At 43.5% G+C, this 70,000-nt stretch overlaps 3 protein-coding genes across 3 annotated transcripts; 2 read left to right on the forward strand and 1 right to left on the reverse strand.

Moving 5' to 3' along the window:
- The first annotated feature begins 6,228 nt into the window (after positions 1-6,228).
- Positions 6,229-32,218, forward strand: xrn2 (5'-3' exoribonuclease 2). The gene is made up of 31 exons (XM_077018062.1): positions 6,229-6,434; positions 6,961-7,088; positions 7,933-8,044; positions 8,168-8,279; positions 8,569-8,627; positions 8,956-9,045; positions 9,358-9,430; positions 9,570-9,620; positions 10,244-10,401; positions 10,524-10,598; positions 10,856-10,989; positions 11,337-11,394; positions 11,476-11,583; positions 11,719-11,763; positions 12,370-12,513; positions 13,089-13,133; positions 14,119-14,213; positions 14,624-14,759; positions 18,302-18,409; positions 18,512-18,601; positions 18,703-18,775; positions 18,903-18,986; positions 21,843-21,940; positions 22,445-22,524; positions 22,624-22,680; positions 23,265-23,333; positions 23,986-24,114; positions 24,605-24,759; positions 29,625-29,685; positions 31,191-31,329; positions 31,948-32,218. Exons 1-31 carry the CDS (start codon positions 6,360-6,362, stop codon positions 32,008-32,010), a joined length of 2,904 nt encoding a protein of 967 aa, XP_076874177.1. The 5' UTR covers positions 6,229-6,359; the 3' UTR covers positions 32,011-32,218.
- Positions 32,219-32,372: 154 nt separating this feature from the next.
- Positions 32,373-35,386, reverse strand: nkx2.4b (NK2 homeobox 4b). The gene is made up of 2 exons (XM_077018063.1): positions 34,480-35,386; positions 32,373-34,276 (listed from the first exon to the last, which is right to left on the reverse strand). The coding sequence occupies exons 1-2, from the start codon at positions 34,838-34,840 to the stop codon at positions 33,663-33,665; spliced, it is 975 nt and encodes a 324-aa protein (XP_076874178.1). The 5' UTR covers positions 34,841-35,386; the 3' UTR covers positions 32,373-33,662.
- Positions 35,387-56,316: 20,930 nt separating this feature from the next.
- pax1b (paired box 1b) lies at positions 56,317-60,483 on the forward strand. The gene is made up of 5 exons (XM_077018065.1): positions 56,317-56,625; positions 56,939-57,556; positions 58,054-58,187; positions 58,453-58,648; positions 59,531-60,483. The coding sequence occupies exons 1-5, from the start codon at positions 56,622-56,624 to the stop codon at positions 59,623-59,625; spliced, it is 1,047 nt and encodes a 348-aa protein (XP_076874180.1). The 5' UTR covers positions 56,317-56,621; the 3' UTR covers positions 59,626-60,483.
- Positions 60,484-70,000: the final 9,517 nt, after the last annotated feature.

The following is a 70,000-nucleotide window of genomic DNA, read 5'->3' on the forward strand; positions in this document are numbered from 1 at the left end:
CAGAGTGCTTTCAATTCACATCAATTTAGCCCAATTAAACTGCTCTGCATCTACGAAGAGGGCTTTAGAGCTGCATTTCAACCCACCCCTTTCAATTATGCCGGAGGAAAAAGATCCTGCTTTCACAGATGCGCTGGATATTTTGAGACTTTCACTGTTATCTTGCGCATCCCTGTGGGTGAGAGCCACCTCGCTGCGAGGCAGCCCGACGCCTGAGGATGAGGAGGTGAAGAAGTCCTGCGCCTTCGTCACGCTTTGCTGGCACGTGACGTGTAACAGTGTGAGCATGATGGGTGTGCGCTAAGTCCCACTACGTTAAAGATTCATTGCTTCTTGTTGCATGAAAGGTCCCCCAGATGGATTGGTTGATGTCTTACGATTACAGTGCCTTTACACCAACTCTCAAAAGAAACACGGGGCATACGTACTGTGAGGATGTGGTTTGCCTATCCCTTACAGTTTACAGAAAGGTCACCCTATGAAGAAATGTTTAAGTTGTTCATACAGATACAAAACCACTGTGTTGGGTTTTTTTTTGTTTTTTTAAGAGACATCCGTATGACCTTGCATTGGGTCGCGTATGTGAAGGGAGTGTTCCATTAACTGTAGTTTTCTATATGAAAATCACACAAAAGCAGCTATTCAGAAGAAAATAGAAAAATGAAGCCCTCTGGAAGGAAACCTTAAAAATGCAACACAATAGTGAAAAAAACTATTGTATTGTACCATCAAACATTAAATACTTATAGAGAAAACCTTGAATTTCCTTTTGTGGATCTCTTATAAGAGCTCTGTCTCTCTATACATCTACTGATGCAGATCCACTTGCTTGTAAAACCAGTAGTGACCATTCAATCAATAACTGCAATCTTTACCCAAGCAAGCCAAATGATAAATAGTTGTTCTTAGGCCAGGTGAAGTAACCCCATGGTTGGGTTTCATATAATTGTCTTAGACCAGGCCTGCTGAAGCAACCCTGGGTGATTTATTTTGCAGGCCCATAATGTGAGTATACAGCTTTGTTACTAAACACTGACATTCACTGGGGGTTATCAATACAGACATCTAATGCAGAATACACAGGTGAATTAAAATGTCACATTAAACATGAAACATTACATTAATAAGGAGCCTATTAACTCCACACACCAGTCTGAGGAAAGATCAGCTATACGTTACTTACATATTGCATAGAGCGCAGTAACCTTGACTCTGAGTGGGTTTCATCATCCAGAGCATTAGCCGCGTGTGCTTTTTGGTAAAATCTTGGTCCTTGTCCTTAGACTCAGCGTATTTGATGTCTTTAGACCAGATCTGCCCCTCTTTATCTGTGCACATCTGAGATATTCATCCTAATGACCAATGAGCAGCTGTATGCAGGTTAATTGGCTTTTTTACTTTGACCCAGAGAGGCATTTCATCTTCATCTGCCTTATCCTATAGGACACGACCTCCATCTTCAGACCACTGTCTTCTGCAGTACCATTATCAAATATCAAATTATCAAAATAATGGACCATAAAAGCCATTTTTGTAGCAAATGCTTAAGCCACTTCAGTCTAAGCCAGCTAGACAATTATTGGAATTAGCAGAGTATTATTTGAAGCACCTTAACCATCCATTGCCATCAAAACATTTTCCCCCTCTTTTTGTCCAGGTTAAGAATTATTTGAATGATGTTGGGTCTGTTTTCCAGCTACAAATGAAGTCTAATAATATATGAAAAAAAGGCTTTTCAATTGAGATTGCCCAATGTCTTCATAACCTTGTCCAACATTGAACATGATGATAGACCCTTTGCCTAAATAATTTGCTTCAGCCAGACTTATTAGGTAAAGACATCGGTACAATACGACATTTTGTTTGCACATTACAAGAATACCATAATAACTTTGCCTGAACAACATGATAAATAGACATACTTTATAAAGAATTATCTTGCAATGATAAAACCAGCATACCATTGGGTGAAGTAACGTGGCCACCACTAGTCCCATAATGAAGCTAATTGCGTTTGCGTATGAATGTCGGACAAGGTGAGTAACCGCCACCACTGGCTTGCCATCTCTTTACAAAACAAAGCAGACCTAAAGAGGTTCCTCCTCAAATGTATCCTGAAAGAACCCCATGGTTCAACACCCTAGGCGTGGCTTGGAGGTGTAAATTGATCTTTTGTGCAGTCTGAATTCATCCTAAGCTTTTCATGTAGAGGCATCACAAACGTTTGGACATACAGGCCTGCTAATCACCAGACACGAGAGAGGAGTAAGGACAATGTCTCATCAGAATGTTCTAGAAGCTTGTTAAAAGCAGTATGGTCACTCCTGCTATAAATGTGCACGTTCGAGAGAGCTGTGGGAATCTCATAATTTGAATGGGATTTGAATAACGGCTTATTTGAAATTCATAGAAGCTTGTTTAACGTGGTGTGGTCACTCAGCAATATATGCATTTAACTGGGATAGCATTTTGAAATGGAATTTGATAACTTCTTTTGATCAAATGTATGATTTTTTAAACTGCTATGCTTAGAGCAGATAATTCTAGAAAAGTTACGCTGCCCTTAATTATATTACTGATACTATGAAAACATAAAGGGTGTTGTGTTTTGAAACATTCCTCTGAAATGTTGATGCCACAAAGTGTATTTGTGTTCCAATTGCAGTGCAGATGTGTTTCAATTAGATATTAATAAGCTATCACTACACTCATTAGATATTAATAACCTATCACTACACTCATGGAGCTGTTTTAGATTACCTAAAAAAACCATGACGTTGAAGTTTCAGAGAAGAACAGGAGAACTGGGTGCTGAACAGCAGGTTGGTGCTGCCGTAAGACAGAAGCACACAGTGGGTCCGCAACCAGGACACAATGATGACGGCCCGCCATGTTGAGCAAATGCATTTATGGTCCTTTGTGAAGCACCTCATTATGTGCAGGGCCGATTCATTAAGTAATTGGTCTCCAGTTGTTTACATGAGTATTAAGGTTGTCCATTCAGGAACCTCTGAGAGACACATTGTCCTAATGTTACATGTGATGAATACAGAATGAGATCTGGACCTATGTGCAAAAGGCTGCTAGCTGTAGGCCTACTGATTCAGGATCAGCAGAGCTGTAGCAAACACGTTGACTAAGACCAGGTCGCGGGGTATAATTCTGAACTCAGCTCAGTGTTCTTGTACTGAGATGTTTCATGAATGCCAGCTGTGGATTGTAAATTCTCACTGGTGCTCCACTGAATGGCTGTGGGAAGGAACTAAGAGCTGGCTGCATTGTAATGACTCCATGCCTCATAAAGAGTGCAGATTTAATGCATTCAAACTCCACAAAAAAGCAACAATTAGCACATTTATCTGGGCTTGTTTCTCCATTATGATTTTAGAAATTAGAAATTGATATGTCTTTTCTTTTTTCTTTTGTTTTCTGGAACACAAATAGATTTGATCTGAGTGAATAGTGTGGGAATGTGAAAACTGCTGAAAACACACACACACACACACACACACACACACACACACACACACACACACACATATATATATATGTTGCAGCCTATATAGACCAGAAGATGGCCTCCTTCTGCAGTCTGTACACTAACGTAGGAACTACAAACTACTTAACAAACCAGCTTGGCACAGCGACATCAAACTGTCACCTGCAACCCACATGGTAAAAATAGATCCCTCTCAAACTCACAAAACAGCTCCCTTATCACATATGATGCCATTGAGTCTTTTTTGTTATCATAATTAGAAATTCACATTTCTCATAAGTGCATTTCTTATACACACCAGTTTAAAAGGGGAACATGCACAGCCTGCAACTTGACTTGTACCAAATAAAACCACAAGGGGACAGTCAAACTTAGACTGGGTAAACTGGGTAATTGAGTCAACTAAGTTCTTACCTACTCACACACACACACACACACACACACACACACACGTCTTTTACTAGCCTACTATATCAGAATCTTATTTTAAGATTAAAAGATCAAATATCTTCAGGCATTTATGTATCCTGAAGCACAAAGAGCAAGTTTAATCTTTCTTTTTAATTGGATATAAGATGGGAATATATAGTCAAATGTATTCCAAACGTTAAACTTGTATGTTAAAATATTTTGTATTTAAAGATCATACACATGCTGAAGGAATGTTGCAGTCGAAGGGAGATGAATGTTTATTTGTAGTAACATTGTATGCGTGTGACATATAACTACATAACATTTTTAATTGGTCCTGTGAACTACGCTAAAGCAAAACACTACTTCAGGTTCTTGCTTTGTTTGATTTTATCACACAACGTTGTACACTTAAACCGTAAAGCTGGCCGTCACAAAGCATCAATGAGCTTTCGAAAAGAATATTTAGCAGTTGGTATGCAATTGTTTTGAAAGTCTTCCCTAGTCTCACCTCTTGTTGATTGATATGAACTATAAATACATTAACTAGTTTTCTATGGTGTGTGCGCAAGCTAGTGTGTGCTTTGTATTAAAATATTCAGACAGTAAGATGCATTAATGAATAAGGCTTTCGGTTTGTAGATGTAATGGGAGTTAAGTGCACATTGTCCAGCCGTGAAGAGAAATATAAGAGAAGGACTAATATCTGCATATGTAATCAGACCAAAGCCTCTGATAGAGATGAGTATTAAAGCAAGAACCCCATATATGGACTAAACCCATGTTATTTGGAAAGAACAGAGTAGCAAAGTGTTAGCCTATATGTATTTGTAAGTGCAATTAAAAGACATTAACCCCTTGTTCGCTGCATGATGGTCCACGTGAAGTGCCGGATGGACTTGGTTCATATGTCAAATGAGACAAACTGAAAATGACAATGAAATAGTCTAAATGAAAGCAGACACAAAGGTCGCGTACAAACCCACATTTCACCTCCCATTTACTTACTGGATGAGAGCACACTTTGGTCAAAGCATGGTTACTGTAAAGTTTCTTTGTAACTTTATAGAACCCCCATGGCAAAATGAGAAATTATTATTATTATTTTATATACAAATTAATTTAGCACATATAGACACAGAAACATGTTTGGCTAATAAAACGTGTAAACCTAACACACGTGCTTTACTTCGCTGAGTTTGTATTTACAGATGTGAGTCAACTCAGTTCAGTTCAAGCTGCTGAATTTTTGCAGATGCAGTAGCTGGCAAAGTGCTAATTGAGAAAAAAAGAAAAGAGATTAATATAACACTGAACGAAGATGTACTGGTGATTAATAAATATTCTTACCATATGGAAGATAAGAAAGACAGCATTGCTCAAGCTGGTTCAGCAGACGGGGTCATGCAGCACAGATCCAAACCCCAGAACCGTCAATCAAATGTGTGTATAAAACAGTGAATGTAACTTCATTTCACCCAGCGCCGCTGCTACATTTTGTGTTTGTGTGATGTGATGAACGAGTTTTTATAATCAACTATACGTGTTTTAATCACCTGGTCGGAGCAGGAGATTCGGACCAAGATTAATAGCAGCACAGTTCAGCTGTCTGATTAAGTCCAGTCGAAGTCACATGCTATGTTACCGTTCTGTAGAGAAATACATGAATACACGATTTGCCATTCTGTAGTGTGTACAGTGGGTAGAAGAAAACAAGCAGTTTTTTGTTCAGAGTCAAGGATGAGGAGGAAAGATCTCGACATCTCTTGGTGAGTGTAGACAAAGACGAGAGACTATTTGGATAAACATTGGCGTGTACTGAAGGCAAAACTGTCGAGCTACATTTACGCCACTTTTATGGTTTTTTCATTTAGAAATAACTTCTAAACATTTGACGAACAAATGTGAATTTTCATATTTCAGAAACTTTAGACATCTCATAAGTAAGATACTAAGTTAGGATAAAACAACTACACAAAACAAAAAACAAAAATGTTTACATGCCATGATGTTTAAGAGTAAAGGGCAATATAAATAAAATGTATTATAAATAAAATGTATTATTATTATTATTATTATTATTATTATTATTATTATTATTATTATTAAGCCGGAACAACACCCATCTAAGCTGTAACTCGATAAGAGCGTTCACGTTTGAGATGAATAATACTAATACAGTCTTCCTGTAGGGGGCGCTCCAGCGCTGCAGTACACCCCATGACCTTCCTGTACGGGGCGCTCCAGCGCTGCAGTACACCCCATGACCTTCCTGTAGGGGGCGCGCTGGAGCCCATGACCTCCCCCGTGAACCCGGATATAAACCCTCGCTCCGCGCAGCTGCAGAACGAGCGTGTTGTTGTTCAGCGCGCTGGTGGAGTTACTGCAGGATCTCACCGCGCTGCTGCTCTTTTACACATTTTAACACTTTCAGAGTATTTTAAGGACGATGGGTGTTCCGGCGTTTTTCCGTTGGTTGAGTCGCAAGTATCCGAGTATAATCGTTCACTGCCTGGAGGAGAAGGTGAGACTAGCGCGGATGCTAAAGGCCTCAGATGCTACATTAGCAAAATAAAAACACATTAAAACAGAATAAAACACAATAAACACATTAAACCGCAGTATTATCGCTGCGGCTCTGGACGTGTCCTCTACCCGCTACAGTGGTTGTGTTCCCGTGTGTATCCGCGCTAGCCGCCACTAGCCGGATGCTAACTGTGTGGTTTAGTTGTTTAACTGTAGCAGCACTGCCCGCGTTACGCCGCCAGACCGGGTTATGTAGACCGACCGGGTTATGTAGACCGACCGGGTTAATATAGACCAGACTTATTTAGACCGACCGAGTTATATAGACCGGGTTTAACTCTAACGCGTCGTTGTGATGTGTGAGCAGCTCCACGGCTCACAGTCTCAGGGCAGCTGGACGGTAGTTGAGGTGTAAATACAGCAGTTCGGTTACACACCGTGTGTGTGTGTGCGTGCTCGGCGCTGATGGGTTTGTGTAGCAGGTTTCAAACTCAGCCAACATGTGTTTATTTGGTTTCTTTTAGTCCAAGGAATGCAATGGAGTCCGAATACCAGTGGACACCAGTAAACCCAACCCAAACGAGGTGGAGTTTGACAACCTGTATCTGGACATGAATGGCATCATCCACCCCTGTACACACCCTGAAGACAAGTGAGTAATGCAGTTGGGAATGTTACCAAAACACTCAACCTCATACAAACACATCTGTTCTTAAATACCTCTTCTTTTAAGGATTAGCTGCATTTGCCTCGTGTGTAGAATACGTATGTTTTCTCGTATGTAGAATTCTCTTGGGTTTGAATAAATTCAGGAGTCATCTGAACCTGTTATACAAATCATGCACAGCTGTTTCCCAACGGGGGATTGGATGGATTAATAATAATGGATTATGGATTGATTAATAGATAACTAATTCACCATTACATTATGAGAATTGTTGATGTTTAATGGGATATCGCAATACGATTTATACATTACTATTTAACATTTAGTCTGCTGATTTAGCATGGAAATTTAAATTTTGACAAACAATTCAGTTTGTGATTGGTGAACACCTGGTGAGTGATGTTACCTAATGATTTATGATCTTGAAATTCATAATTCATTTGCATCATTTAAAACCTGATTTGTATAGAGTCACAGTCGAGGGGACACGGTCTGTTTCACCACACATCAGCGCAGCATCACCTCTTATTAATTCTCTTGTCTATCGCTGCCTCAACCACCTCCAGTTTTAGTGTCTTGTCTCAATTCCCCTTTATTGTTAATTTCATTGGTGATGTAGTACAGAGTGTTCTGGTCGGACCAGGCAGGGTGTGTAACTTTACAAAGCTGTTTCTCTTTATTAAGGTCATTTATGACAATGTGGTGAATTTGTGAGTCTGACAGTCATGCAAACTGAACTTATGACAAAAAGTTGAAAAATGTGCAAAAATGTTCATGCATGAGGTGTTTTGTTGTAGAGTACCTTAGATTTGTTTCATCATTCTCTCAGGCCAGCACCCAAAAACGAAGATGAGATGATGGTTGCTATTTTCGAGTACATTGACCGTCTCTTCAACATTGTCCGTCCCAGGAGAGTTCTGTACATGGCAATCGATGGGGTTGTAAGTATTCATGGCATGAATTTCCTGCCCGCCTGTGTCATAGCGGCCACGCGGTTCTCGGAGGTGCTCACTGCCAATGGGACTGCGCAGACATCTGTGTGTTGTACATGGTCTGTTTGTCAGGCACCCCGTGCCAAAATGAACCAACAGAGATCCAGAAGGTTCCGGGCCTCCAAAGAAGGCGTGGAGCTCACTGAAGAGAAACACAGGATGAGGGAGGAGGTTTTGCAGAGGGGTAAGGCCACATTTTTACTGCTTCTCTCTCCAGCAGCGAGTGACTTTTCTGAAGCCCATCAGCTCCTTACACAACACCTTCAGATTCTCTCCCTAATCAGTTCTGCAGTGTGTTAAATGTGAAGGCATTCCTCACTTGACAGGAAAAGTCATAATTTCATTTACCTCTATTAATCTATTACCTCTTAAGCTTTTAAGGTGGTGGTTGTGATGGATTTTTTGTGTTTTTGGTTTTTTTTTTAACTTAATGAAAGTCTGCGCCGTGTGCTGAAACCGATTCCCTTTTTAAGGTGGATACCTGCCACCTGAAGAAATAAAAGAGCGATTTGACAGCAATTGCATTACTCCTGTAAGTGAGCGTTGTTGTTTTCAGCATGAGCATTGATTAATTTAAGCGTAATGGGGGCTACGTAGTTAATCTGGCTTTATATGATTGGTTCTGAATGTAAAGGCCAGATTAAAGAGTTTCTGTGGTGATTCACATTGACATTGAGGTTAAGTTCAAGACCAGGTTTAATCCATGCCCAGGAAGCCAGCTCTTTCATATTCTCTAGTTAAGAGCTGCTTAGATCATGAATGTTTACCTTGGTTTAATAGGCTTACGTTGCTTATGCATTGCTTTGTACATGTTGGCCTCCACATTGCCGGTTATTTGGGTTTCTGTGTGTTGTGCTAAGGGCACAGAGTTCATGGACAACCTTGCCAAGTGCTTGAGGTACTACGTTGCCGAGAGACTGACCAGTGACCCTGGGTGGCGTACTCTCACAGTAGGTCAAAGGGCATTCAGCCGAATCTTACTGTGTGGGGTTTGTTTTTGTTTACATTTCTTTAAGGTGGGAAAATGTAATTATTTATTTACATACTTTTTGCATGCTTAATTATTAGGCTACATGGTAGGTCAGTAGACCAAGGGGTTAACACAAAGATCATAGCATGAACACGCACTGTGGATCTGTAAGGTGCTCTGAACAAGAGCATCTGTCAGGTGTTGAAAACGTAAAGTAACGTTTTTACCTTCATTCAGCTGCGGTCAGGTTTGCTCTTCTGTGCCATTGCTGACGTCCAGTTTGGCTCTGCAGGTCTTTCTGTCCGACGCCAGTGTTCCTGGAGAGGGAGAACATAAGATCATGGACTTCATCAGGAGACAGAGAGGTAGGCGTCTGACCTGTACAAGCAGGTTTCAGTGCATCTCAGCTGATGTTTACCGGCCCATGTTTTGCTATGAACACAAGCGAATGAATATGAAATGTGTGCATTTGCATAATACTTTTTTTCCCCCCCTCTTCTTCAGCTCAGCCAAATCACGACCCAAATACTCATCACTGCCTCTGTGGAGCAGATGGTAAGTGAATCGTTTATTTATCATTTAATATTTCGCCTTAAACTAGAACGCTCCTTATACTATAACTCAGCCGCCACACCTTATCGACAAATAATATTTACAAAATGAAATTTGTCCTGAATTTGCTCCTTGGTTCCGTTCCGTGGTGGTGACAAATTGCGATAATAAGCTTGTGGACGGTGGAGAGGGATTTGTAGAGCTGGCTTGGTAATGGAAGAGAAGCGTCGTGAATAGGAGCGATTACACCGGACATGCTGTATGAAGAGTGGAGCAATCCACTGCATGCGACGCACTTAGGACACAATGGCGGGGGGAGGACGGTGCGTGCGCTTTTAAAGAGCGCCTCGCCGTGTTTACGTCTTTCAGCAACTCTGAAGGGGCCTCTTGGGGGAAGCTGCCATTGTGCGAACCACATTTATGTGAATATTACATATAACCAGACACGTCATTAATTCTTATCGTGTTTGTCGTGGTCTTCAGCGGCCGGCTGTGTGTGCGTCGCCGTGGATGTCATTATAGTTGTCGTTGTTCCCAAGGACGCGTTGCTGTTTGTGTTTTGCGATCGCACGCACGCACGGCCTCTCTCGAGCGCGCACTGATCAGGTGTCTCTTGTGCCGAGCAGCTGATCTGATCATGCTGGGTCTGGCCACGCACGAGCCCAACTTCACCATCATCCGGGAGGAGTTCAAGCCCAACAAGCCCAGACCCTGTGCCCTGTGTGGACAGATGGGCCATGAGATTAAAGACTGCCAGGGAGTGGCTCGGGAGAAGAGAGGAGAGGTGCCGTCTCCCCGAAGCACCGCACGTCTGGTCCATGGCCGGCGTTGCCACACTCAATACACCAATACCTTCATTTGATTTGTGTTTACGTCTTAATCTTGTGTTTACGTCTCGTCCTCCAGCACGATGAATTTGCAGACACTGTCCCGGTGTCCGAACAGGAGTTCATATTCATTCGCTTGTGTGTTCTGCGAGAGGTGAGATCTGATTTCACTTTACTTCTAAGAATATCTGCTACATTTACTATGACTACTGCTTCTAATCATGATTATCTTATGATTATTTGCTATTAAGGTATTATTGTTTTTGTTGTGACCTGTGTAATGGCACTCTGGTGAGCTGGACTGGTTGTATGTGAGCGAGCGCTGGTGAGCTGGACTGGTTGTATGTGAGCGAGCGCTGGTGTGCCTCCGTGTGGGGAGTGTGAGCGTGACTGACTCCGCCTCTACCCCAGTATCTGCAGCGGGAGCTGACCATGGCCAGCCTGCCCTTCCCCTTTGACTTTGAGCGGAGCGTGGACGACTGGGTCTTCATGTGTTTCTTCGTGGGCAACGATTTCCTGCCCCATTTGCCCTCTTTAGAAATCAGGTAGGCGCCGACGGCCCTCCAGAGTGGCGTTTGGAGTGTTTGCCTGAAGTATGTTGTGCTGGAGTGGGTTTAGTTTGGGTTCGCCCCACTCAGGATCCACTCAGGGTTTATAGTTGTGGGATGTTGTTTTGCTGTTGATGAAGGGAAAAGGTTGATCAAGATTATAGAAATGTGTGGGTCTTCTTTTTGAGTAATCCTGTTTAATTTAATATACGTTTCATGTAAGAATTTTCCCCTATTTTCCTCCCCTTGCAATATTGTGTATTAAATCACCCAGGCGTTTTGATCATGTATAACAGTGTGTGTGCCTCTCAAACTTCTTGTGTGTGTGTGTGTGTGGCTTGCAGAGAGGGTGCCATCGATCGGCTCGTGGGCATTTACAAAGACGTTGTGCACAGGACCGGGGTAATGAGCACGTTGTCACGCGTTTCTGCACGTCTGGGCAGGTGGAGTGAGAGAGATGCGCTAACGTGCCTTCTTCCACAGGGCTACCTGACGGAGAACGGCTTTGTCAACCTGGAGCGGGTGGAGCTGATCATGCAGGCTGTGGGGGTTGCCGAGGACAACATCTTCAAGAAGCGCAAAGAGGACGATGTACGTAGACACTACGCTCGGCCCGCGGCGATGACGATGGGGTCAAAACGGGGGCGCGTCCGGGGACAACCCCGGACAACGCTCCTCTGTAGCGGGTGCTGCGAGCGATTAAAGTAACTCGTGCTTTTTCTGCAGGAAAATTTCAAAAGGAGAATGAAGGAGAAGAAGAAACGGATGAAAGTAAGTGAAATTGGTTTATGGTCTTTCTTCAACTCGCCTTTCATTCAGAACGAGGTTTTTCTAAGAGGTTTTAAGCTATGTCAAGGTGTTTTTAAACGAACCTTTGAACTTTGCACGCACTCAGATTCACGCGCAGCCTGTGAATCGCGCCCGTGCGCAAGGTCGTTTAATTGAATTGAACGCTTCTGAATACGAGATTTTATTATTTGATTTTGATGGTGGAATATTCACGTATAATGAATGCTGAACCTGTTGCCTCGGCGTGGGGACCTGCTGGAGATAGCGTGGTAGGGGGAAATACCGGCAGGGCCTTGTTCGAGTGAACATGGCAGTCATTCACATTTAGGACATTCACAAACAAGGACGGTATGTTCTACACATGTAGGAGCTGCTGTAGTTCTGTGTGTTTCAGCCCCAACGCTGAACACATTTGGGTTACGTACTTTAACAGAACTGAAACTTCCTCATACATTTTGTACAGCCCAGTGTGAGCAGGTTTAGGGGAGTTGAAGCAGGGATTAAGTAAATAAACGTATTGCGTAGAGGCTTTGGGACTAGGACAGGGAATCTGTGTGTGTGTTTCTGATCGTGTGTGTGTGCGCCAAGACGGAACAGGCCCCAGCGTATCTCCCAGGTGGTCAGTTTGCGCCCCAGGCCCTGGGCGGGCGTGACCGACCCATGGCTGTCCAGAACGCACGTCAAGCAGCCATGGACATGAGGATGCAGGGGAACCGGTACCAGCAGAACAAGGTAAACCCCCGCGCACCGCACCTCTACGCACGTGAGGGGGGCAGCAATGTCACCGCACCTCTACGGACGGGGGGGGGGGCAGCAATGTCACCGCACCTCTACGCACGGGGGGGGGGGGGGGGGGGGGCAGCAATGTCACTGCACCTCTATGCACGGGGGGGGGCAGCAATGTCACCGCACCTCTACGCACGGGGGGGGGGCAGCAATGTCACTGCACCGCTATGCACGGGGGGGGGCAGCAATGTCACCGCACCTCTACGCACGGGAGGGGGGGGGGGGCCAGCAATGTCACCGCACCTCTTTGCACGGGGGGGGGGGGGGGGGCCAGCAATGTCACCGCACCTCTTTGCACGGGGGGGGGGGGGGGGGGGGGGGCAGCAATGTCACCGCACCTCTACGCACGGGGGGGGGGGGGGGGGGCAGCAATGTCACCGCACCTCTACGCACGGGGGGGGGGGGGGGGGGGCAGCAATGTCATCGCAAGCAGAAGGTTGTGTGTTAGTTCCCCTTGTGCCCAATTCCTGATGTGGTTGTGGTTTTGATGTGTTTTTGTCCTTCCTCCCCACCCTTACCAGGACGCTGCCGAGTCCTTGAAGGCCATGTTGAGGAACGGAAGTAAGGCACGTATCCCAGACTCAATCACGCCTGTTCCTACTGTCCTTTTTCCTCTATGCAGCTTAACTAGTGTTGAATAAAGATGAAGTTTTAACTCCGTTACCTTTTTTTCTCTCTTTTCCTTTCTTTTGGTTTTAATAATCCTGTCCTCTTTCTGTCGTTAACTGTTTTGTGCCTCAACACACTTAAAACGCGTCCCTGAGAAATCCCGAGCCCCACGATAGATTGCAGCTCATCAAGCCAAAAATAAAAACCAGTCGACTTTAATTTCTCTCCGATTAATACGCAGTGAGTTGTTAGTGGAGCTGCATATTATGAGCTGCTCAGCAGAGCTGCGTGTGGATCATTTGCACATGAATGAGGTCTGAGTGAGATGAGGGGTGTGGGCGGCCGGACGCTTTTGTTCACTCCCTCGTCCGGCTCCCGGGCCAGATGCGGTTCTCCTGCGATGCTTGCCTGTGTTGTTCAGCAGTTTTATGTAGCTATGGCATGGCGGCGTTAACTCCGCCCGAGCCGAAGCCCTTGGGTTGCGGCGTCATTGGCTTAGTAGTTTAATCTTCGTGTGCACCACGCAGCGCCGGGTTGGGGCGGAGTTGTGTCTCCCTGATCCACGATGGACTGGGCGAGGTGACGCGGGCGTGGCCCCTCAGTCCTGGCCCCCTCAGTCCTGGCCCCCTCAGTCCTGGCCCCCTCAGTCCTGGCCCCCTCAGTCCTGGCCCTTCCTGTGACTGAGATGAGCGGCTGCAGTTTTAAGAAGCAGTGTGCAGCACTTAAAGCCCCTCCGTCCTCACACTGCTGTGCTAGTAAAGTAGCGAAAACAAAGCTGGCCCCCAATATTAGCCTGGAGAGCAGATTTTCTGTGAGGTGTTTTGTTTTCTTAGACGGTGATATTTGGGGGGTGGGGGCGCACACAAACAGTTTGCTTTGTGTCTGTGTATTGTGTGTTGTCAGTAAAGCACTGCTTTGGCCTGACTGTGTTTGGTCTCTCAGGATGCGGCCGGGTGCAGTGACGGCGTAGACCGGTCCGGCCTGAAGAGGAAAGCCGAGGACAGCGACAGCGAGCCAGAGCCTGAAGATAACGTCAGGTGGAGCACCGCTCAGACCGAGCTACTACACATCCTTCATCTCCCCACTATCCCTACCCAACTGCTCCCCCAGCCACCTTCCCCAAGTGCCCGTGAATAATACGCACAGAAAAAATACTCCTTGGGAAAAAAACTTCGTTGGCGATGCGCTCGTCAGCGAGGTTCAGTCCAGCGGGGCTACATTGGTATTCATGGCAGTTGTGCGCGGCCCGCTGGGGAGGCGGTGAGGATTGGCTAGACAGATGCCACCACCACTCGACTGCGTGGGCTGCCTGCTGGCACTGTTCCAGGGAGCTCCACTCCTCCACGCTTCCTAATGGATGCTGTCGTGCTCGCACGCTTCCCGGGGCAGATGAGTGTGCGTGCGAGACTACAGAACGTGCGGGCTCACGCTGTATTATTCCGTTTAGGTTATGGGAGCAGGGCTGGAAGCAGCGCTACTACAAAACCAAGTTCGACGTGGACGAATCGGATGACGAGTTCCGTAAAAAAGTCGTCAAGTGTTACGTAGAAGGCCTGTGCTGGGTTCTGCGCTACTACTACCAGGTGGGTCTCTGCAGCAACATCACCTGCCCTCGCACACAAGATTCCTTTTTTTTCTTCCCTGCTTAAAAAAATACATGCATTCCAGTGGTTTCTGAATGTAAATATTAATTGGTTTCTGTTCCCTCAATCTCCGATTTATTTACCAAAGTTATTGATTGTACCAAGAGACAGCTCATGTATCTTCCTCTTTGTGCCTGGGCCTGAAGTTTGTTTGTTTCCTCACTGCTTGTGGGATCAAGCGGCCTCTTCCCGTGTTTGCCTTGTTCTCTAGAAGCCCTGCGTAATATAGGCAGTTGTAAACGCAGGTCTTGATCTTTAGCTTTTAAATTCAGTAATTAGCGGTCCATTCTGCGCAGCAGATCCCGCTCTGATTAGAACGGCAGCTGGGGGATTTGCACATGCTGATTGGCCGCTCTGGGGGCTCCGGGGTCCTGCGTTGTCCCCGCGTGCTGGAGGACGGGGCGCTCCCACGGGAGACGCTCAATGGCTCATTATGAGCTCTCGCTTCTGCTGGAGATGAGAGCTCTGCCCTCCGACACACGTTCACAGATTTTCTTTGGGCTGTCCCTACACACACACACACACAGCCAAATGATGTATGAAAAGGAAGCACTCTGAGGAGTAAATACAGTGGCCAGATCTGTGTGTTTTTGGTTTTGTCCCTCGTTTAAGGCATCTCTGCATGCGTCATCCCCTTCTTTGATCTTGATGGTTCACGTTTATCACACATCAGGCTGAATTACAGCACCACCTTGTAGGATTTGGGAGCTGTGGCTGTAGGTTTTGCGGGAGTATTGGGCTGGTTATTAAATCTCAACCACACAGACAATTACCGTTTATCTCTGATTGAAAGTGAAGGTCATTTCTCATGAAAAGAGAAATTCCAGAGCCAAGGATTTGAGGTGAAATCGTTTGTACCATTGACAAAAATATTTTCTTAATTTTGATGAGCTTCTGTTTCATTATGCACGATAAAAAAATTTAAGAGTTCACGTTCACAGGATGTGCAGGAGTTCATCGCCATGCCCTTATTATGTTGGCTTGCGAAGCAGCCAACATACTGTTCTCCCTATTCTTCTTATTCTTCTTCTTCTTATTATTATTATTCTATTCGAGTTTTCGGTAACTTTCACAGGTCGCAGTTTTTGAGCTAGAACCTTGAAAATTGGCAGGTTCACAGATCTCATATGGAAGAAGTGTGCTTGTGCTTTTGGGACATGTCGGACATACGGTGTCCTCAGGACAAGTCCTCAAAGTTGACTTTTTCCCATAGAGAATGAATGGCGGAATGTTCAGAAATGTCCCCAGTTAGTGTGCTCTCATGAAAAATCTCCTGGATAAACAGCTGTAAATTCCTTCCACTTTCATCTAGAAGCTCCATTTAAATTTTAAATGAGAGAGAAATTTGTCCTTTCTGGCAGGCCAAAATATCTAATCATTTTATTAATTACTTTTAGAGTTATGAGCATTTGTTTGGCACTAGACACAGAAAACTGCCCCATTAACTCCCATGTTAATTTCTCAAAATCAGAACTGTCTTTTTCACAATTTGCCTCTGTGTTTAACTTGTCATAAATCAGAAAATATTGGGTCAAACAACACACAAATTACACGAAAATGATCAGCCAGGGGTCCTCTCTCATACAATATCTTCGGTTAAGCGATACGTTAAATAGAGCCCGAACTACGACCGTTTGTTCGGAGGGTGCAAATCACATTAAACAAGGCGTCTACAGTGGCAGAGACCGTGTTTCAGTTAAGGGATTTTTCACAATTAGCCTGTTTTTAACTTGTCATAAATCAGAAAATATTGGGTCAAACAACACACAAATTACACGAAAATGATCAGCCAGGGGTCCTCTCTCATACAATATCTTCGGTTAAGCGATACGTTAAATAGAGCCCGAACTACGACCGTTTGTTCGGAGGGTGCAAATCACATTAAACGAGGCTCCTCCACTCAGAGTGGTGTCAGTTATGTTGAATGTGTCTCCCCCTCCCCCTCACACACGTACGCACACACACATGCATTTCTCTCATACCCACTACACACAGTCAAACACAGATGGAGCAGAGGAACAGATGGGGAAGATGGAGCAGAGGGGCAGATGGGGCAGGTAGAGCAGCAGGGCAGGTAGAGCAGCGGGGCAGATGGAGCAGACGGGCAGATGGGGCAGATAAAGCAGATGGGGCAGAAGGGCAGATGGATCAGAGGGGCAGATAGAGCAGATGGAGCACACACGCACGGAACCTCTTCTCTCCCTCAGTCCCTGCAGCAGTATTAACTGTATAACTGAACAACCACTCAATTTTAACTAACCCACAACCAATTACCCCTCAACAGTAATTGCCCCACCACAGGTAAATACCCCCTCAACAAAACATTCCACATCTAAACAAGCTTTTAACAGGAACTACACAGTAATCTTTATACCCATCAACAACAATAACCCCAACAGGTCAATAACCCCTCAATATCAACTACCCCACAGCCAATTACCCCTCAGCAGTAATTGCCCCAAACAGCTATATTACCTATTCACCGCAACAACACCATTAAACGAATAGCCTTCAACAATATCAAATACATCTGCATTAACTACCCCAATGGCAATAGCCCCTCAACAGTAATTGCCCCACCACAGGTAATTGCCCCTCAACAACAAATACAACATCTAAACAAGCTTTTAACAGGAACTACACAGAAATCTTTAAAGCTATCAACAACAATAACTCCAACAGGTCAATAACCCCTCAATGTCAACTACCCCACACCCAATTACCCCTCAACAGTTATTGCCCCACCACAGGTAAATACCCCCTCAACAAAACATTCCACATCTAAACAAGCTTTTAACAGGAGCTACACAGTAATCTTAATAGCCATCAACAACAATAACCCCAACAGGTCAATAACCCCTCAATGTCAACTACCCCACAGCCAATTACCCCTCAGCAGTAATTACCCCAAACACCTAAACTACTCCTTAACCGCAACATAATCTAACAATGATGACATTAAAACAACCTTTAACATTAGGCCATCAACATTCAAAACAGCGTTTCGACTGCTTTGCAAGCCAACATAAAGTTTGTTCACAAACTTTGCCTATCTAGTTGACTTTGTTCTTCGATCATGTGACTTAAACGTTCATTCTTGGGTCCTTGTTGGACTTGAATGAGGTTTTGGAGCGTTTACTAAGATCCTTCACGGTTGGGTGTTTAAGAGACCCTGGAGGCCTGCAGCCAATTGAAATGACTCTCCCTGTTCTAACACAGCAAATTCAAATCATGAAGACCTTGGCAGTTAGCTGATGAGTTTAATGAGGTGCATTTTGAGATGTTTTAAATAACAAACTTCAACACTGCTGGAAAGTAATAATAGGATGGTTCAAATATATTGGATATAAAACCTGGTTAGAGACACTTGTTGTACAGTTAAGTATTTAGTAGGATAAAAGTGACCATAATGGATGGATTTCTGTTTGTATCTTAAACTTGCTGAGACCAAACTTGTAGCTCATTAGGCGTTGACTTCACAGGGCTGTGCATCTTGGAAGTGGTACTTTCCGTTCCACTACGCACCATTTGCATCTGACTTCAAAGACATCAAGGACATGTTCACGGACTTCGAAATGGGGACCAAGCCGGTAGGTGGAACCTGTGGTTATTTCTGAATTGTCTTTAGACACTTCAGGACTAAGTGGCCAAGTTCACATGATGTTGAATTGCGTTTCATTTTTGAATTGTAGTTTAGACCCCTAGAGCAGCTGATGGGAGTGTTTCCTGCTGCCAGTGGGAATTTCCTGCCAACCACATGGAGGGCACTAATGATAGACCCGGTGAGTACAGTCAGATTAAATGCACAGCTAACATGCAACGCACATCCCTGCATCTCTTTGTCCAGTGATGCTGACAGTCTTCTGATCTCCGCTTTAAACAGGACTCCTCGATCATCGACTTCTACCCTGATGACTTTGCAATCGATTTAAATGGGAAGAAATTTGCCTGGCAGGGTAAGTGAGCTCTGCTGTGAAATGCAGCTTTTTGAGCCACGGCGAAGGTCTCTGACGACGGTGGTAACATTCGTGCCATGCTGATGCTGCTTATGACAATGGTGGTCGTGTTCCCGTCTGGTTAAAGGTGTCGCCCTATTGCCCTTCGTGGATGAACGTAGACTGCGTGCAGCGCTGGAGAAGGTCTATTCTGATTTGACCTCAGAGGAGGGTGAGTGCTGAGAGACATTACATTAAGATACTATCACCACAAAGGCCGTGAGCTGGATTGATTATTAACCGATATCTATCCATCCATCCATTCTCATCCTCTTATCCGGGTTTGGGTTGCGTGGGCAGTAGCCTAATCAAAGAGGCTCAGGTTTCCCTCTCCCCAACTAGCTCTTCTAGGGGGGGGGGGGGGGGGGGGGGGGTACCGAGGTTTTCCCAGGACAGCCGAGAGATATAATGTCTCCAGTGTGTCCTTGGTCTTCCTCGGGGTCTCCTTCCAGTTGGACATTTCCGGAGTGCCTCCCTAGGGATCCGCCCGTCAATCTCTCGTTCCATCCTTCCCTCACTCATGAACAAGAACCAGGGATACTTGAACTCCTCCACTTGAGGCAAGGACTCATTCCCGACCCAGAGAGGACACTCCACCCTTGTCCGACTGAGTACCATGGTCTCAGTTTTAGAGGTGCTGATTCTTATCCCGGCCATCTCACTCTCTGATGCAAACTGATCCAGCAAGTGCTGTAGGTCTCAGCCCGATGATGCTAGCTGGACCGTCATCTGCAAAAAGGAGACATGGAATCCTGAGGCCACCAAACAGAACCCCCTCCTTCACTTGGCTACGCCGAGAAATTGTCCATAAAAGTTATGAACAGAATCGGTGTAAAAGGCCAGCCATGGTGGAGTCCAACTCCCACCAGGAACCAGTCTGATTTGCTGCCGGCCATGCGAATCAAGCTCCTGCTCCGTTCGTACAGGGACTGGGTAGCCTGTAGCGGCGGGGCCCGTACCCGATACTCCCGGAGCACCCCCCCCAGAGGAATTTTCGAGGAACACGGTCAAAAAACTTTTTCAAATCCACAAAGCACATGTAGACTGGTTGAGTAAACTCCCATGCACTCTCGCAAGGGTAAAAAGTTGGTCCAGTGTTCCATGACCAGGATGGAACCCACATTGTTCCTCTTGTAACTGAGATTCGACTATCGATTGGACACTCTTCATAGAACCCCTGCATAGACCTTACCAGGGAGGCTGAGAAGTATGATCCCCTGCTAGTTCTCATAGTCTATCGAAAGTCACTTTCCATGGTCTCACCAAACTCTACCCACACCTGAGTTTTTGCCTCTGCGACAGTCAAAGCCACAATCCGCTTGGCCACCCTGTACCCGTCTGCTGCCTCTGGAGTCCCACAAGCCAACCAGGCCCGATAGAACTCTTTCTTCAGTATGATGGCCTCTCTTACCCAAGGTGTCCACCATCGGGTTCAGGGATTGCCGCCACAATAAGCACCGACAACCTTGCGGCGACAGCTCCGGGCTGCCGCATTGATTATGGAGGCACGGAACAAGGCCAACTCTGACTCAGTCACCGGCCTCCCTTGGGATGAGGTCAAAGCTCTATTGGATGTGGGAGTTAGACGTTGGGTCCTCTGCCAGACGTTCCCAGCAAACCCTCACGATACGTTTGTGTATGCCAGCATCCAGCATCCTCGCCCGCCATCTGATCCAACTCACCACTAGGTGGTGATCGGTTGACAGCTCAGCTACTCTTTACCAGTGTGTCCAAGACACACGTTCGCAATTCCGATGACACGATTACAACATCACTCATCGAACTGCATCCTAAGGTGTGCTGTGCACTTATGGACACCTCTGTGCTCGAACATGTTTGTTATAGACAGACTGCGACAAGCACAGAAGTCAGGCAGTGAGTCAGGGAGCTACAAGTAAGCCCACTCCAGCCCTCAGCCTTTCACCCTGGGCAACTCCCAGAAAATAATAAAGTCCAACCTCTCTCGAGGATTGGTTCCAGAACCCAAATTGTGTGTTGAGGTGATCCCAATTATATCCAGTTGGTGTCTCTCAGCCTCGCACACCAGCTCAGGCTCCTTCTCAACCAGAGAGGTTACGGTCCATGTCCCAAGAGCCAGCTTCAGTAACCGAGGGTCGGTATGCCAAAGTCCCCGCCTTCAACCACTGCCCAATCCATAAAGCACCGAACCCCTACTACTACCTCTCCCACAGGTGGTGGGCCCATGGGAGAGTGAATCCACTTGTCTCCTTCGGGCTGTGCCCCATTTTTACATTTACGGCATTTGGCAGACGCCCTTATCCAGAGCGACTTACACTTTTATCTCATTTTTATACAAGTGAGCAATTGAGGGTTAAGGGCCTTGCTCAAGGGCACCTCAGTCATGGCTTCAGGTCTGGGAATCGAACCCACGACCCTCCGGTCACAAGACCAGTTCCCTAACCGCCAGGCCATGACTGCCCCATGGGTAGAAACCCGGCCACCAGGCGCTTGCCAAGGAGCCCCTCCCCCAGGCCTGGCTCCAGGTTGAGACCCGCTAACCCTGATCCGGATGAGGGTATCGGAGTCCTGTTATTAAAAAAATTCCATAGGGGTTTTTGGATCACTCTTTGTCTGGCCCATCACCTAGGACTAATTTTCCTTGGGAAACCCTACCAGGGACATTGTCCCCAACAACCTAGCTGTTATGTAGGCACTCAAACCCCTCCACCACGATAAGGTGGTGATCCATGGAGGAGTATTAACTGATATCAACAAGTGTAAATAATCTTGCTAACAAATGGTCTTAATCTGGTCACGTCAAGAATTCACCACTTTTTATAACGTTGTGGTCTTGATGTAGAGCACCGTAATCAGTGTTTTATGCAATGCATATTGCTTCCTCGTATCACACAGCTTTAATGAGAACTAACAATGTAAAAATGTAGCTGTTCACAGGCTTGTTGACTAACGCTACCACACTTTGAACTTGCCACAAACCCACATGGTTATTCAGAAGGTTGTGTTCAAGCTTTTTTGACGGCTGTGTTGTCCCGTGTTTGGCTTGCAGTGCGGAGGAACAGCCTGGGCAGTGACGTAGTCTTTGTGTCCAAGGCCCACCCTCTCTGTGATTTCATCCAGGAACTCTATCGCACGGAGTCCCTCGAGGTATGAAATGTATTTCCGAACGTTCCCCAAAGTGCCCCGGAAGCAATCTAGAGGTTGTTTGGGAGCAGATGCTCATTGGTTTGTCCAATTCCATGCCGGTGTGATGTGCTTTTGGCTGTGTGTGGGTGGGGTTTTTCACCTATAGCCACCTATGGTTATAAAAAGACCTGTACTCGTCAAAGTTATGTAAGTCTTGTGATTTGCTGAGGTCTAACCCAGAACTCCATCTGAGTCTATCTGAGACTTTAATGAAGGAACAAAAACCATTCAGAGTGCTGCAGTGGTCTTAAAAACAGTGTTCATAAAGTACCAAAGAGTGAATGCTGTTAACAGTCGACCTTTACTGGATCTCCTTACACACCTGCAGAGGGGTTGGAGGGCTGCATCTGGGATCAAGTGTTCACCACGCTGGTTCAAAGGGGCTGTGGCCTGTTGCTAAGCAATGGGTGACAGGCATGCGGTGGGTTAGCGGTTCCATCTCCCCATCTCTACTGTTCCCCACAGGGCACAGAGATCCCCCCCGAGCTCTGCCATGGAATCCAAGGTATACTATGTCTGGATGAGGAGCCTATTCTACCAGATAAGTAAGGAGATGTTTTTATTGTAGTTTTGTGACGTGCTACTGGTTGCCATGTTGGCTGGATAAAATACAACAGGGCTTCAATTCACTTTTCCCATGACAGACTAGTAGAGTCTCCGGTGCCCATGCTGAGAGATATTCCATCCAGCAGTGCAGTGGGGTAAGGCGTGCACACACATTTGCATTTAAAGTCTTGATTTATCAAAAGAATATCATCATAAACATTGCTTTTAGAATGCGTCTACCATTCTGAGTGCTTCCAGCCTCACAAACAAACAAAATGGCGAACGCATTGTTCGAGTTGTTAAAAATGTCTTTTTCTATTTCTGGATGACAAATTGCTCTTTCACACGAAGTCTGCCCGTCGTTAAAAAGGGCTGGTGCCTCCGAGGTTGACTTCTTCTGATTGTGCCGTTCCAACCCCAGTCCTCATCCCTCCCTCTGCACCTCCCCCCCATCCCTCCCTCCGTACCGACTGCTATAGAATCTCTGCCGAGTCGAGTCATGTCGTTCTCGATGAATGCCAGGCTCCTACAAGGCTGCTGCCTGAACTCTGCACTACTACAATTTATCTGAACGACTGGGGTCAATATTCCTCTGTTGAACAGAGTTGCCACCTAACACTTGGCCTTCTGATCGTCTCCCCTTTGATATCACCCCCCCTCCCCTCCACTGGAGAATTCAATAAGAGGAATTTGTTTTGATCCATCGCGGAGATATAATCATGCTTTTTCTGGTTTGCAGAATCAAATTCAAGGATCCGCAGTATGAGGAAGGGCACGTGTTCAAGGCAGTCATCTTGCCAGGGGCCAAGTATGTTCCTCTCCGTTCAGCGATGAACTCCACGCGAATGAGGGACCGTTGTTAGAACCCAGCAGTTTCAATAAACGCAACATTCCTGTAAACAGGCACTTTTTAAGGGGCTGTTCTGCCCATGCAGGGCAAAACGTGAGAGGCTGGTCATAATTTACACATGTATTCCCGTTGTGACCAATGTAATCGCATGATTTAAAATTCTTACAAATTTATGTATTTAATGCTCTGATGACTGAGGAGCTACAGGAGCTACTGGATATGCAGGCATCTACTATCCTGGACTAGTGCTGGGTTTCACAGTGTGGACTTTTTCTAACGAGTTCATTTTGTCTAATGAAGTGCCTCGTTAGTCGAAATGAGAATTTTTTGGTGGGATCATGCTCAAGTAATTCTCAATAATATTTACAAATTGCTTTAAAATATTTGATTAATTAATAATTTGATCATTTCACAGTGGGCAGCATTAAAGCTAATGGCCAATCCAGCAGCAGCTTCTTGGCTCCCTGTGCTCCCTACATGACACAGTCCATCTAATGATCTAAAAATGACACTCCACTTAAACAACCGGTCTACAATTGCAAAACCATGAACGATTCTTGTGTGCAGGGAGGTTTGCTTTACTCTCTCTGCCTGCTTGTGAATCTTCCAGGATTCCCAACAAGGTGTTGAAGCCGGGCGACTGGGAGAGATCCAACAGCGGCCCGTGGAGACCTCAGCTGGGCTTCAACCCCAACCGACACCGGGCCCACCTGGACCAGTCTGCCTTCCGCACGCTGGGGTAGGAGTCCAGCTCTTCAAGTTCAATGATGATCTTCATTAAGCAGAAGCTCCGTGGGACAATGACACACCGTTATCGTTGTGATGAGCTCTGTGCTATTGAACCCTCTTTGCCAACACTGCCATCTTTCTGCCATTTAAAAACGCTGGTGGTGTCCTAGGATAGCTGCTTTTAAAAACCCGAACATCTGGCAGATTCATCGGGGCTGAACGTTAACCGATGAATTATGCATGGGGCCACGCGTACGTGTGATGTATGCTGATTTTTATCCACCCCAGCTTTAATTTCTTAATGAAAGCCATTACTGGGTTTGATTACACCAAGCTGACAGGTGCTTGTAGCCTTTCGGAAGAGCGAGGAGGGAAACGGAGCTCCGATCCGTTCTCGTGTTCGGGTTTGATACTGACGCAGGACAGCCACGAATGACCAACATGCTGACGTTCTTCACTGCTTTGATGGAAGTCTTTCTGTGGTGTTCTCCTTCAATCAGACATCACACCAGTCATCAGCAAGGAGGGGCTCAGCACGGCCCGCCCCATGCTGGCAGGCACATGGGTGGTCAGTACAGCAATGTCCCGCCTACCAGCTCATATCACCATGGAAACTACCGACCACCCCTCAGAGACCACCCACCCCCCTTCCAGCGTGAGTTCCACCCCCTGCCCGGCTCAACCGCTCAAAACTTCACCACACAATACTCCTCCGCCCGCTTCACCACACAATACCCCTCCGCCGACTTCACAAACGCAATACTCCTCCGCCCGCTTCACCACACAATACTCCTCCACCCACTTCACCACACTTCACCACACAATACTCCTCCGCCTGCTTCACAAACGCAATACCCCTCCGCCGACTTCACCACACAATACCCCTCCGCCGACTTCACCACACAATACCCCTCCGCCGACTTCACCACACAATACCCCTCCGCCGACTTCACCACACAATACCCCTCCGCCGACTTCACCACACAATACCCCTCCGCCGACTTCACCACACAATACCCCTCCGCCGACTTCACCACACAATACCCCTCCGCCCGCGTCACAAACGCAATACCCCTCCGCCCGCGTCACAAACGCAATACCCCTCCGCCCGCGTCACCGCCTCCTCTTGACGCATGTACAGTTGTCTGATGATGAATTTAGGGTGATGTTTGCTGCTCGTGACAGCGTCTTGTCTGAATGTGGTCGTGCGAGCTGTCCGCCCCTGGCTGTGGTGCGTAGGGGGCGGAGTTTGACTGAAAAGGTCGTCTGGCGGAGGGTAGCTCGACGCTTTGGCGCTAGCCATTAGCAGTTAGCTGAGGAGCCACAGCAACGTTCTCCGGGCTCACTTTGATGTGCCAATTTGCATGTTGATGAATAATCTCATCAGGCTGCTGATGGCGAGTGGCTAGGTGAGGGGGGAGGGGTGGATTTGCTATACCTGTGTGATTTGCAGCCAGGGCCTCTGTCTCCCTGGACTGTGCTGTATCTATCCAACTAAAAAGCTTTGCTAAAAATTAGTGGTGGGCCGTTAACGGCGGTCGTTAATTTGATACTCTTATCGGGCGATATAAAAATTATCACCGTTAATCTATTCTTAAAGTTGGGTTGGGAACTGGGTCAAAATGGGTAAGCAAACTATGAAGACTTTCAACTTGATAGTTTAGCTCGGCTGTATTCCTAACCAAATTGCACAGTAGGGGCGAGAACGAGTTTTCAAACTTGTTAATTACAAATCGTACGTGTGTTTACATGGATGCAGCCACGAAGTCGCTAGGTTTGCTTCATGGAAAATTCATTTTTAGGAACGTAAAATGTTACCGGCTCGGAGCGGTCGTTTTCTGCATGGTCCTAGCGCTAGATTCGTCGCTATTTAAATATTTCTTTTTAACCGTTAAAACTGCAGAGGACCTAAACCGGCTTTTTGAAAAAGTCACCCCCAAATTACGTCCGTGAGGTTAAATGTACTAAATGTTGGCTTACATTTCAAATATCATGTTTAGCTGAATAAACATGTTATCAACCCCTTTTAATGTACAGTATGTAGGCTTACAAATTCATGTTTAACTGAATAAACCGTTGAACACGAGTCTACATTTTATTGAGCATGTTTTTTTTTTTTTTTTTCTTCAAGTATCAAAGTAGATCAGCTTCCTCAAGCAGTCATTGATGCATTTTGGAAACAGGAGATGAGCCCCTGGTCTAATGTATCCTCTGTATTAAGAAACCCTATCTCAAAAACGGACTTTTAGTTATTACTTGGGTATCACGCTTATGAGCCATTTTAATATAGATTAATCTCACTGAAATCTTGAAATTAATCTAGATTAAAAAAATTAATCTATGCCCACCCCTACTAAAAATACAGTTTGCTGTCCACTCAGGTGTCCTCTGATCATTTGATTTAAATGTCTTCTTTACCTTTCGAGGTTGAGCTAATTTTGAGGGTTACATCCCTGTGTACGAGACTCTGGGGAGATTAGAACATCTTTACAATTAGTTGATCTGTAATTAAATACATTTTTGTGTTGAAATTCTGTTGCCTTGATCAGACCTGACCTTTGACCCTAACTTCAAAGCCCCTGTCTGTGTGAGTGCGCGCGTGAGGGTGCGCGTGCGTGTGCCTGACATTTTAACCAGCTGTTTTCAAACGTTGAAAGTCTGCTGTAAAGTTGCGTATTTTCCCCTTTGGAACTGGGGAGGATGGGGTGTGTGTGTGTGGATTATAGTAAATCATTCTAGTCGTCTTTATTTTGCATCAGTTCTAGGATCTGACAGCTCTAGCTCATAGTACATTTGATGTCTTCCACCATCAGGCTTGCCCTGGTGTGTACGAGTGCGTCAGTACAGAGATGTGGATTGGAGCGACGTAATCCCTGTAATCCCTGTGTTGAGTAAATGAGTAGAGCATGCAGGGTTTGTTTTGATAATCCTGTATGTGCTTCGGATCACCAGCCATGGCTCCATTATAGTCCCGTTTGTGAACTGTACTCTGGATCTGTTAAGAATGTAATGTCGTCGTCAGGTTCCCGCGTACGCAGTTCAATAAGCCAGGGAGGACGTAACAATTGGGCCAACACTGGGTGGTCTCCCCCAGAGCCTGTGGCCATTATATCTGTGAGTAGGCTACTGCGTGAAGAGATGATGGCAACCTTGCAGTTGGCGTCTTCTGTGAGGGATTGAAGAGGATGATGGTGTATCTTCATCTGCTCATAGACGCCCAGGGATGTTGAGATGGGTGTAGATGTTGAGATGGGTGCGGGCGGTGAGGTGGGTGTGGACATTTAGTTTCACAGTTCCAGAGGAGTTTGAGTGTGTTGTGTGTAACGCGGTGGAGTGTCTATGGCTGACCTTTAGGGGAGTTCTGCATTCTTCATGTGCTATTGAAATTGTAGTTTTTGTGTGTGTGTGCGCGTCCATATTGTACTGAACATGGAAACATTTCCTTTTGCAGCAGATTGAAACCTGCGACAGCCTTTTTCTTGAACTGAAGTTCTTCTCGTTGGCCTCTGCCCCAGCCCCCATGTTTCTCTCTTTCTGCTTTCTTGCATGCATACACACATGCACGCACACACTCTCTCTCTTTCTCTCTCTCCGTCTCTCTCTCTCCACACTCACCAGGTCTGCCCCTATAAAACAAACAAGTCTGAGCTCTGCAGCTGGTTATCTCCTTGGCAACGGTAGATTGGTAAGAAGGCGGGCTCTACTTTTTGAGTGTGTCTTTGTGAAGAGCCCCGCCACACAGGAGCAGCGCCACTCCAGACCTCACAATCAGCCCACTGAATGCTTTACTTCATTTAGTGGGGGAACACATGCAAATGTAGCACTTTCTTCTTTCTCTCTCTCTCTCTCTCTCTCTCTCTCTCTCTCTCTCTCTCTCTCTCTCTCTCTCTCTCTCTCTCTCTCTCTCTCTCTCTCCCCATGCGTGTGTGTACTGTCCTCCTATCTCTTGAGTCATATAGCTGCGTTGACTTGGCGGAGTCACTGACGATGCCTTCTCACGTTTCTCTTTTAATTATGATTATTATATCTAGGGGTGTCACGATTCTCTAAATCCTCGATTTGATTGTATTTCCGATTTTAGGGTGACTATTCGATTCTCGATTTACAGCAGATAGGCCTATGCCAGTTTTAGATGAATCTATGGTCAGTCATTGGTTTGATTAATTAAATTTACAATATCTTATATACAATATAAGTGATCTGTAATACACCACATTAGGCATTAATGGTTAAATGTAACAATCTTGTTCTCAGTGGAAAACAACAAAAACAAACTAATAATGAGGTCACAGAGGGTACCTGCTATCTAGTAGTTTTTTGGTAGCAGCAATGTGCATACATAAAATAAATTAAAAAAATACAGGAGCAGTCATGTACAACATAGTAGAACAAATAGAGCCTTAACAAACTATCCTACAAAATTTCTTAAACAGAATCTTTAGTGTCTTCATACATGGAGGGCAACACTTTAGTTGTGAGATGCGACCTTATACTTTCGTGAGTGACCGTAGCGCGCAACTCTGCACACCTCCTGTGAACCTTCGCGAATGGCGGAGGCGTTTATTCTTGGCGCATCACATTCTTTGCAGTGTTCTCCGAAACTATATGTGGTAGTATAAAGAAACACCCCTCAAAAACAGGGGAAGGAACATTTACCTGACGAATTTTAATGTTACATTGTGTTCCAGGTTTGAAAATTGCTGGAATTTAGGCTAAAGTACTTGAAAATGCTTGAAATTGTAACCACTTGGTTTCACAACAAATATCTGTCTGACTGATCAGTTCTCTTGTATTACATTAACAAATACGAGCCTCTTGTAATTCCAGGACGAAACATGAGAGAACGTGAAGACGTTAAGATTGGGCGTTTTGAAAATAAACAACCATTAAATAATGTGATTTAAAAAGCGAATTATTTCAAATCATTACGAGTATATGTATAAATATTTAACTTAAGTTTAACATACTGGGAATTATTGAACTGGACCTTGAAAGTAACGTACAAGTGCTTAAATTCCACCTTGTAAAGGTGTATGATCCCAGCAAACATGACTTGGTTCATTGCGCTGAAGCGCGGTGCATGCCAAGTTACAAAATTCGAGAGGTACATGTCCTTGCAAATCACCAGCGCACGAGGCCCTCACGCACGGATGGAGCCACCGCGATGACATCATTTTCGGCGCACGGATCCTCGCTCCGCTCACGACGCGTCAAGTATAAACCAGGCTTTACTTTGCATAGTGTGGGTGCTTGCGTAGCTTAGAGGAAGGGATCGTCGATCCTATTTTTGACTTCAAGGCTCGAGATCGTGACAATTTCGATCATTCGAAGGTTCGATGGTCGAGATCGTGACCCTAATTATAACTGACTCCTTCGTTTACGTTAAGGGCCCTGCTGACTCCGTGTTCTGACTACTGACCATACATTGTGTGTCCAGGCCTTGTTTTTTACCTTTTGTGTTCGTGCGCTAGTAGGCTGAGCTTCACTAATAGTACCTCCACAAATCTCCCCACCCCACAGATTCCAGGCAGACTGGATTTCAGAGGGCCCCACCCCCACAGCACCATCAGCAGTACCCAAGGTAAGCCCCGCCCCCACAGCACCATCAGCAGTACCCAAGGTGAGGCCCCGTCCCCGCAGGGCCCCAGAAACTCCTCCGTGTTTGGGAAGTTTGCTCCTCGTGGTGATTGCGCGAGCCGTACACATCCCATCCCCGTCGACCTGCAGGAGCGCCTCAGGAATCGGTTGGCGGGTGTAGCCGTAACTCTTCTGCACCCAGCCCCCTCCCCACCTGCCCCCGTTCGCTCCGCGGGGGGGCGGCGCTTTAGGATGGAATTAGTTTCTGGACAGGCTAAACAAATTTTCTCCTGAAGAGGTTTGCAGGGCTTAATGAGGCAGCACTAATTCTGTTGCCCCACGGTGGCAGCCATGCCCGGGCCACAGTGGTCACACAGACCGGCCATTTATTCTGGCTCCAGACCTCTTCAAGTACTAATCAGCTTCTTTTTGCTGCAACTTTTGAGGCCTGCCAGGCTCATTGTGGGCCGGCGTCACCTTTAGGTCAGTAGTTATTAGTGGCGACTGTGTGCATTTTCTTTAACAACTTAAGACGGAGCCGAATGGCATGCATGAGGACCCTGGAGGAGGGATTATGGATTCCACGGCAGTTTGACCAGCATGGGGAGGAATGTGACATGGTTGAGTAATGAGGGGTCTGTCTCTCTCTCTCTGTGTCTCTCTCTCTCTCTGTCTCTCACTTTCATTGGGGTATGTGTGTCTGTGTCCGTCTCTGTGTCTGTGCATAAAACCATATAGCCACTTTATTAGTGAGCACTTTAATGGATGTTGCCTTTCGTGTCCGTTTCTTTTTTTTCTTTCTTTCTCCATCACTACAGCAAAAGCTGTTTAGCTCGGTGTGAGAAACGTGAGTGGCGTTCAGTATTCAGCGCTGATGTTCTGAGCGTTCAGCAGTATTCCACTTCAGCACCGACGCCTGTCGGCTTCCTGCTCGTTCCCTTCACGCTCGTGTGTGGCTGCTGCGCTCTCTAACGCGGAAGCAATTCCAGATAGACTAGAGAAGTGCACTTAGTGTTGTACGCCAGCTAGGTGACTACAGCCTGTGTTGGTGCCCTGTGGAGGTGTAGGGAGGGAGGTTCTTTGAAATGACACCGTCTTGGTGGCCTGATCTCCTGACCTTCTTACGCTCTTCTACCATGAAGAAAATCTGAACGTCAACGTTAAACAATATGCATATACCAAGTGTGAGCAGGTAGTTGTGTGTGTGTGTGTGTGTGTGGGTGTGGGTGTGGGTGTAATGCATGAGTGCATGTATGTGTGTGAATGTTTATCCCTTTGTGTGTGTGGCTGTTTGTGGTGTGTGCATCTGCCTCTATGCATGTTGGCAAACCTTGTCTGAGTGTGCCTGCGTTTGTGTGTGAGTGCGTGTGTGCGCACGCACGTGGTCCGGCCAACTTTGTGCGTGTGCAAGTGGGTAGGCCTACTTTGTGTTTGTGTGTAAGAGAGCAGGTCCTGTGTGTGTGTGTGTGTGTGTGTGTTCTCTGTACTGATGCCCCCCCTCACCCTCAGGCCTCATCATGGGGGGCAGGGCTGGGAGCGGGCGGTTCAGGCTCAAGGCTCCGCCTACCAGCACAACATGCAGAGAGCACGAGGAGGAGCAGCTGGATACCAACAGCAGCCCCCGCCCCCCAGAGACAGAGCACACGAGGTACTTGCACTGTACGCCCCCAATACACACACATATACACACACCGGGTAGGCTCCATGACTGTCAAATGGAAGGACTTTTAGCAAATTTGGCCATCATTAGGGGCCTAGAAGGAACGATAGAGTTGAACAGTGATTTTATTAGCAAATGATTAATGCAACTTCAGCTCTTGCCTGCTCCCTCGTCCTCTCGCCCCCTCGCCCCCTGCCCCCTTGCCCCCTGCTCCCTCGTCCCCTGCTCCCTCGTCCCCTCGTCCCCTGCCCCCTCGTCCTCTCGCTCCCTCGTCCTCTCGCTCCCTCGTCCTCTCGCCCCCTCGCCCCCTGCTCCCTCGTCCCCTGCTCCCTCGTCCCCTGCTCCCTCGTCCCCTGCTCCCTCGTCCCCTCGTCCCCTGCTCCCTCGTCCCCTCGTCCCCTGCTCCCTCGCCCCCTGCTCCCTCGCCCCCTGCTCCCTCGCCCCCTGCTCCCTCGTCCCCTGCTCCCTCGTCCCCTCGTCCCCTGCTCCCTCGTCCCCTCGCCCCCTGCTCCCTCGTCCCCTCGTCCCCTGCTCCCTCGTCCCCTCGCCCCCTGCTCCCTCGCCCCCTGATCAGAGTCCTTATCCAGTTTTCTTGGTGTTTTCCAGGACTATAGTTCTGCAAGGAATTATGGTTTGCCTCCACCAGCCAGACGCTACAACTGGAGCTGATTTTCCTGTCTTCTCTAAAGACACCGTGGTCTCTCTCCTGTCGTTTATCAACCCTTTCTTTGTAGGGTTTGGCTTTTTGTTTTTGGTGGGCTATTCATTTGTAAAGAAAAAAAAAACTCCTTTTACGCAGAAAACTGTTCTTATGTACTGATTTTTTTTTTATATGATTGCCTGTAAAACGTACTAAATACAAGTGAGTTAAAGACTATCTTGATTTATGGTGGGTTATTTGTTTTTCTCTGTATTGTGCGTATTGGAACAATTTTTCTATATCTGCTTTTCAATCAGTATTTTTCCAGCTGAATTGCAGAGCACTTTTAAAATTTTAATTTCTCAGACGGATGTTTTACTTTTTGCCTAGGTTTAACAAGTTGCGGTGTCCGCTTTAACAAAAGACTTGGGATGTATTTTTTTTAGCTTGCATATTTTGGATTGAATATTAACAGGTCATTCGTCGTTATGATTTAGTTCTATGATTCGAAAGATCCCATCAAAGGAAAATTGATTGAGTAGAGCAGTTTATTATAAAGTATTCTCATAACTCTGTAGAGTTCAAGGATTATTGTTTGTTTTCTCAAGAATATTTTGAATGCTTTTAGAATGCTTTTGGTTTCCATAAAAGCACATTTGCATGTAGTTTACAGTTCCAATCGCGGTGTACTGCTATTAAAAAAAATCTTAGACTTCATAAAACTTGTTCTTTACAATATTTTATTTCGTTGTGGTTCCACAACCACATCCGTACATTTTTAGAGAACTGTAGGTATTCCGTGTAATATTTTATATGCAAGTTAAGCTCCGATATATTGCGCAGTTCAGGCAAATTTAGCGCAGTGGTATAGTTTGTTACTAAACTTTTGCGCGAACAGCAAAGCATTGTTTTTTCAATAAACACAACAAGGGTTGTGTTTATTGAATCCCAGTGCTATTAAACGTGTGGAAATTTAGCGAAAGTCCGTCTAATAATCCGTTTTACCGGCGCGGGGTGTGTACGAGCAGGATAATTATAAACTATTTTCAATTGGACTAAGATTTTTTTTTGCGTAAAACACGTTCAGTGTGAACTCTAGTCATTTATTTAAAGCAGATACATTTATAGTGTGACGGTAGTTAATACGGAACTACAGTTTATAATGCGCTTTTGAAATGGTTTAGAGAAACCCAGTATTGCGGAAACTTGGTTATTTTAGAAAGGGAAGATGATCTTAATGATAATAACCCCATCACCTCTGTATGAAAACGCGTCCAATGTTCCTTTAGTGTTTTATTGTTAAATTTAATGTCGCTGATCAGCTGCAATTTTTTTCTTAACTTATAAAAGACTTAAAACACTTGAAAACCCTGAACACCGTAAAGTTTCTTTTTCTCGTGTTAGATATGTACCCTACATTTCCATCATTTGTTAATCTAAAAGTTGTATTTTACAAAGTTTAACAGGAGTACCAGCAGGCTAATGTCAAATCGGTTTAGCCTGGATTCTTCACGCACACAATATACTGATTATAACAATTTCTTGTAACAGTTTTCTGAATTGAACCCAATAAACTCCACACGTGTACACGGGCGCATCTCCGAGGCTCGTAAATGTTCTCCGGGTCTCCAAAGGTGCCACACCGCGCACGGCTGCCTTCACAGCGGAGGGCCGAGTGGTCCTACCAGGTTCGGCCGTATAGCAGGTTCGAGCTGACCATGTTGGTCGTGTACTCGATGAGTGCGGCGTCCGTTTGAGACAAGCTGTCCATTTGTCCGTGGAGACCGGGCGGACTCGGGGACATGTCCTCCAGGTGGTCCACTCTTTGGTTCGGGTGAGTCCCGCCCGGTGCCATCACGCCCGCGGGCCCGTTCTGCTGCTGGTGTCCAGGCGTGGGGGTACCGGGCCCGTTCTGGCTGGGCTTACCGTCCTTCACCAGAACCGGAACGGACACGCGTCTCGGCGACTGCTGCGCACAGAGGTTCCCTGCGTCCTGCTGTAGCTGCTGCGACACCTTGTCCTTCGCTTGGCGCTTCATTTTGTACCTGTGGTTCTGAAACCAAATCTTGACCTGGTTCGGCGTGAGGTGGATCATGCTGGCCAGATGTTCTCGCTCGGGAGCAGAGAGGTATTTCTGCTGCTTGAATCTCCGCTCCAGCTCGTACACCTGGGCCTGGGAGAAGAGCACGCGCCGTTTCCTCCTGGGCGCCGCGTGCAGAGTCACCATGGACTTAGTGTCCATCCCTGATAATGTCCCCATATTCATCCCGGACGACGAGCCCATAAACCTGGGAACTTAGAGAGAGTTTAACCCTTAACAATATAATTGTTCCTGTTCAAAACACTTCTGGAGACTAATTTAATTAAACATACCCTAGGTTCAAATGTCCCGAGTTTAAGGTTAAAATTGAGCAATTACTAGATTTTCTTCAACTATGTCCGAATATAAATGTTACACTACGTAAAAGACGTTGTAAGTGTCCCTTAGGGAGACTCACCTGCTGGGTATCGCGGTTCTGGGTTTGCGCCGTACCAAGCCCCGGTGCCGTTGCGCATGGTGTCCTGGTACGATGGCAGGTCTCCCATGTTGGAGATGCTCCCACCGCAGTATCCTCCCATAGTGTGTGGGAACTGGGACACGTTGTGAGCCATATGATAGCCCGTCGGAACCGCGGCGGTCGGACCCATACTGTGGTGTTGCATGCTGGCTTGAGACGCCTGAGGTTGTCGGTAGGCGCCGAGGGGGGAGGCGAGGTTCGATGTGCCGTCCATGCCTGCAAACTTTTTAAAGGTCTCCTCGATCGGGCTTAAAATATCTGTCACTGAGAAAGGTGTTGAGTGCTTTGGGCTCAAGGACATGGTTCAGCCCGCCAGGTAGTTTGGTGAAGCCGCCACAAGCCCGTGGTTCTGCGCTCGCGCCTCAGCTGCTCGTAAGTGCTCGCCGTCTGCCAGAGATCCAATTGTTCGCCTTGGAGAAGGAGGAGACGTGGTGGCTCTTATCTTGGGTTCATTCCGTCCACACGCAAGGTTTACGACAAACACGGGAGGCGGAGCGATGCCCCAAACGAGCAAACAATGGCCATTGACATTTTACAAGGATAATTGAAGAAAATGTTACACAGGACCCAAACATGGGCTAAGCGGAGATGCGCGTCCTCGCGTTTAAACCTCCGAGTGGTGTTTGATTTACATGATCCAACTGCTCCAGTGTCCATAAAACACCTCCAGTTTCAACGTTACTCCGTGTGGCCCTTCACAGCTTCATTCAATCACCTGTATGCTGTTTTAAAAACTAGTTTAAATGTTTTACATTAGCTCAAGCTTGTGATATGGTTGTATCGGACACTGCTGGGCATAATTTACTAGTATTTATGATCATTTGACGAAATTGAGTTTTTTGGCTAGACTTTAGCTTGGAGTAAATATGTGAAAATTAAAAATCAGAAACCAGAACAAATTTGACAAATAACCATAACTCGCTAAATGTTTTTTGTTTGTTTGTTAATTTATAAAAAAAATACATTTTGGTAATGTTTACACTGAAAGTTACACTGAAAATAATTCGCATCTGAAATTTTAAGAATTTGACAGAGTATTTGTAGCCTACGTGTTTACGTAAATAAGTGCAATGCGTGCGGTCCAAAGTTGTTCTGTTCACTAGTGCTTGTTGTCCGTATGTAAATGCTGAAGCTCTTAACCTGTACCATGAAGTCACAGGGCACCGGACACCGAACGCGCCGCCAGCTTGCCCAGCACCGCAGTCCACACACAGCACCAAATGGCCATAAATGGATGTGAACTTCAGAGGATTGTACTTGTGTTCCTGCAGGGTGTTTTGTACTAGTGTTTTCTTTATTCACTTGAGGCTTTGTGTTCGTATTTTGTTGGCCTGGACATGTATCCTGGATCGCAGGTTGGAGAAAGATGTTTCAGGTAATATCCTTTTTATTTATGAAATTACCTAATTTAGCTTGTTTAGTTCATAATCTGAGCCATTAGCTACTAGATTTTTGTGTATCTTAGCTTTTTACAGACCGTAACACATTAGACTTCGGTTACTCCTGATACTTAGCTCATAGTCTCTTTGCAGTTGCCCATGACATAATACAGCCTAGATTAATCTTTTGGCCTAGCTTAATATAAATGTGTCTTTACCCTTTTTAAAGCATTTTAAGCATTTTTACGCTTTGAAGCTTAGACACGAGCTACGTTTTTAACGAATTTAAATATTAATTAATCCACAACCACCCTAACCCCAACAATAGGCTAACAATAACTCTAAACATAACCAAATAATACAAAAGATCCGTATTTGCTTGATTCTAACGTTTTCATCACATTAAATAAGCCCTGTTATGTTACGAAGGAGATAGATAGCTAATATACCAACTGTAATTTGCCATTGTAACAGGCTACACAAAGAGACAAATTACCGTCAGCATGTTGAACTGCCACAGCACTTAGACATATTTTGTAGTTTAATTGTACCGTTTTGCCTTTCTAGAAAAAAATACTACAGTCCAAGATGCATTGCGGTATTGCCTGGACTCTTCATAAAATAGTATTTTTTTTATTGAAAATACGTTTACAAATGGGATAAAAAATATTATCCTGTTCGACGGAAAAATCACACGAGGTGTGTGCCCGTGCGCAGTGTGCATGCAACAGTGAGCTGAGAGTTGTGCAGAGGTCAGGAGTGCGCGCGCCCAGCTCCTTACCGCGCGCTTTCTCACGCAGCAATGTTCGCAAACTACACACTCCCAAGTTGCTATAAACTTAAGCACGAAGTAAACCAAAAACATAAGTCTTATGACATCTAGAAAATAGCAATTCAAGTTCACCAGTCTTCCGTTCCCGCCAAAACTTTATTTTCTGAGGTCTGTTTGAGCAGGTGACCCAAACAGGTGTATTGAGCGCGCGCGGCCTACCGGGAGCGGACACTCATACAATCACCTAAAGATAAATACCTCATATAATCACCTAAATATAACAGGTTGCTGTAAGAAATAGGTACGTAGTCGCTGTTTCGCTTAGAATATTAAAACAATTGATTGTTACACATTATTAATGAGAGATTATTAAATACACGTTATTATTGTTGCTGATGTTGGAGATTTTGATTAAATGATTCTTGTCTAATATTTTGTAACTGTGTTTTTTTGCACATTCATTGTTGTGCTCCATTAGATCGCTGAATTGTCCTTGTGCGGTCCCAATACTCAGAATTTTCTTTACGCTCTTGGCCAGAGTGTCTCGAAATGAATCTGCCCAGGTATACATCTGTACAGTCGCACTATTGAGGACGCATACCTCTCCCTGATGGGGTGAAAGGTCCAGCCGAGAGCTACACGCAAGTGACAGCCCACTTGAATGTCCTTTCTTCCACGCCTGGCTTCTTTCTCTCGCAATTAATGTTATTTAAGGATTGCGATGATGCTAATGGAGGTGCCAAAAACGAGTCGCGTCCAATCGGCCAATGGGATTGAATGCGTGCAGAGTAATGGACGTGGTCCCGCCTGACTGAGGGGGCAGTGGGCGAACCTGCACGTTTTAATTAACCGCTGCTTGGTTGTTTGGGTAAGACGCTGTAATGGAGGTAAGATTTATACATATCTATAAAAACAAACTAACTTTCTGGCTCGTAGACCTGGTAAACTAATATAATATTGACGAAGTGAAATACGCTTACCTCAGTTTCATAAACACCACAGTCTAAAGTAAACAAACGAAAAAAACTAAAAGAAATCCTATGAATCATTATTTTTATTATTAGTAGTATAATTATCTGATGCAGAATATTTTGTAAATATTTTGCAGGGAGATTGGGACCTACATTTAGAATTCTACATTTAGAAAACTTGACTTCATGCTGAAGTCGTCCTATATTGTTTGGTTATTTATTTTTGGGTTTTTTTGTTTGTTTGTTTGCTTATATGGCCCATTTACCCTCTTCACGTGTTAGAATGTTACTGTTCTGCTGACAAAGTAAACAGCACAGTCAGTAAAAATATTCAATTTACCTTCTCTCTGAACAGATTAATTCTTAAGCTGAATTTCCAATCTCATTCTTATTCATATTTGTAATTTTAAACGTCTTGATTTTACGTGTGTTAAAATCTTTATCACACCAACGGAAAGAATGACAATTTAACAACATCTGACATCTTCATGACCTTCATGAACGAGTATCCTCTTACAGCTTATAGTAGACTACACACCGCAGACGAAGGTCGTGTCTTAAGAAGCTGTTGTTGCAATTCGTTTAAATATCACTAGAACATCGCTGGCCATGAGTCTGTATGAGAGGGGGTCTATTAGGCTATAGACGGCTTATAATAAGATTATAAGAGGAAATAAAGAGTATTGCCAACCAAATAAATGATCGAAAAGATTTTGTTCTACAATCTTTTCTCGCGACAGTAGGAATTCTGAATCTACAAACATCTGTAGATTAATATTAATGTTGCATCACCATTGCTCATGTTCATCAAATTGAACTCGATTTTAAATCGAAAGTGAACATATCTTTTGTTCAAGATATTCTAAAATATAGCTACTTATAGCAAACAGCTCTAATAAAATCATCGCTTCATAAACGCTATTAATTTTTACCTCAGGTCAACTGACCTATAGAGGAAATAGTTAATTCTGAAACAAAACGCTTATTACTGATTCAGACCGGTTAAAAGTGTAAGTTCTGGGCCTGCTCAGGTCTCCAAACAGGAATACGTCCCCAAGGTCATCTCTTCATCCTGCTTGCTGTAAAGAGACTAATCAGAAATCAGTATTTTCCCCAATACTGCTCTCCTACGTAATTGATAAAGTGGAATCTGTTCAGAATGGGGAAATCTGTGCTTTGAAAGAGATTACGATGGTCACTAGTACTTTTCATCTAAGAGGTAAACATCGCTAATGCTAACGTTAATGCTGCCAGCAGTATTACTGGCTAGCAGGCTCTGTTTACATCCTTGATCCGCAGTTACCCTAATGTCAAGCTTGGCAAGAAACCACAGCTGTATTAGTCCTAATTCTTTTCACAAAGCTTCATAGTTTACTTTGTCTTGGCTGACGGAAAGCGAATTATTTATTTAAATACACAGACTCTTCAGAGTAAAGCCTTTATTAACATCTGAATCAGTCCATCACAGCAACATTCCTGAGTCTGAAAGGGAATTCTGAGACTAAATTATAGTGAAGATTCAATTTCAGATGGTTTGCTAAGACAAATGAGAATAGGCAGTCATGTTAATAAATGTTTCTTTGCACCATAGAAATACAACAAGTTTATCTGTATATAGAAACCAAAGTTTGTGCAATATCTTGACTGGAGAAGTTTCTTCCAGAGGAGAGAGAGAGATGTACAGTGTGCTCCATGCACTCCAGTAATGATATGCTGTGAAACTAATAAATATGTAAGCAGCTCTGGATAAGTGTCTGCCAAGTGTTGGAAATGTAAATTATGAATGAAAGAACGCTGGGACAGAACAGTAGTCATAGGAATACAGAATAACAATAATAATGCATAGCAAAAATGTCTCACTGCAGTTACCTATCTTGATTAAAATAATGTACAAAACATTAGTGTAATTTACTGTTTAAAACCTCACCCACCACCATTTGTGAGTTGAATATGTTTTAATTATTTGATTTTAGTTTCTCTTCTCTCATCTAAAAATAAATAAAGGAATGGGACCCTCCTCCTTAGCCACGGGGGACTCTCGTCCCCTGCCTCGTCCACGTCCATCACTGGACGTCCTGCAATTCTTTTTAGACTTTTTGTATTTAGACCTGCTTCACCAATCAATCCGTTTCTACTATTTTCTTTCTTTTCTTTTCTCCGTCTTTCATTGCTCCTCCCCCCAGCCCATTTGTGTGTGTGTGTGTGTGTGTGTGTGTGTGTGTGTCTCAAGGTTTAATCCTCTGCTGCTCTGAAGTGCAGTAGGCCAAGGAGCTGTCTTCTCCGTGCTTTTAGAGAGGCAGCCCACTTTAAAGGCAGAGTCCAGACCACCTGGCCCCTCTGCAGCAGACCTGATGGAAATAAGGTTGAAAATTCATAAACAGGAGCACATGGAACACGAAAGTGAAACGGCTGCACACCGGATCTAAACTACAGTATCTGTCTCGTACAGCTGAGGACACAACAGATCTAAACTACAGTATCTGTCTCGTACAGCTGAGGACACAACAGATCTAAACTACAGTATCTGTCTCGTACAGCTGAGGACACAACAGATCTAAACTACAGTATCTGTCTCTACTACTGTGCTGGAGTTTTGGGGGCAGTAACAAACACACGGTCTGTCAAACATCTGGGACCAAGAGGTTATGCTTCAAGTTCCTCGTGAATTTGATACCCCACATACTATTATTTTGAAACATCTGTTGAAAATGATTGCTGGCATCTCTTTTAAGAGGACTGCACAATGTGAGGTGAGCATGTATGTGCTCTGTGTTAATCAGGATCAGTGATCCACGAAAACTGTTAACATTTTTATCAAATGTTCCCAGGGAAATTTTTGCAAGGTTTCTTTGGCTGAATTTGTCTATTTCTATTACGTCTCCTGCCTAAACGATCCCAACACAGATTTAGTTATGTTCCATCAATCACTTCATTTACATTTCAGTTCATACATCTTGAGTGCCCTTATTTGTTTACTGCAAAAAATTTTTACATCTCCAGCTACAGAATTCATAAATCAATGCCAAATTCAGGGAGTTCCAATACTCCCTGTAATATGAGTTATACCATGAGACCACACCACAAAATGTGTGCATACAACAGCAGGTAGTAACACCTGAGCGCACAACACTGAGTGTTATTCCATGGCTGACTGAGCATGTGTACAGGACCCATATCAGGATAGAAAAGTAACACCTTTAAAAAAATATAACAACCATCCCATTCCTGGCAACCATCATTTTGCCAGCTGTTTGGAGAATGGTAGTTTGAAATTAGCATAGATAAAAGACCTCACAGTTTACCAAAGAATAAAATAGTACAAGTTACATAATTCCAACTTCCTCCGTATCAGTGCTAATCAAAATATAGGTTTGGTCAAACGCAGGCTTTCTAGACTGTGTTGTGGCAGTAGAAGTTGCACAGGTTTCACACACCTGTGCCAGGTCAGGAAGTGGGCGTATATGAAAATGACTGCGTCTGTCTGTCTTCATATATTGTTGATAATGACCCACCCCACTCTCATCTGCATCACACACTGTAATCTTTCAAGACCCGTCTTCAAGTTCAAATGCCAAAGTTGGTGTTCTAACTCTAGCAATATTTCATGTATTTTTGAATAGTAGAAGGTTTGCATTTTCACTATAAATATCAATATACCAATCAATATACTTGATTAACTGGACATGCATTTGTCTATAGTGTAAATGCATGTGATTAAAAATGTTTTGACACATTCCATTTTTCTTAACTTATTTTATGTCACATTATTTCTTGGGCTGCCTAAGACTTTTGCACAATTTTATACATACAGTTGGAATTTGTATGTTGTTACAAAGCTGTAGTGATCTGCTGGACAGGTGTATGCAGTAAAAGGTGATGTCACAGGTACTTGTATGTTCTGAGCTTCAGCAATTAAACATTCTAAACTGGGGAGAAAACTGGAATGAATGTTTGCAAACCCAAACTTGAATTCGAGTGCATTTTGTAATTCCTGTATTAATATTTTTTGCAGTCAGAGTATTCCCTTGAATTGGATTAAAATGATTAAACAAGTGAAAATTATATAAATGTCAATGAAAGCCTGAATTGCTGAATTTAGTCAAAATAATTATATAAGATTATATTATAGATTTTTGCTATATATATTTTTGCTTATGTTACATTTCCCGTAATAAGATAATGTATATAATAGAATACAACTCTTGTTTATAGTTAAAAACCTAGAGTGTTATTGCCTTCGTCTTACCAGGTTATGTTTAGTCTATTTTGTGGAATCATTTTGAGAATATTGCATCATTAAGCTAAACCGTGATAAAATTGTTTACTTTTCACTTGGCAGTCGCTGCTTATACCATGGGTAAGCTAACTGCTCTTTAAATGTAGCTAGCTAGCTAGCTAGGTATTTAGACAGAAACTAAGGCTTAAAAACTGATAAAATAGTCTATTTAACACAACAATACAATTGAACACAACTTTAACACAACATATTTAACACAATCTAAATTAATTAATAAAGCTCTTACATGTAGCTAGCTGCATTTAAAGAGCTTTACTACTTATATTTACAACGTAATGAGAAACTATAACACAACTGTTGTTTATGGATAATTCATCCAGAAACACTTCCGTTGGGTCCTGACCGGATTTGCAGCGTTTCTGAATTTGAAGCACGCTTCCACAAGGTAACGTACACGTTGTCATTTTGATGAATTTGCTTTGCGTTTTGCCGTGCAATGGGTCACCGTACACAACACACAACAATATTTTTATTTTTTGCAAATACCTCTGAAATGAAGAAGGACAGAGCTGAGATCTCTGGAGTGAAGCGGCGGAGTTGACGTCTCTGGAGTGAAGGGGGCGGAGTTGACATCTCTGGAGTGAAGGGGCGGAGTTGACGTCTCGAGTGAAGGGGCGGAGTTGACGTCTCGAGTGAAGGGGCGAAGTTGACGTCTCGAGTGAAGGGGCGGAGTTGACGTCTCTGGAGTGAAGGGGGCGGAGTTGACGTCTCTGGAGTGAAGGGGGCGGAGTTGACGTCTCTGGAGTGAAGGGGGCGGAGTTGACATCTCTGGAGTGAAGGGTGCGGAGTTGACGTCTCTGGAGTGAAGGGGCGGAGTTGATGTCTCGAGTGAAGGGGGCGGAGTTGACGTCTCGAGTAAAGGGGGCGGAGTTGACGTCTCTGGAGTGAAGGGGGCGGAGTTGACGTCTGGAGTGAAGAGGAGGGAGTTGACGTCTCTGGAGTGAAGGGGCGGAGTTGACGTCTCTGGAGTGAAGGGGCGGAGTTGACGTCTCTGGAGTGAAGGGGGCGGAGTTGACGTCTCTGGAGTGAAGGGGGCGGAGTTGATGTCTCCGGAGAGAAGGTGGCAGAGTTGACGTTTTTGGAGCAGTGTGAGGTGGAGGACCTACAGCCTCTGCAATCTCCTTCACTGACATAGTCTTCCAGCACAAAGCACAACACAATCTGTATCAATCTGATACAGGTGACAGTGTAACCACTCCTCAGACCCATCATCCCATTTCTTCATGAATTGTCAAGTGAAAGTTTTAGTGGCTGTTAATAGCAATATTTAGCAACTGTCAAGCACAAATAGGATAATTATCCACAATGAGCACACACAAGCTGGTTTTGGTGTTAGTAGTATAATGTTCTGAAAAGTCACTTTCACCAGATGATATCAAGTAGGATTCCTCAGAGCTGCTGACCATGTACAGTAGGTTTTCACTAGACCTGCAGAAGAGCTCTCGAGACGGCATGACGCATTAGTGCTTCCTGACCCACTGGAGCGCTGGAAGTCACAGGCTACTGCATGTTAACTGCATCACTACTGGCATCATATGTCCTGTTATGATGTAACAGGATATTAATATTGTGAACAACACTGAAGTTTTAGTGTACTGTGTTGCAGGACAGGTGTTGGGATACAAAGGCCTTCAAAAGGCACTTTTAACCAGCAACCTTATAAAGATACCGCATACAGGAGTGGGGTTCAGCACACACTGAGGTAATGGAGCTATAGTTAGTGGCCTGAGTTCATGATCTTACTGAGGCTTTATTATAAGCCAATTTCCTTTACATGGATTAAGTCTAGTATCAGATTAAACTGCAGTGCTGATGCTGAATCACCTTAGGTAATTCCATTTAGAGACTAAGATTAGGCATCTGAGAGCATGGCCTAATGAATCTTACTTTAACTGTGAGTTAAACCCAAGCAATTCAGATAGTTCAGAAAATATGATCAAATTGTTACACGGTTAATAATAATCAGAGGTGCAGTTAACTTTTTTAGTGAGTTACTCAGGTGAGTACCAGGAGATGCTGTTTGGTACCCACCCCTGGAGTAAAGTCCGTCTGGCCTGCGCGGTTCGGTCAGCACCCAGTTAAAAGTCTGAGGTAAACTCTCCGTTGTAAATGATTCCCTGCTCAGTTTTAGTGATGTCCTCAGATCTATCAAAAACAGCTCCCAAAAATCAGTAGACTGCAGCTTGGATCGTATCTCCATGCTGGTGGTGTGAGCGATGCTCCTCACGTGTGCTCCTTCACCTGAATGATAAACACCTCCGGTATTTACTTATAGACGCTTCAGTAGAGGAAGATCCTCAGAATATGAAGACGTGGGACGTGCGTGTTTAGCTTTATTATAGGAGAACAATATTATTACCGCTGTTCCTTCATTCAGCTCGTCTCGCCATTTGATAAGTGCGCGACTGGACATTTCTTCTCGGCTAGCTTGTTCATTAGCAGTGGATAGTGCCACATTCGTGTGCTCCTTGCTCTTTTCATGTTTCTCAAATAAAGGATGGTTGAAATCCTTTGAGCCCTTATAAAACGCAACTGTTTTGTCTGTTAGACGTGGATGCGAACGGCAAATCTTGAACCACATTTCAGTGCGCTCATCGTTAGCTTTAGAAAAGCTTAGAGCCACTATTCTGAAAAAAAAGTATTTTCTTCGGCTCTAGCTCCGGTTGGCGTTTCTTTGTAGGTGGCGAAACGCCAAAAAATGCTGCTTAATGACTTGTTTTTGGACATCTCCAACAGTATTTGACAAGCCACGTGTAACGTTATACGAGATAGTGTGGTACAATAACGTGGCGGTCAAGTACGCAAAGGCGCGTAGTAACACAAGTGACATTATGCATAACTATTTTTTGTCGCGCATGCATACCTGCGTACCAGTTATGTGCACCCCTGGTAATAATGCTATTTATAATGTATATATTCCAAAGCACAGTATAAAAAACTTAAACGATTTAATTGAAAAAAATACACTGATCATTAGAGAACACTTTCGGATACCTGCAAGTTATTGGTCTTAATCAGACACCTGGTGCTAATTTTCTTAATTATCTGACAAACCCCATTTAACTGGCAGCCTACGTTTGGACTTCGCTAAAATGGTGAGCCGGGCCAAAGTGGCTGAAATGCTCCAGCAGCAGGTTGTGTAGATGAAGGCCAGAGTGATGGCCCTATCAGCCATAGCAAGAGAAGTTGGATGTTTCAAGTCTGTGATTTCTATAATATTGAATCTTTACAACATCATAAACTAATTAAAGTTCCCCAAGAAGGCTGGACAACAACGAAAGACAAATGTAAGAGAGGAGAGGATAATGTGGAGAATGTCCATGGGTAACGAGTTCACCACTGCAGCTGCTCACCAGTTCAGTTCGGCAATTAAGAGTGTTTGGACTGAAAGCCCATTCTGTAGTGACCAGACCTCATTAACAGAAAGAATCAAACGGCTAGATTCATCTCTACTGAGGAGCATGTTGTGTGGACCGACGAGAAGCGGTCCAGAGTTCATTTTGGTGATGAAAGCAGGTTTAATATATTTGGGTCTGATGGGAAACATTGTCAACAAACTGGGAAGACTGAATCCAAAGTGTGTAAAAAGGTGGAAGAGGAAGTGATGTGGTTTGGGAGATGTTTTCAGCAGCAGGAGTTGGACCTCTGATACACCTACATGGCAGAGTGAATGAAGTGTGGATCAGAACCTTCTCCAACAACACATGGTTCCTCCCATTGTCACAGCATCACTGAAACAATGAACTGGACCTGTCCTGATCTAAACCCAATAAAACACCTCCGGTGAATCCTTGGTCATGAAGTTATGGCCAAGAAACCCACAACTGTTACATAACCGTGGAAGAGACGAAGAAGAGTGGACCAAAACCACACCAGAACAGTGTGAGATGAAGAGTGGACCAAAAGCACACCAGAACAGTGTGAGACGAAGAGTGGACCAAAAGCACACCAGAACAGTGTGAGATGAAGAGTGGACCAAAAGCACACCAGAACAGTGTGAGATGAAGAGTGGACCAAAAGCACACCAGAACAGTGTGAGATGAAGAGTGGACCAAAAGCACACGAGAACAGTGTGAGATGAAGAGTGGACCAAAAGCACATCAGAACAGTGTGAGACGAAGAGTGGACCAAAAGCACACCAGAACAGTGTGAGACGAAGAGTGGACCAAAACCACACCAGAACAGTGTGAGACGAAGAGTGGACCAAAAGCACACCAGAACAGTGTGAGACGAAGAGTGGACCAAAAGCACACCAGAACAGTGTGAGACGAAGAGTGGACCAAAAGCACACCAGAACAGTGTGAGACGAAGAGTGGACCAGAATCACACCAGAACAGTGTGAGACGAAGAGTGGACCAGAATCACACCAGAACAATGTGAGACGAAGAGTGGACCAGAATCACACCAGAACAGTGTGAGACTAGTGATGTCCTGTGTCCACAGATGTGCTGAAGTCATTCAAAACAAAGGGCTGTACACTACTGAATACTGACGGTTGTAATCGTACTCTGTGCTACAGTCAGTGCTGTTCTCTAATCATAATTATTGCAAAATAAAGGTTTTATGTTGATATACTTTTGCAAAACACTGTTCCAGTGGCATGGTGTACCCCTTACAAAAAAAAAAGCTCTTCAAATGTTGCTCAAAGTAGATTTATTTCTACATACAGTACATCGTGTTCATACGTTGATCTGTAATCTTGATCTCCAGTGTATATGTCTTTGCTAAATGTATGTGACAATGTCCATGCTAGCCTCATGTATAGTACTAAAGAATCTTATAAGACTTTTCGACTAAACATAAATTGAGTACATAATTGTCCATTGCCTTTTATAAGCTTGACTTTTAAATGAAATTCGTCTTGACTAAATTGAGTAAATAATTTTTCTTTCTGTGGAAATAAAATTATTTTCACGATTTATAGGTATTTTAATCCCAGTCTTATCCAACTTTGGTGGGCCTACAATTTCACTCCGGAACCGAAGGGAAACAGGATGACTGGTTGCCCGCATGAGTTCAAAACAATCTTGGAAAAGGTGCAAGTCTATTACCCGTGTCCTGTAGACCGACCGGACCCCTAGTGGTGCTCTTCTGGACCAGTGCGTGTATGCCAAACTGACCTCGGATTAAAGGCTGTGTATATATAGTGTACAGTCAGTTTTTGTATATGAGGAATATGAGAGAGGTCTAACTTTAAAGGCATAAATTATATTCTTAAACTGAATATTTCAGAACTATAGATGATGGAAAATAATGACTCTTGTCCACTATATTCTTTCGAACGCGTCTGACAAGTTTTTTTCTCCGCTGAATTAACATATTAGTTAGTCCAGCATTTTCTATTTAAAATCCAATCTCGAGTGCTAAAATCAACGATTATAAGACAATGCTGCCATCATGTGGTGAATGTTGGTAGTAAAACTTGGTCCATTCTTCTGTCATTCAATTCCTTTATTAAATTTGTGAGCATAACGTTTCTTCGGCATAGTATAGCCCCCTCCCCCCAAACACAGACACACACTTAAACATTAAACAGAAAATAACTTACTTTAATTTAAAGAACAAAACAAGTGAGAGGACTGTAAGCCTATACGTCCTCACCGTGACTAACGTGACTAACGTTACTAAACTAACGTGGACGCGTGTGCTGTTCGTTCTAGAACGTTCACGATGGTTCCAGAGTTTCCGTTCGGAGGTTTTGAACAGTAAAGGTGATCTTAGAAAACTTATTCACATTCGTCATTTCTAGCACCTCCAAAATATGATAAAGTAACAATGTTTAATTAGCCAAGCATTGTTCCAGGATCAAACACATTTATGCAAAAATATCTGGATGTAGCCAGATTCAAGCCTGGATATTACACAGTACTTTAAGAGTCAATGTGGTCACATTTCAGTTCACATTACACATTACAAACCTGCTAGATCATCTCAGTACTCAAACGACCTTTTATCGGTGTACAAACGTTCACATTTTCACTAACATGTGCTTAAACCGCAGGCCTATTTGAGCTATTTGAGGAGTCGCAGACAATTTGGGCTGGGTTGTTAATGTAGTCACGTTTCATATTCATACTACAAGATATTCATGTCTACTCCTACCAAACAAAACAAACAAATAACAACAAAATAAAATAAGACATTTTTCTGCGTGCAGAAACGTGCACGTCCTCAAATCACTGTTATATATAACGGGACAATCAAGCCCGTTGTGTCTATCGATTCATTTCATTCGAAATTCAGACCGATTTCTAAATGTTTTTTTACATTAAACTAAGGGAATTTTCAACCAATTATCCTCACTACTTCAAAAATATTTTGAAAAATAATATGGTATGTAACATTTGTCGAACTATCAAAACAATGGAAAAATATTAATTTCAGAAAAAACTGCTTGCCAAGTGTTTTCTTGGAAGCGGAAAGTTACACATTGCGTTGCGCTATTCGTGTGCCTTTGTCAGTATCTACCATTTTAATATAAAATATTACCAGACTCTATTAAAACTGAAGGCAACACTCATTTTATTTGTGAGCAAACTTTTTCATTCAGTAAACAAAGTAGAAAAAAATATGAAAATGTTTTCAGTCACAGCCTTTGGTACCAGAACGAGCCAGTTTTGAAACGAACATCGAAACGAATCAACGGTTCACGCGATCAGGGTGTGAAACTGAACCTTCATACTGAAGTAAGATCTTCATGTGCACCAGATCACCAGGACCACCGGTGTATGTGAGCCAGGCTAGAGCAGGGTCCCGGTACCAGAGGGCTCATATAACCGCTGAAATGTACTTGATGGAGGTGCTGGACGCCCAGGGAAAGCTGTAATCCTGCGTGCAGGGGGTCCTGGGGTTTAATAACGTGGCATGGCCTCCCGTCCTTCACCAAAACAGGGATCGCTACCCTTCGTGGAGAAGTAACGTAGCCAAGGTCCACGACTTTCTCCGATCGCGCCCTCTTCATTTTATACCGATGGTTCTGAAACCATATCTTCACCTGGGTCGGTGTCAAACATAACACGTTTGCCAGGTGCTCTCTTTCGGTGGCAGACAGGTATCTCTGTTGTCTGAAACGCCGTTCAAGTTCGTAGGTCTGGGCTTTGGAGAACAGGACTCTCCGTTTGCGTCTCTTGACCACCTCCTCGGTGTCGTCCAGCGGTTCCGTGTCACGGTCCCGCGACTCCTCAGTGGACAGTTCAGGTGTCTTGGCTTCATTTCGGGACTCGGAAAAAACTTGAAAAATACGAAATAAATTATACTTCATGTATTTAAAATTAAGGTATATCAAATCAATAAAAGATCAAGAAAATAACTTGGGTGTGATCATGACTTATATAAATATTTACCCTAATTAAGCTAGGGTTAGGGTTAGGGTTTTTTTTACAATTAGCCTACAGTTTCAAAATGTCTAATTGCTTTAGAATTTAAACATATTTGCAATATAAAAAAAATACTGAATAAAAAAATAAACAAGTACTTACACTGATAATGATAGTCACCTGAATTTCCAAGCCAAAGCGAATTTCTTGGCGGTGACTGTGTTGTGTTTTTTGAGGGACACTGTAAGTCTTCATTCGGATCTTCAGGGTCTCCAGCTCCAAAATCATCATTTACTTCCCGGAGGTTTAAAATGTCACGCACAGAGAATCCCGTTTTCAGACTATGTGACATTTTACAAAGAGACCGATTTAATTTCACACTTTTAGGTGTCTTAGAAGTGACTATATAGCTGCTGATATGAACGCTATGAGTTCTTGGCTTGTCCAGTCGACAGCTCTCTCGAGTAATCCTCTTTGGGCTCCTTTAAGACACCTTGTGTGCTACATCATCGCACCCCGGCGGATCTGTCTGCGACCCTCATAGACACAGTGCCACTGCGAGGGCTTGACCCAAGTACCCCATTTACCCGACTGGTTGGTGCATTTGAGGTCGTGAACAAACTGGACCCGCAGGACAACATCGCTACCTGCAAATAAGAAGCTTACCCTAGAGGGGGGGTCCAGAGGGGGTGTTGGGAGTCAAGTGGACGAGCCCGTGTTGTGTGTGTCTAAATCACCGAGGTTTAGCCTCCGTCTCCGGTGGGATGATGTGATAGAAGCAGAAATATATCGCTAGTCCGTTGGGCTCCTAATTTGCATATCAGAAGTGTTCAGTGAATAAATTGAAGCCTTTTGTATCTAATAATTATCTTGTGCTCATGCAGGAAAAAAACATTTTTGAAATGCAATTGGTTAGGAACATTTAGATATCGCCTGTAATGGACCGTCTGTGCAAAAACGAGATTGTTTGAAATGGCAAGTGGCCAATTTATGGAAACCTTTTGGGTCAATATTTTGCTTCGGGATTAAGTCAAGTAGCATAAACATCGCCAACGACCTATGATGGAGGAGAGGAACAAAACACCTCTCACTTCTGCGTGCTTGCCATTTAAATAATCCTAATATAATCTGGGTTGTTGATACTCACGCTGATCTAAGAGGCTTTCTTCTATGCTAAACTCTTCGTACATGGTAAACTGGAGTTAGGTGGTAGTGATATAATAACATTTCTGGGTGTAAATTATTCATTGGTCTTAAGATGTAATAAATGGGACGGCCAGGGTTATATGAAGCAATTTTTACGTAAAATCTACAGACGGTTCTTTTGATAGATTATGAGGCTTCTTCAGAAATTCCAAGCTCTCATCAAACGTAGAAATTGTCGTTGTAGCATATTAGTAATAGACTAGACTACCGCATTTACATATAACATATACAGAAGATCTGTTTTAATGTCGGGCTGAAGGTGCTGTGTAAATATTCTGGGCGCGTGGATGTATTATGTGCAGTGTAGACATGAGCGAAATGTTACATTTGTTTTAGAAAGGTTTGTGGGTTGTGGTCGTTTTTCTGTGTATTGCATTTCAATTTTCGTATTACATTATCCTAGTTTTGGAGTTTATTTCATGTATGATGTATTTTGCCCCTAACCCTTCGTTCTCGGAGCAGCCTGTGTGATGTGGGTGCTGACGTCTCCCTTTTAGCGCGTCTCGCGCACGTCCTGGGTGGTCGGACTAAGCAAACACACATACAAACCGATTTCTAAGCTGTGGACAATGGGAGAAGTGTAGACAAATGTCTGTCTCCCTTTGGAAGTTTTTGTGCTAGATCAGGTTTTGCATTTATTTGGGGGAGCCAGATAATGGTTGATTGACGCCCCCTCACAATGTGTCCTAACTGTTTGGAATAAATCTGAGGTTGCTCCTTGTTGTCATGGTTCTCTCAATGCAGTATTTCTCCATGTGTGTCTGAAGCGGTAGCCCTGTAAAATCAGACATCTAGTAAGATATTTGAATTTTAAGCACTGAACAAAAATGGCTGCAACCAGGAAAGACAGATGTTATGACTACCACCAGCAAACCAACTCCACCGATCAGTGGGTCAGTTTTGCCCCTTTCTGTCAGTAAATCTCGAGTTAATCCGGCGGAGACGGTGGTGAGTTGGTGAGGATGAGGGGATTCTTGGCTTTAAAAGCAATGATGGACAGATACTGAACCCATTATCGCCAGCATTAAAACTGAAAACAAGTATCTGACTCTTCAGTAACTACCGGTTTTTGTAGTATTGACACTGTATTTAGGTTCATATTTTTAAACACACGCGTATTTGTTTATCTTATCAAGTAAAAGAAATGCTCACGTAAAATAATGTTAAAGATTTTGAACATATGAAACATTTTATTTTTTTACGTATTCCAGGTAAAGGAGTAAAATAACCCTAACCCTAACCTTAATCCTAGCATAATACGCGCGCCGAAATTCGCGGTGGCTCCGCCCCTGCGTGAGCTCGTGCACTTCTCGAATTTTGTAACTTCGCGTGCGCTGCGCCTCAGCCCGATGAACAAAGTCATGTTTGCTGGGCTCATACACCTTTACAAGGTGGAATTAAAGCATTTGTACTTCACTTTCAAGGTCCAGTTCAATATTTCCCAGCACGTTAAACTTAATTAAGTTAAATATTTATACATATACTCGAAATGATTCGCTTTTTAATCACATTATTTAATGGATATTTATTTTCAAAACGCCCAATCTTAACTTCTTCACGTTCTCTCATGTTTCATCCTGGAATTACAAGAGGCTCGTATTTGTTAACGTAATACAAGAGAACTATTCAGTCAGACAGATATTTGTTGTGAAAGGAACAGTGTTGCTAATGAATGAAAAATAACGGCGTAACGTCGTCATTTTGTCAGTAACGGGATAATATAATTAGTTACTTTTCCTGTCCTTACAACGCCGTTGACGTTACTGGTCATTAAAAGCGGTGCGTTACTATATATTGATATACTAATGCCAGTGGACCTGCCCAGGCTAGTGAGGAGTAACAGACCTCGATAGGTCACAGTTCTCGGTGTAACACCTGTTTAACTTAACAAGTCAGTAAGCGATTGGCTAAGGCAGCGTTATGGTAGCCAATCAGAGCCAGTGTTTTTACGCGCGCCGAAGCATGCAAGTGACACAAACGGAGAAGAGGCCGAAATGGCGTCAGGTACAAGCCGAAGAAAACTAGAACTTTCAAGACGATATAAACATTATTTAAGAAAATACTTGAAGTTCCTGAATGTCTACCAGACTGGGTATTTGATTTATTTAATTAAGAATAGAGGTTTTATTGTTAAGTTTACTTCTGTTGTAAACAAACCAGTTGTCTCAGGTTGAGAGAATTTAATTTAATTTCATAGATGTAAATGCACTTTATATAGTGTAACTGTTTACTTTTGCTTTTTTTTTCAAAGATTTGGGATTTTAAAGGATTTTATCCTGCACTGGTCTGTGGATGTGCAATAAATATCAAAAGTTAAACAATTTTCTGATCTACTCATTTCAATTGACTGTGAAAACTGCTTTAAAAAAAACTTAATTAATTGGCATATAACCTTTTTTTAACTGTAACGCAAATAGTTACTTTCCCTGGTAACGAGTTACTTTTATTATAGAGTAATTCAGTTACTAACTCAGTTACTTTTTTGAACAAGTAGTGAGTAACTATAACTAATTACTTTTTTAAAGTAACGTTCCCAACACTGGAAACAAAGTAGTTTCAATTTAAAGCATTTCAAGTACTTTAGCCTAAATTCCATCACTTTTCAAACATGGAACACAAAGCAACATTAATATTCATCAGGTAAATGTTCCTTCCTCTGTTTTTGATGTGTGTTTCTACTACCACATATCGTTTCGGAGAAAATTGCAAAGAATGTGACACCTCCGCCGCTCGTGCAGGTTCGAACAGGGTTGCCAGGTCCTACAAAAATATCCCGCACAAAGTCAGTGTCAAACCCGTCTTTCAGAAGCCTGAACTAGCCCAAAGCATATGTCTGCAGGGTTGCCAACTTTTCAAGATCACTTGAGATTTGATCTTGGGGGGGTGGCGATTGTTGACCGGGGGGGGGGGGGGGGGTGCCGAGTGTAAAAAGTGAGACAAGTTAAGTATTATATCGCGATCGATTCTTTGTGTTGACTTGTAACTCCCGCGGTGGCCCAACTCAAAAGTAGCCCAAAAAACCGCACCCCGCGACCCCAGAATTTGTACCCGCGGCTGGATTTTCAAACAAGCCCAATTTGGCGTGAAAACCGCGAACCTGGCAACTCTGCTCGCGAAAGTATAATTCAGCATTAACACGGCTGGAGTTTCTGGTAACATTGGAAGGACGGAGTGTCCATCTAGCGGTGGATCCCGGATATTTCATTAGATACGCCGCTGATGTTTGCACTGATTTACGGTGTTATTCGTTGTTGTGGGTCGGGTAAGTTCACACGACAGGTTCTTCGTCCTTTCCTTTCATAGGAACATTTTTGGGTCCTGGTCGTGCAGGACTTGTACTTCCAATAATGTCCCTTCACACTACCCATATGAAGTGCTAGTTTGGGTTGTGTGCGCCCCCCCAAAGTGGAATAAAACATTGCCCACGTTTCTGCATTTGCTTCTGCATTGATTTGAGCACTACTACATATTAAAATAGTAATTATTCTTTTCATGCTTTCAATTGTTTAAAAAATAGTTTAGGATTTAGGAAAAGTATCTCCCCTCGTACTGTCGAGATGTTTTCAGTGTCGCGCTGGATTGACAGGGTTCCAGACTAAAACAGCTACACGTGTTTGGCCACACGGGGGAGCTATTAGATAAGACCTGCACGGATAGTGCCTGATAGCGACTATGATGGCGTTTCTCCCTTTGAGGAAACACGCACGCACGCAGATACAATAGCACGCGAGTTGCCAGTTCAGTTGTAAACGTTAGAATTAAGATAATTCAACAGCACCATCTCTTTTAGAGATTATTTCTGCTCAATAGGGTAGGAAAGAGAGCAAACTAAATAAAAGTTCCTAAATGATAGAGCTCAGGAATTCACGACACGTTACGTCGAGTATGAAGTAAACACCGCAGTGTGCGTGCACACACTCGCTCGGCATTTCACTTAACCTATTAAATATGCGTATCATTGCAACAATGAATCTATGGTATACTTTATTAAGTTTTACTTAAAATGGGTTAATACAGTTTCATAGCATTATGTCCTGTACAAAAGCATGAAAATCCTAGTCCGTTCAGTTGGGGACCAGTTTCCCAAATTCCTCGTTTAGTTAAGATGAGTCTTCAGTCTCTCTGTACTATTTAAAGACGCTGTTTGCTTAACGATAGTTCAGGGAAGCCCAGTCCAGAACTGTCAGGAGAGAAGGAGACCAAGTAGACCGAGGCCTAAGCCTAAGCCTAACGCCAAACCTAACCTTAACCCTAACCCTAAACACAAACGTGTTCAACCAGAGTTTAACAGCTTTCCACTTAACCCTAGCGAAGATTCAAGATTCAAACGGCACACGCCACCACACCATCTGAATTTACCTAACAAACACTGGAATAATTAAATAAATAATGATATTAAGTTATATATATATATATATATATATATATATATATATATATATATATATATATTTGTAATAACATAAACAGGCTACATGCAGACTAGGTCTAGTTGTAACGGTTCAAAATAGGTTCGCGGAATTCGTCCGACTGATTTGAATGTCAGTTTCATGACCTAACCATGACCTCCCCATTATTTGCATTGCATTAGCATGTAAAACCTACGTTAAAATGGTAGGATATTATTACTCTTACAGACACACTCTGTCACACTGACACACTGATCTCTTTCGATTATCCTGGAATGCACTTCCTAAAAGGTTCAGACCACTATGATTATTAAGAAAGATTTGCACGAAGGTAAGCTAATTTTAAGACTTATATGATTGCAGTTGATTACAAACTAACAGTCAGAAGTGTATAGTCTATTTGCTGTGACAAAACCAGATAGCTATCAAATGTGAAATGCACGAAGATTTTATGGACATTCGGGCGGGCGTGAACTGACAAACATGCCCTTTACATACCAACACATATAAAATATTTGCAGAGCAAGTGAAGAAAAAATAACACCACGTCCCACGCCCGTGAATAATTATGTCAGGTGTGTTACAGGTGCTGGCCATTAAGACATTTTATAATAAATTAATAAATTTCACGTTAACTTTTTAAAGTCCAGGTGGATTCGGTGTAGTTCCTTCACCTGCCAGCCGGTGGCCATTTTATCACTAGACTGAAAGTCACCGACAGGCTTAATGTTCTGTTTGACCAGTTATGGTTATTTTGGCGTCCTAAAAACTTTGACACAAGAAATTTTATATTTAGAAGGGATATTTTACGACAATTCCTCACAAAGTGAGTTATATTTTAAACAAGAAGTCTAAGCATACGTGTTTGATAATTGGCTTACACGTTGGCACAATAGGCCACGTTCACATACACCGCGCAGGCGCACACTCACAACACTCACTGTCCACTGGAAATTGTAAATAGATTTTTAGATGTAATATGGCCAGCTTACAACAATGCACGTTGAACAATATCGACATCAATAAAAGTTATTCTGAAGACTAAAGCTATAGCTACTGATGCGGTACTCTGGACAGCTGGAATCGAGTGTTTGTTGATTTTATTATGCATACACATTATAGAATCGAATGAATAGAAAATAAATATTTCAAAATAATATAATAGTAAAATACAAACAACTCGATAAATATTGAAAAAGATAATTTTGAATACTTAAGATATTTATTTTATGATAAATCACGTGTGTAAATATAGGCTTCACCTATAGTTAGATTGGCTGATATCGCCAGGAAAACTTTCTGGACAGGCTCTAGTGGCATTTGTTGTAAGTGATGAACTGTATTTTTATGCATTTATTATTTTTTTATTGTTGATAGAATATAGACTGGCTATCTTTCTGCGTGTACATATAAAGGTGTGTAGGTTGGGGAGAGTGTAGCAGCATGCGTGCTGGTGGAGGCTGGTGGAAACGGGGAGGAGTTGGAGACTTCAGGGAGACTGACGTCGAGACGCCTCCGGTTGTTCGTCCACTCCAGCTGAGGGCGAACACTGGGACGAAGATCACGGCAGTCTGTCATCTAACCGGCGGCTCGTTAACGTCTTTCGGGGAAGAGGGTACCCCCAAACGGGAGACGCGAGGATTTACGCTTCTCCAATGCGCAGAAAGGGCAAGACAGCTACCGACGCCTTTCCAGAGTAACTATTAAAGGGGTTGTCATCATATAAAGTCAAATGGGTAAGAGTCTTAAAATGTCCTTAAAATGTTATGAAATCTGAAATGCATGCAATAAATAAACGTTAAAAGTGGCGATGCGTTTAAAGCAATTATAAAATCCAGTTTACCTCTCAGTTGTGTTATAATAACTTGTGTTATGTATTTTACTGTATAGCTCTGTTTGGACATTGAAATGTCCGCATCGCGTGTATTGTTTAACTGGGATATTACATTTAAGTAGACTAATTGATAAACTTCGAAATTAAGTGAAATAAGTAATAACTATTACACATTTGAATATGGATCACTAATGTGCAGTATTTCATTATTACAGAGCAGACGTACGGCGAGGTGAATCAACTTGGCGGTGTGTTTGTTAACGGACGACCTCTTCCGAACGCCATTAGAATAAGAATTGTTGAACTGGCACAGCTGGGAATAAGACCCTGTGATATAAGCAGGCAACTCCGTGTGTCTCATGGCTGCGTAAGCAAGATTTTAGCAAGATACAACGAGACGGGCTCAATCTTACCCGGGGCCATCGGTGGAAGTAAACCTCGGGTCACCACGCCAAACGTGGTCAAAAGCATACGGGATTACAAGCAGGGCGACCCTGGAATATTTGCATGGGAAATACGGGACAGACTTCTAGCCGACGGCGTTTGCGACAAATACAACGTCCCGTCGGTGAGCTCAATCAGTCGCATTTTGAGAAATAAAATTGGGAACCTTTCACAGCCAAGTCAGTATGAGGCCAGCAAGTCGTCTCCTCCACTTCCCTACAACCCTGTGTATCCTTATTCATACCCCAACGCCATCTCACCCACCGGCGCTAAACTCGGAACCCCTCCTGGTGTGTCTGTAGCGGGTCATGTCAGCCTGTCCCGGGCCTGGCCCTCGGTCCACACTGTTAGCAACATTCTAGGGATACGAGCTTTCATGGACCCCTCCGGTAATTTACCATTTTGCGTATTATTTCTGTAGCATTATATAACTAAATAGTATTTTGCTTTTTTAGACATTTTTTTTGTTCTTTAGGTTGTTAAATGTTTTCTAGAAATAATCTGAATAGATGTTTTACAAACTCTAATTTTATATTATTAAAACAATATTTACCTGTTATTCTAGGCTATTTGACAATAAAAATGCCTTGCAATATTAGCCTTCATTAAAGCGAGCGAGTTGAGGGACTGGCATAATGTCAGAAAGGTGTTGTGGTGCCACTATGATAAACTACATGGCACAGATCTATTGATTGACGAGCGGAACACACTATACTAATTATTATATTATTATGTCATTATTACACTCCGTTAGAGATTGATGCCTGTCAAACGCTAATGAAGCGATATTTACATAAATATACATTTTGTATTTGTATTATATATATATATAAATACAACATACGAAATGATTTGCTATTAACGTGTGCTTGTAAACTCTTGATAGCGATTGCTGGTCCAGATGGTTATCAGCAGAAGATGGAAGATTGGGCGAGTGTTAATAGAGCGTCGTTTCCTTCGGCCCATGCAGTCAATGGCATTGACAGATCACATATGGATGCTGATATTAAATACAACCAGGTAAGCTCAATTTAGCATACTGCTTACAATAATTTACATCATAATGTACTACATAAGGTCGTTGTTTATTCTACACGACAGCCTTTTTATTTCATGACTTGCATTAATTATTAAAATAGCCGCATTTAAAAAGTAAAGTCAAACATTTGGACTGTTGTTATTTGTTTCTCTATAAAAGGTTTAGTTACTCAGAAATATGTTGTTTTATTGTGTATTTCCTCGTATAGGCCCATTTAAAATATAATAACACTCCTATTTCCGACAGTCCTCATCCAACCTGTCCGGGTATGTCCCCGCGTGCGCCTACGCCGCCACCAACCAGTACGGCGTTTACGGGCCTCCCGGTAACTACGGGCAACACTGGCAGTCTCAAGGCGCGAGCCTGGCGCACCCGAACAACGGCGCAATGATGCACAACTCCAACATTCATGCTGCCATGACCTTCAAACGACCATCAGACGGTAACCTATTTACCAACCTATTTATACTTCACATGTCATTGTTATCATTATTATAACTTTAATTTATATCCTGAAATTATCAACCTCGTTTACAAAGGTGTCCTGGCCAAGACGGGCAGCAATTCAGATTGGGCTGTAAACAAGTAATAAATTACATAATTATGCTAGATATCCTTAATATCAAATGTTTTTACAACCGGTTCCTTATTTAGATTAGTTTTTTCTTTTACACTTAAAGAAGGTTACAAACATGGGTCTATATGAGACTTATTCGAGAAATGCCTAGTTTGTTTTAACATAATTTAAAACATAAAAAAGGCAATTAAACAATTTTATCATTACGTCGAATTAACTCAATTAAGATTAAGATTTTGCTTTCTTGGATGTATAAGTGAATAAAAAATATTTCGTCGTTATGTACATTAAAAGGCAACAAATAGTTTTTGCAGAGTGCATGTGCTTAGATGGGGGTGTAACAACGGTTGACCTTTATTGGTAATATAATTACGCGACATTAAGATATTAAGAAAGCGCTCACCAGCTGCAGATAACACGTACACTGATTTAAACTCAGCTATTCTCAGATAGCACCCTGTCTGTCGTGCCTTCCAAACACCTTACGATCAAGCTCTTTTATCCCCAACATCAACACGACTGACGTGGCTCGGTTATTTTTCAAGGCCTTACGCCAGTTCCAGTAATCTATGATGCTACTACACCCAACCGCCCTGTCTTTCGGCAGCATCTGTAAAAATATTCACGGACATTTTGTTCGTGCAACTTGGCAGTGAGCGGAATGTTCTGTTAGCTTAGTGTTTAGTTTAGTTACAGAGATGAATTACGACTTATTTGTTCCATAAACCCTTCTTGTTTGATTTTCAGTCGGAGACAGAAAGCCTCCTAGTCCTTTGAGCAAGCAACAGCACGAGGCGCTGAGCAGCGTGCACGCGCTGTCTTTACCCACCTCAGCGTCGTAACCCGGGAGAACCGGGCCGGGCCTTGCAGAAACGACACCGGTTAACACGCGCATAGCCGCTCGCAAGGGCCATGTCAGGATTTCAACAGTAAGTTATTGACTGAATTCAGAATGTTATGGCTAAAAAGCATTAGATGCGCAAATTGTTGCTTTAACTTTAATAGCTGGAACTGTGGGCATTACCACATGGGATTTCTGCAATATTTGCGGTTTTTTAGATTATGTAATAACATTTTATTAATAATTAAAACAATATGATGAAAACAAATTAGTCATATAGAAAATGCGTTGAATGAAGACCGTTGGTTTTCTGTTTTTTGGAATTGGACCTATAATCTTCGTTTGTGAAGATAAAGCTGATATACCCCTGTTCATAAAAATGCTAGCGTAAGAACGGGCTGTTTAACTTAAAGGGAAACGTTCTTACTGTGGCAACCAAGTCGCATCTCTATATTTTTATGAATCCATTTTGCCTAATAAACGCATGTTTAAAATAACAGCCCTCTTGATGGTGGCGCGTTCTTTGTTCAGGTGCTAAGTTGCAACAACCATATATAGATATCAGGTTTTGTTGATAATGATTTGATGGAATTAAATGTATGTCATACATTTTAATTTGAACTTAAAAAATGTTCGTAGCACGAGCTTTTCCTAACGTAGTACGGCAGGTATCTGTCACCTTATTGAAGGAGTCAGCTAGTGTCGTTAATCATGAATTGCTTTTGTAAATCGCTCGTAGCATATTTTTGCTCCTTTTCTGATATGCAGGGGTCACATCTGTCATGACCAAGCACGCACCCCTTAAAAGTCTGTCTGTTTGAAATTGTTTGGAAATTACGGTTTTGTCATTCTCAATAAATTGCGTTTTTTTATTATTGCGTCTTTGTGCATGTTGTTGCCTTTGTGCATAAAAAAAACAATAATAACTGTAGATATTTGTACTATATTTAGTAACAGGTAGTATGATTGAACTGTAGCTGCTTCGTCAGCAGTGCAAGCAATATAAGACACGGACGGACAGACAGGCAGACAGACAGATAGACAGACAGACAGATATATAGATAGATTGATTGATTCCATGGAGTAATTGTAGTGTCCTGTAGTACAAGGTAGGCCTAATACAAGCCACAACGTATCCGCTTTAAGAATACATTTAGGATATATATATTAAATATATTAAATATAGAAGATTACATATGCGTATGTCATCTTGCATTTGTGTCTAAAACTAATCAAACCATATACAGAAAAGGCCTAGTGTATATATATATATATATATATACGTTGTGGCTTGTATTAGGCCTACCTTGTCCTACAGGACATTACAATATATATATATATATATATGTACACACTAGGCCTTTTCTGCATATGGTTTGATTAGTTTTAGACACAAATGCAAGATGACATACGCATATGTAATCTTCTATATTTAGTATAGCCTAAATAGCCTTTGTAATGTAGGCTTGTATTTAACCTTCGCTTCTGGACAACAGCTATTTCGGGTTTGTGTCAAATTGTGTTTCAAGTAGTTATGTGTCATTGTGTATTATCATATTATTTTTAAATGATATTTTAAATAATTGTAACATTCTTTTTATGATCAAATGTGTCGCGGACTGCCCGAGAGTGTGTTGGGTTTGCCAGCGGCCATTAGGCCGTTAATTGCCTAATTAAAGCTTGTTGCCATGTTGGTAATGAGGCGGAATGCACACAGTACTTTAAACTCGCTTCCAAGCAATTATGAAGACTTTCGGGAAACTCTTACAAAAGCTGCACATATCTTAATATTAATCAAATCGATATCGGAAACGGGGAAACTATGGCGCAGACCTCTATCCACACAGTGGTGCGGTGACTGTGCAGTTTCCCTTTTTCCGTAATTCCTTTGCGCCCTTCCTTGCAAATTTAGCAGAACGATGTTTAAATGTACAAATAAATCTAAAAATAAAATATATATTATATATATTTAAACGACTAAAATAACTTCTACTTTATAAACAGTACAGCCAATAATTCACTACCACTAGTTAATTAAGGCTGATCACGTGATTCCTTTGTCCAGGTTCTACGGTCACTAGTCAAGCGTGAACAGCGGGTTATGCGCTATTGAACACGCATAAGTACATTTACATTAGCTATGTTTAATTTATATTTAAGCGAAGGTTTTTTCTTTGTATGTTTTGTCACTTGGGCTTCATTGAAAACGCTTACTAATGTTTTACACGGGCTGTTTTACAGTATGTGGTATGTGTATGTGAATAACCATTACAAATCAAAAACCAAGGGTTTTTTGTTTTAATAATCACTAGGAAAATAAAATATCAAATAAGATGAATAACATTACAATCGTCCCAAGTAAAAAAAATCTAAATTGTTATGAAGTGCAATATCACTTCTATTCATAAACGTGAAGACCAATAATATTGTTTAATTTCCTTTGATTAATAATGAGAATACTCACGTGCCAACAGGCACACGTACACGGACAAAACGGTGTGACTCTTCAGTAAAATAAGTCACAAATAGATTTTATTTTCTACAAGTCTTATGAGCTCCAATTTAGCGGGATATGTTAATCCTGACTTCGCCTTGGTATATACAGACGATGTGCACATCTAAGACAGGATTTGATGAAAAATAATACTAAGGGTTTTCGAAGTGATCAAAATAACTCCGAAGAGTCATCAGGAAGCCAATTTTAGTATTTTCATACATACATAAATAGATAAATACATTTAGTATTTTAAAATAAATAAACAAACTAACTAAATGCGGATTATCGCGCATGCAATGTTTATGACTGTTATCCAATTAAAAACATTACAGATTAGTTACATATCCCTTACCAAGTCGTTTCGCATAATTTATGGTAATGCTACAAAATAGTTGAACCATTGTAACGTAATTCTATATGACTCGATTACGGCTCAAGCTCGGTTATTAAGTTTGTTAACCCACTCCGTCGGAAGTCTTCGGTCATCGGTCTTTCAGGGCTTAACTTCGTGTTTGTTCAGACAAATCCGGTAGCCCAGGTAGGCCTAATGGAAGATGCAACTTGATCCAACAGCAAACAACTCTATCTGAAGGGGACGTGCCGTCACACAGCAGGGTAGACTGGGACCGGGCAAATAGTGCAGTCCACACAGCACAATGGACTAAGACTAGACATGCAGCATTTTAGAGCCACTATGCAAACGTACCAAGTTGCTGTAATACGGTCGAACACGGTAGCGTGATGGCACCGCAGGGGGACGTTAGACAGGATCTAGTTCAACAATCATTAAAGTTAATATTTAATTCATGTTTACACCTGGCAACTTTCTCAGTCTCAATATTTATTGTTTGCAGAAAACTGTGACTGCTAAGCACCCGGGTGCACATATCTCATTTTGAATCGATTCAGTTTATCTCTCCAAGACTTCATCAACATCAGAGCGGGTTTGTCACGCAGTTATTTCCTTTTCATTAAGCACCGACAGTGATCGATGTACGCACGCAAGAAGAAACCCAAGCACGGCGTTCCTTAATCCCTGTTTTAGATTGAACAGGTTCTGTGTGACGCAGTCTGAAAGAGAGCTGTCATATTACACCATCATGATTAATGACCACAGACAGAAAACACTGATAACACCCCACAAAGGAACAACGCATCACCTCCACGTGTTAATTGACGGGTTTACTGTATACAGTGTTATTTTTTTATTGTTCTACACGCCTTGAAGTTTCTGGATCATCTTAAACTCAGCCAAGTTAAACATGATTAGTGGACCAGACAGATGCAGTTCAGGATGTGCAGACGCAGACGCTCAGTCAGACGGCAGGCGCCATGAGATACACTACACACACACACACACACACACACACACACACACACACACACACACACACACACACACACGCACGCACACACCCAAACACACACGCACAAGTATACACACGCATGCACCCAAACACACACACACAGGTACACACACACACACACACACACGCATGCACCCAAACACACACGCATAGGTATACACACGCATGCACCCAAACACACACACACATAGGTATACACACGCACGCACCCAAACACACACACACACACACACACACACACACACACGCACGCACACACCCAAACACACATACACACACGCACGCACACACCCAAACACACACGCACAAGTATACACACGCATGCACCCAAACACACACGCACAGGTACACACACACACACACACACACACACACACGCATGCACCCAAACACACAAGCACAGGTATACACACGCATGCACCCAAACACACACGCACACACACACAGGTATACACACGCACGCACCCAAACACACACACACACAAGTATACACACACATGCACCCAAACACACACACACACACACACACACACAAGTATACACACACATGCACCCAAACACACATGCACAAGTATACACACACATGCACCCAAACACACACGCACAGGTATACACACCCATGCACCCAAACACACACGCACAGGTATACACACACATGCACCCAAACACACACACACACAAGTATACACACCCATGCACACGCTCCATGTTATCTGTGCTCTGTTGCAGAAATTTGTACCTATACAGCTGTTTATCAAACACAGCAGCATCTTTCGAAGACACTGCACTCTAAACATTTACTGTAATATAATTGCAATTAATGTAAATGACTGGGGAGACCATCACAGACATTTTCTTCTTTGACTGGTGCAAACAAGACTTCATGGGAAATGGTGGCACGGTGAACTGTGCACACACACAGTCTCAAGTGGCCAACACAGTCTTAAATTACATTGTTTGTTAACTGCTTTCTGTGTGTGTGTGTGTGTGTGTGTGTGTGTGTGTGTGTGTGTGTGTTTGTGTGTTTGCGTGTATGCATTCATGTATATGTACATGCACGTGTGCGTGTGTGTGTGTGTGTGTGTGTGTGTGCATGTGTGCATGTGTGCGTGTGTGTGACTGTGTGTATATGTGTGTGCGTGTGTGTGTGTGTGTGTGTGTGTGTGTGTGCTCATCCATCCCTCCTGGCATGCATTGTCCAGACTTCAAAGTCAGTTTAGGTGTGCTCAACTGGTTGGAGAGATAACACGCAGACAAGGCAACCCAAAGGCTATAAAATATCATAAATCCTCTTTGTTATGGGGTACTGACTAAACAAATGCACACAGTTGTCATACTGTTGTGCAGAATAATTAAGTTAAGAATACTGCAATGAACATGGCAGTGCAAGAGAACAGACACAGATGTGTACCTGGACTACAGAGGTAATAATACCCACTGAGAGGTGTGTGTGGCCTAAACCCTTAGAGCAGTAAGCAAGAGTGTATTAATGATGTGTTTTCTAATGATGTGCTTTTATTAATGATGTGACTTTGAAGTACACAGAAAGTGAAATTAAGTCGTTTAAACTGAGTCTATTTAATTTAAAGAGAATCCAATAAAACACAATTTTGCATTTGTCTGCTTGTACAAGACACAGATTTGGTTGAAGGAAGCGTGTGTGTGTGTGTGTGTGTGTGTGTGTGTGTGTGTGTGTGTGCGTGTGCATGTGCGTGTATGCACCATGGCTAAGCCTGGCGTGACTAAATGGTGTTCCAGCTCAATGCATGAATTCTCCATAGGTTTGCAGCAGCTCAACACACACACACACACACACACACACACACACACACACACACACACACACAGCAATGTTCACACTCGCACACCCACACACACACAAACCCTCATTCACACATACACACAATCACACACAGAGCAAGAGCACTAATGACTGAAATCTAAAAACATTTTTGTGGTCATAATTGTGTTAAAAGGAAAATGTCTCACAATCACAGCACACACCTTAGCTAATGGCTTCCTGCTGGTAAGCGTGTGGGCCCATCTAGGAGCATGTTGGTGGAATGTGCCTCCATGCTAATGTTAATGTACACTCCAGTTTTAGGGACCCCGTTTCTGCATCAGATTTAGGATTTATAAAATACTTAAGTGGCTAAGAGGCCTAATATCCTGCTGTGCTTCTGTGGTGCTGCTCTGCTATCCTGCTGTACTGCTGTGGTGTTGTACTGCTGTGGTGTTGTGGTGTTGTACTGCTGTGGTGTTGTGGTGTTGTACTGCTGTGGTGTTGTGGTGTTGTACTGCTGTGGTGTTGTACTGCTGTGGTGTTGTACTGTTGTGGTGTTGTACTGTTGTGGTGTTGTGGTCCTGTGGTGTTGTACTGCTGTGGTGTTGTGGTGCTGTGGTGTTGTGCTGCTGTGGTGTTGTACTGCTGTGGTGTTGTACTGCTGTGGTGTTGTACTGCTGTACTGCTGTGGTGTTGTACTGCTGTGGTGTTGTGGTGTTGTACTGCTGTGGTGTTGTGGTGTTGTACTGTTGTGGTGTTGTACTGCTGTGGTGTTGTGGTCCTGTGGTGTTGTGGTGTTGTACTGTTGTGGTGTTGTACTGCTGTGGTGTTGTACTGTTGTGGTGTTGTACTGTTGTGGTGTTGTGGTGTTGTGGTCCTGTGGTGTTGTGGTGTTGTACTGCTGTGGTGTTGTGGTGCTGTGGTGTTGTACTGTTGTGGTGTTGTACTGCTGTGATGTTGTACTGTTGTGGTGTTGTGGTGCTGTACTGTTGTGGTTTTGTGGTGTTGTACTGTTGTGGTGTTGTGGTGTTGTGGTGCTGTCCTGGAATTACAAGAGGCTCGTATTTGTTAACGTAATACAAGAGAACTGTTCAGATAGCTATTTGTTATGAAACGAAGTAGTTACAATTTCAAGCATTTTCAAGTACTTTAGCTTAAATTCCAGCACTTTTCAAACCTGGAACACAATGCAACATTAAAATTCGTCAGGTAAATGTTTTTCCTTTCTTTTCTGCACTCCAGATTTCTGTATTTAACTATCCACCACTGTATTTCCCGCTGTTGGGCGGTGCTGGATCAAACCATTTTCCAGTGGGAGGCGGGGGTCTATGCACTTAATGGAAAATATGCAGATAGGTAAAAAACATATATGTTTTAGCCATTGAGCTTATTTTGAGTACAGAATTTTATATTAATGAAAGATTTCTAGATTATTTAAAATTATAGACTTTAAATAAAAAATAAATTGCTGGGCTCTTTGATGGGCCCCCCTGGCTCTGGGGCCCGGGACAACAGACCCGGTTGTCCCCCCCCGTCGACGGGGCTGGCTGTACTGTTGTGGTGTTGTGGTGCTGTACTGTTGTGGTGTTGTGGTGCTATGGTGTTGTGGTGCTGTGGTGTTGTACTGTTGTGGTGTTGTGGTGCTGTGGTTTTGTGGTGCTGTGGTGTTGTACTGTTGTGTTGTGGTGCTGTGGTGTTGTACTGTTGTGGTGTTGTGGTGCTGTACAGTTGTGGTGTTGTACTGTTGTGGTGCTGTGGTGTTGTGGTGTTGTGCTGTACTGTTGTGGTGTTGTACTGTTGTGGTGTTGTGATGTTGTGGTGTTGTACTGTTGTGGTGGTGTGGTGTTGTGGTGTTGTGGTGCTGTACTGTTGTGGTGTTGTGGTGCTGTACTGTTGTGGTGTTGTACTGTTGTTGTGTTGTGCTGTACTGTTGTGGTGTTGTAGTGTTGTACTGTTGTGGTGTTGTGATGTTGTGGTGTTGTACTGTTGTGGTGTTGTGGTGTTGTACTGTTGTGGTGTTGTGGTGCTGTACTGTTGTGGTGTTGTACTGTTGTGGTGCTGTGGTGTTGTGGTGTTGTACTGTTGTGGTGTTGTGCTGTACTGTTGTGGTGTTGTACTGTTGTGGTGTTGTGCTGTACTGTTGTGGTGTTGTAGTGTTGTGGTGTTGTACTGTTGTGGTGCTGTGGTGTTGTGGTGTTGTACTGTTGTGGTGTTGTGCTGTACTGTTGTGGTGTTGTACTGTTGTGCTGTACTGTTGTGGTGTTGTAGTGTTGTGGTTTTGTACTGTTGTGGTGTTGTGGTGTTGTACTGTTGTGGTGTTGTGCTGTACTGTTGTGGTGTTGTACTGTTAAGGTGTTGTGCTGTACCGTTGTGGTGTTGTAGTGTTGTGGTGCTGTACTGTTGTGGTGTTGTGCTGTACTGTTGTGGTGTTGTGGTGCTGTACTGTTGTGGTGTTGTACTGTTGTGGTGCTGTACTGTTGTGGTGTTGTACTGTTGTGGTGCTGTACTGTTGTGGTGTTGTGCTGTACTGTTGTGGTGTTGTACTGTTGTGGTGTTGTGTTGTGATGTTGTGGTGTTGTGCTGTTGTGGTGTTGTACTGTTGTGGTGCTGTACTGTTGTGGTGCTGTACTGTTGTGGTGTTGTGCTGTACTGTTGTGGTGTTGTGTTGTGATGTTGTGGTGTTGTACTGTTGTGTTGTGGTGTTGTGGTGTTGTACTGTTGTGGTGCTGTACTGTTGTGGTGTTGTGCTGTACTGTTGTGGTGTTGTACTGTTGTAGTGTTGTGCTGTACTGTTGTGGTGTTGTGGTGCTGTACTGCTGTCACACACTCTCTGGTTTCATGATATCTCCTCTCTTTCCAGAGACCAATTTGAAATTTGATATTTTGAAATGATGATATTTTAAATTAAAAAAGTGAACTCAGTTATAGTTCTTTATTTGAGTTTGATTCTTTGCAAATCTACAGTTTAATATTTAACGTTGGCTTGTAATATGAAGTTTCTCACCAGTTTCATCATCAATCTTGCACCGTGTTGTTTTACTTTTGAAGTACAATTTTAACAGTAAAACGCCTCTAAACCTTTACAGATAAAGGCCTAGTTTAATTTTCCTACAGTCAAAATTACATAGGTGAAATTGCAATACATGTGAATTATGCATCTTTAATCATTGTCAGTTATTTTATAAGCATAATCACTATACCAAAGCAAACTGGTTTGAAAATTAATTGGTGCGATGGAAGATGGAAGTGCTATCTGTTCCAATAAATGCTGTAGATTTTTTTGTGATAATGTTACAGTTTTTTACGACCGCTAACGTGCGTTTCCCAATACTTGAGATACAAAACTCTAAACACAGCAACACATTTATCTCATACAAATAGCTAATATCCTGTTTAAAAGCGCATTTTCTTAACTAATTACAAACTCTGCATTTCACAACGCAAACAAAGTTTTCTCTTTATACACCAACTTTGTTAAAACACAGCAAACCTGGTTCCAATCATTCTTTCAAACACTACCACATATTCTCTATTCGAGATGAACATAGTCAATCACTGCACAACCACTGTAAAAAAAAACTAACATTTGATGGCAATACAGAAACAGTATTACATGTAATATTTTACTCTCTCCCAGCAAACAACAGACATTTTACAGTAACATCTGTTGTTTCCTTAGTCAGTTCATTTTTACTGTAATCCGCTTCATTTGGACTTTTTTTTTCAAATTTACATTTTTGGCAACATACTGTCTACACAATGAGTGATATTTACTGTTAGGTACTATATGGAATGTAGATTAGACAATGTAACGCTGGGTGCAGGAGGCAGACACCACGACGATTACGGTGCACAATCAACGTTTATTGGACACAACAAGAAATAGCTTGGTGCGGAGCGCAAGTAGCACTCACTCACGCTGACACGTAGCTTTAGACAAAGACGAGCACACGACACTGCGTGAATGCACATTAAATAGGTGAGTTACACAGACCCACGTGACCTCGAGACAAGGCACAGGTGTAACAAACGAACACGCTCATAAACAACCCACACCCACGGAAGTACAAACATGGACATAACTGCACGCAGACGACATAATGACACGCCCACAGGGAAGGGTCCGGAGCTGTTCCGTGACAGAACCCGCCACCAGGGGCTCGCTACCCCCGGAGCGTCCCGCGCAGCTGGAAAGCCCCGAACCAACACCGACGAGCAGGTCCGGAGCCACCGGGATCACGAGCCTCCGAGAGCCGTCACCCCCGACGGCGGGAACCGCCCCGAGCAGCTCTAGCACACCCTCCCTGGGAAGACAGGGGAGAAAACATTAAACATGGGCACGATGACAAACACACACACTGGCACAGTAAACACGAAGGGCACAAACGGGAACAGTGGGTTAGGGAGACACAAGGGGACAGACAAAAACACAGGAACACAGACATTCATCCCCGGAGCCACGCCTCCCGCCTTGGGCACAGCCTGGAGCGGCGAGAAAGCTCCGGAGGCTGGAGACGCTGCAGGAGGTGGTTTTCCTCCTGCCTGTTCCTCCCGCTTCCCGCCAGGTGCCGCACGGCTGGCGGATGCGCTGGGTGCAGCGCGACTTGTCGACCGCTTGGGGGCCGTGTTTCGGGCGGACGCGCGAGGTGCAGCGCGACTTGCAGCCCGTTTGGATGCAGCACGACTGGCGGGTTTCGCGGCGACCTTCCTCCCGGGTCCGCGGCTACCT

Source organism: Brachyhypopomus gauderio, chromosome 9 (assembly GCF_052324685.1).
Source record: "Brachyhypopomus gauderio isolate BG-103 chromosome 9, BGAUD_0.2, whole genome shotgun sequence".
Classification (NCBI taxonomy): Eukaryota; Metazoa; Chordata; class Actinopteri; order Gymnotiformes; family Hypopomidae; genus Brachyhypopomus; species Brachyhypopomus gauderio.

Coding starts and splice junctions, on each gene's coding strand:
- xrn2 (XM_077018062.1), top strand. CDS start 6,360: ATGGGTGTTCCGGCGTTTTTCCGTTGGTTGAGTCGCAAGTATCCGAGT. Junction 13,134..14,118: donor TGTTGAGGAACGGAAGTAAG/GCACGTATCCCA, acceptor TTGGTCTCTCAG/GATGCGGCCGGGTGCAGTGA. Junction 21,941..22,444: donor ATCGCACGGAGTCCCTCGAG/GTATGAAATGTA, acceptor TGTTCCCCACAG/GGCACAGAGATCCCCCCCGA.
- nkx2.4b (XM_077018063.1), bottom strand. CDS start 34,840: ATGTCCTTGAGCCCAAAGCACTCAACACCTTTCTCAGTGACAGATATT. Junction 34,277..34,479: donor AGAACCGCGATACCCAGCAG/GTGAGTCTCCCT, acceptor ACTCTCTCTAAG/TTCCCAGGTTTATGGGCTCG.
- pax1b (XM_077018065.1), top strand. Junction 58,188..58,452: donor CTGATATTAAATACAACCAG/GTAAGCTCAATT, acceptor TATTTCCGACAG/TCCTCATCCAACCTGTCCGG. Junction 58,649..59,530: donor CTTCAAACGACCATCAGACG/GTAACCTATTTA, acceptor TTTGATTTTCAG/TCGGAGACAGAAAGCCTCCT.